This window comes from Pristis pectinata, chromosome 19, assembly GCF_009764475.1.
Source record: "Pristis pectinata isolate sPriPec2 chromosome 19, sPriPec2.1.pri, whole genome shotgun sequence".
In the NCBI taxonomy this organism is placed as follows: domain Eukaryota; kingdom Metazoa; phylum Chordata; class Chondrichthyes; order Rhinopristiformes; family Pristidae; genus Pristis; species Pristis pectinata.
This window is the reverse complement of record NC_067423.1, coordinates 42,848,931-42,912,433: the sequence shown is the minus strand read 5'-3', so window position 1 is coordinate 42,912,433 and position 63,503 is coordinate 42,848,931. Positions and strand designations below refer to the sequence as shown.

Sequence of the window (63,503 nt, the reverse complement as noted above, 5' to 3'; positions counted from 1 at the left end):
GCTCTCTGATCCTTGTCTGAAGCTGGCGCTGGGCGTAAACCAAGAGGGGAGTGACTTTCTGAGTGTATCTTTCACTAGTAAGTAAACAAAGAAACAATCGTTATATGAAATAACATTGTAATTTACTTCTTTTAAAGAGCTGGAAAAGCAGTAACTGGTCTAAATCATTAAACTTCTGATGCCTTGCACTGGCGTAGATGATAGTTATGGTAAACTTTCTACAATCTGTGAGAAACAAGTCAAAGGAAGTATTGTTTAAATCAGACACAGTTCTGCTGAACCACAACTGCGTTGTGTCTAGGGCACAAAGATACAAGGAGAAGAACTGACCACTCTCTAACATCATGAATCAGAGTTACAAAAATAATGGAGAACCTTTAAACTCATGGGACCCTGTTCCCTTGCTCCCTTGAAATTCACCTGGTACTGCTCCCCGTGCTCCCTGAAACACTCCAGGGTCCCTGTTCCCGTACTCCCTCTAAACACACCATCCCCATTTCCAACCATCCCTTTAAACTCACTGGAAAATTATACTACCGTTTAAGATCTAAAAAAGTTAATTATAAGTCTTTTGGAATACTAACTGAAAAAACATCCAATGGTCTGGAATATCTGCCAGACTGGCACCAAAGTCCTGAGCATGCTGGATGAATGGAGTTTTATATAGTGCAGAAGTTAATGGCACCAAAAGTCAATAAATCTCCAGGACCCAATGACCACTATCCTGGAGCATTGACAGAGGTGACCACGGAGACAGTGGATGCCCCTGAGTTATCACCTTCTAAAATTCCATAGATTCCAGAATAGCCCTCATGGATTGGAAGGCAGCAAACAAAACCCTACTGTTTAAGGAACGAGTGAGGGAGAACTCTGGGAATTGTTAGCCTGACATCAATTGAAGAGAAAGTGGTGGAATCTATTAATAAGGAAAGATATAACTTTGGAGGCTTCTGATCTACTCATTCTGGGTTTTATTTCTCTTATAGCCAGGAGGGCTGTGTTGCTTAAATGGAAGGAAGTTACTCCGCCTACTCACGCTCAATGGTTACGGGATGTTATGTCATACCTGAATCTAGAGAAGATCCGTTGCTCAATTCTTGAATCTAACTTAGACTTTCCAACCCTGTGGGGACCTTTCTTGAATTATTTTCAAAACCTCTGACTTGGTGACTAAAGTACAGATATTGGCATGGTTTTTCCTTGTGTTTTTTTTAACCAAACAGCTCTGATTTTTGGTAGTGGGTGTAGATTTTTTTTAATATAATAAAATTATTCCAATTTTTTCTTTATTAACTATCACATGTGATTATTAATTTAGAGTATTATGATCTCAAGTATGATTTAACACAATGTATTCAGTAGTATTTTTACTCTCTTTTTGATGCATGTACTCTGTTTTGTTTTGTGGAATTAATAAAAAATATTGTAAAAAGAGAAGAAAGAAAAGGAAGTGGTATTTAGACAGACACATGAACAGGCCGGGAATGGAGGGATACAGACCACGTGCAGGCAGATAGGATTAGTCAAATTGGCATCATGGTTGGCACAGCCATGGTGGGCCGAAGGGCCTGTTCCTGTTCTATGTTGGTAACAGGACATTTGGAAAATAATAATTTCAACTGAGCAGAATCAACATGGGTTTATGAAAGGGAAATCATGTCTCACAAATCTGTTAGTTTTCTGACATTGTAAAGAGCAGAATAGAAAAGGGTAAACCAATTGATGTGGTGTATTTAGACTTTCATAATGGCTTCAATAAGATGCCATGCAAGGGATTATGAAACAAAAGTAAAACACACAATATTGGAGGTACAAGGCTGGCATGGACTGAGCATCAATTCTCAGATTGAAAACAGCAAGTAGGAATAAAATAGTCAGGTTTGTGTTGTGAGACTTTGGCTTGTGAGAAGTTGCAGAGATTGGTGTGGGGGTCCCAACTGTGGGTGAGGGGGTCGAGTGTAATTTATCAAAGTTTGCTGATGATATGAAGCTAGGTGTTGTGGGCAGTGAGGAAAATATAGTAAAGCTCCAGGGCCTACAGGAGACACAACAGACTGCAGATGTTGGAACCTGGAGCAACACACAACCTGCTGGAAGAACAGAACTCTGCTGGAGTTCTTCCAGAAGATTGTTTGTTGCTTCGGGACATAGAGACAGGCTAGGTTAATAGCAGTGATGCAGCAAATGAATTATAAAGTGGGAAATCTACTATGCAGAAAAAATAGAAAGGCAAATTATTTTTTAAATGATGAGAGACTGCAAGGTGTTGGAATTCAGAAAGACATGAGTATCCTTGTACATGAATCACTAGAAGCTGACGTGCAGATTCTTCACACACAATCCCCAATCCCATCAACATCAGTTACCCAGTGATGTCTGTCTTGAGCCACCATTGCCCTCTACAGTCACGACTCACTGCTAAAAATATTTGTTCTCATCTTGTGACCATGACCACAGCTTCCAGATACCCCAGTCAGGGGAAATACCAACTTTGCATTAATTAGGAAGATATGTTGGTCTTTATTGTAAGAGGATTTAAGTATAAAAGCAGGCATGTCTTTCACTGGCCACTGTAAATTGTAGGTGGGTGACAGGAGAATTAGAGGTGAGGTAATAGGCATGCGAGAGAGCATAGGTTATGTATAAATAAGTGGGGGAATGGGATTGATGAGAAGGCTCTGAGACAATGGGCCAAATAGCCTCCTTCTAGACCATAAAGAAACATGAGAAAATTATATAGAGCCTTGGTGAGACTGTATCTGGAATACTGAGTACACTTCTGGACCCCCACTTAAGGAAGGTTGACATGCTTGCAATAGAGGGAGTGCAACGATCGTCCACCAGATTGATTCCTGGGTTTGGTGTATGAGGAGAGATTACACAGACTAGGCCTGTACGCTCTTAAATTTAGAAGAATGAGAATTGATCTTATTGAAATATACAAAATTCTTAAGCGGGTTGGCAGGGTAGGAGGGGAGTTGATTCCTGGCTGGGAAGTCTACAACCAGGGGTCACAGTCTCAGGATAAGTGATCACCATTCAGGACAGAGTGGTAAATCTAAAGGGCTGCAGAGGATCAAGGCAGAGATTGATGGGTTTTGAGACATTCATGGAATTGAGGGTAATAGGGTTCATACAGGAAAGTGGTTCTGAAGTAAAGGATCAGGCCAATCTTATTGAATGGTGGAGCAGACATCAGGAGCTAGATGGCTGGCTGCTGCTTCAAGTTCATAAGTAATTTAAAACAATTAAATACATATAGAGTTATGTTTGCTTGCATTTTGTATTTTAACTGTATTAATTTTTGAAATTGAAAAGAATGGCAGTTAATTGTTTTGTTGAAACTTTTCAACATTTGATATGAGGAACATTCATACACGCTCAAGTACTTTGATGGCATGTCCAGGAATCTAGTGGAAATATGCTGACTCTACAAATATAAAGCACAGTATTTCAATTCCACGAGTTTCCCATGTTTCACTGTTCATCTGAAGGAAACATCAAGAGGCAGGTAAATATGCAATTAGCCACATTAGTCCATGCCCTCAACAAAATGAAAAATGCAACATAAAACAGGATAGAGGATTATAACGTCACTCACTGTGTAACGATGTTGAAGTAGATGGCCAAGTGGACTAAGGACTCCCACTTCTTTTGATTGCACAGCAGTTCTAATGCGTATAACACCATGGCACACACCCAGTGCAAGTCAACTACGTTCACGTCATCAAACTGGCGTTCAAATGTCAGATTAAATCCACCTGTATCATCTGATAAGGGCCCCACACAGCTTGGGACACCAAAGATGCCATCCGGATCAATAAACTAATTAAGATGAAAAGCAATGTTAAATATTTGACCAAACTTTCAGAAATTAGTTGACATAAAATGTTATTAGATAAACTGAAATGTTTATAATATTTCCCCCATTTCAGTAAAAGGACAGAAATTAAAATGGATGCATGTGATGCTAGTCTGAGGTAAAATATTCCTGCTTTGCAATTACTGGCTAGTATAAAGGTGAGAATATTTAAATCATAAAGTAACAGGCCTTGCCAGGAACAACAACTTGCATTTATGTAGCATCCTTAACATTGCACAACATCACAAGTTATTTCACACAATGAAAATTAAGCAGATTTTGACAGTGAACCCCAAACGAATATATTAGAGGAGATGAGCAAGAGATTATTGAGGGAAGTAGAGGGCGGCAGAGGAAAGCAAGGGGCCACAAATAGCAGAGCTCAGATATTGTAGGGGACTATTAGAGGCTACAGAGCTGGGGAGGGAGGCAGCTAGGAAGAAATTTGAAAACTTGACACTAAGCTTCTCAGCAGGATGAATGTGGGCATTTTCATGCTAAATTAATGTAGTTCTCCAAAGTACTTTGGGCCAGAAATTATTCAGAATTGTTTGCATTTTCCGTCATCACCAACAATGGTCTAAGAAATTCCTGATCATAGAAAGCACATTCTGGTCTAATTGGTGTAACAGGTGCCACTACCTTAACATAATTATTGGTGTTCTGTAAGTGCAATATCATATCAAGGAGATTCTGTGCAGCTAAGTTAAAAGGTAGACAGAGGATCAGCTTGACATTGTCTGAGCTTAAAACGCCTTCTTTCGCGGAGTCCATTCCAGTGATGTACATCATTGCAATATGTGCACAGTTCCATAGAAGTCGACAGGCATTCTGCAGAGCTGTCCAATGGCCTCCACGGTGTGCAAGTACCTAAAATTGGAAGAGGTACTTTAATGAAAACATGAATGAGTTAACCTGGGTAGCTTTCTGCCTAGTAGCAATCTCCACTGTGGTAACTATAGAGGGAATATCAAGAGGTTTACTTCTTAAAGAACTTCTGTGGTGACACAGATATTCCAAGCGAGTAATTTATTGATAGCCATTCTTCCTGTATAATCATAGTATTACTGCAGTAAATTTCTATTTACAGTAAATATTCAGGAATAAATGCTCAAGCCGTTTGCACCTAATAATTTTAAATCATAAAGAGCAGTAAAGAGCAGCAACAAAGAAATCATGATAAATGTACAGATAGCCCTTCATTATATTTATATTGAGTAAAATAAGCTGAAAGCACTGCAGATCTACAATGCATAAACCATGGGGAAAGCCCAGCAAAACAAAAAAGCTCAGAAGCATTATCAAGGGATTCATCTCTTGAAGGTCATCCCCATTGTTACTCTCTTTCCTTACTGGCTGGAAGATCAATCATTTGCAATAGATTTCTGCCAGTGGGAATAATAATTGGTTTGTTGTAATAGACTGAGACACAGATGCTGTAGTCCTTTGGAGGTAGTTCTTTACTAAGGGGTTGGAGGAGTCACAGAATGGTCTAACTCTTCCACTCCCATCAACAGAATGAACATTGTTGCACTATGCAATGCTTAGCCAATGTTAAGGCTCAGGAATTCACCCCGTGCTTATTGAAGCTTAATAAAAGGGAGGAGCTTCAGAATAGGTTCAAGTTCTTGGAAAGTGCTGTTAACACCAATGGTCAGCAACCTGGATACTGACTGAAGCTCAGTAGGAGCTTAGTAATTTTGGAATGCTGACAGAGTACTGAATACAATGGATAAACCTACAGCGACTCCATCAGTTCCTGTAAAGTGCAGAAAAGGAGCAGACAATTTAAAAGCTAATATTAAAAATCTCATTTCACTTCAAGCCACAAACAGTACTGGTACATTTTCTTGGCAGAGGGTGTGACAGAACAGCAAGCTGCCACGCTTCAACAAAAACATAAGCTAACATGCAACTCAAACATGGCAGGGTAGTGGGCAAGTGGATGTTCACATCATGATTTCCTGAAAAAAAACACAGCAATCAGGCATTTGTCTCCATGAGTAATAGCTACGTGTGCCTTGGTGGAGAATGAATGAGTAAAGCAGCCAGAGTAGCTCAGCAGATAGTGCTGGCTGCCTCACAACTCCAGCGATCCAGGTTTGATCCTAACCTGCAGTGCTGTCTGTGTGAAGTTTGCACATTCTCCCTGTGACCGTGTGGGTTTTCCCTGGTTGATCCAGTTTACTCCCACATCGCAATGACCCACAGGTTGGCAAGTTAATTGGCACTGTAAATTACCCCAAGTGCAGGCAAGTGGTAGCTGAATTATAATGGAGTTAATGGGCTTGAAAAAGAGAATTGATAAAAGGGAAATAAATGGGGGAGTGAGATTGATGAAATTGCTATGAGAGCCAGCACAGATTCAAAGGGCTGAATGGCCTCCTATATTGTGAGAAATATGAATTAAACAGAAATATAATCACAAACAGTGTCAATTATCTTATGTTTTCATTAATTGGAAAATAAGTCATGGAAGCAAGCACCTTACTTATATCAACATAAACATTTTGTTAATGTAATTACCACTGCTTTTCTGAAGTGCAAGAATGCCTTGCTCAATTGGTTTATGATAAAGTTGGTAGAACTGCTCGGCATGCCTGGTTCTTCTGCAGTGTGTTCCGGTTCTTCCTTCTCTTGAGCTGCTGACACTGACAGCTCACTTTCAGAGCTATCAGATATACTATCAACTATGTAATTAAAACATTAAACAACAACTAGTTATGCTTGGTCTAAAAATTCAGAAATCAGCTTTTTAAAATATACATTGACAAAACTAGATAACCATTTCTGAAGCTTAACATTAGGCATGGAAACTGTAAGAGCATTTGAATTCTGCCTGGTGGAATCAAGACCTGCAAAGTGGTCTGGACCTTGAAGGTGAAAAAACATTTATTAAAAATATATTCTTGATCAGCAGGAACAAAATGCCTGCCCTTCAATGCCAGTAGTGGTCCAGTCAAGCAGAAAATGCTGGAAAGGCAGCATCTGCAGAGTGAGAAACCAAGCTAAAGTTTCAGGTCACTTACCTCTCTATTCAGATTAAAGGTCACTGACCTCAAACTCTCTCCACAGGCATTACCTGACTAGCTTTTGGTAGGTCTGTGTTCCTGCAGTTGGGGCTCAGTGCTCCAATGGAGTATACGTACCCAATGCTGGAGATCCAGCACCTCATTCCACCCTTAATGGGAAACCAATCAGGAAAATAGCATTAAATGTAAAGAACCAATATCATTCTCAGTTTGCTGTGCCTTCATTGGTTTACTAAATACAAAGAATTGATGGCAAATACACCTCCACACAATAGAATGTGGGAAATTCATTTCTACTGGCACACGCCACTTTTTTGGTTCTCTTTGCTGCAAATTCCATCAGATATTTAAAAATAACAGATGTATAAGTTTCAGTCTCAAAAGCAAAGCAGCATTCCTGGCAACTCTTTGGATTTGGGCAGCGGTGTCTTGTAATTTGTGAAAATTATTGGAGCTTCAGGGAACTTGGAGCAAGTTCAAATCACTGCAGGTAGAAAGGCAGCCTGCCAGAGCTAATCAGACATTCTGCCAAGTTGGAGTTTATAATCTGAAATGACTTGGGGTCAGCTGTGCACTAGTGCTCCCAGATGTGTATTGTATTTTCTAATGTTCAATTCAGAATTTACAAGAATATGCTCACCTTTCATTACATGCCCAATTACTGACTTTTCTTTAGAAGACCAACAGTTGCATTGTATTTTATTACTAGTAGTAAACTACCCAAATTTATAATAATATCAATCAAATTATCTGACACATGGAGTATTGTGCGCAGTTCTGGTCACCACACTATATAAAGAACGTGATTAAGCTAGAGAGGGTGCAGTAAAGATTCACAAGGATGTTGCTGGGACTGGAGCACTTGAGTTATAAGGTGAGACTGGATAGGCTGGGACTGTTCTCCCTGGAGTGAAGGAGGCTGAGGGGTGACCTTGTAGGGGTATATAAAATCATGAGGGTCAGAGTCTTCTCCCAAGGATAGGTGAGTCTAAAATAGGGGGCATAGGTTTAAGGTGAGATGGGAAAGATTTAAAAGGGATCCAAGGATCATGTTTCTCACACAGAGGGTGGTGGGTACAAGCTGCCAGAGGTGGTGTTAGAGGTGGGTATACTTACAATGTTTAAAAAACATGGATAGGGAGGACTTAGGGAGATATGGGCCAAATGCAGGCAAATAAGATTAGTGTAGATAGGCATCTTTGTCGGCATGGACAAGTTGGGCTGAAGGACCTGTTCCCATGCTGTACAACTCCATGAATGTATGTCATTTTTTTTTGGAGTATCTGTTGGCAGATGCTACAGATGACACCACCCGAAACAAACATGATAAAGATTACAACCCCAATGATGAAGCATTACTCTGGAACATACTTGTTGAACAAAAACATATACACACACGAAGTGTTCGGCAGCCTGACCATTCTGCTTTTGAATACAACCTGATGTTATTTCTGATGCTTCTTCCTTTCTTCTCTCTGTATACAGTTGAAATTCTAATACTGTTTCAGAATCACCACGCTCTGTGTCAACAAGTAGAGCACCAGAGTTATGAAGAATGAAGATATCAGGATCCAGAAAGGAGTATCTGTAAACAACAGGAAGGCAATAAGTAAACTGCTTTTCTGTGTTCCATTTCCCTGAGGAGCAAAGAGAGCCTTTTTATTGGTGTCCAGAGTACTGTGAGTACTTTAGAGTACTGTGCCCAGTTCTGGTCGCCTCATTATAGGAAGGATGTGGAAGCATTGGAAAGGGTACAGAGGAGATTTACCAGGATGCTGCCTGGTTTGGAGAGTATGCATTATGAGGAGAGATTAAGGGAGCTAGGGCTTTACTCTTTGGAGAGAAGGAGGATGAGAGGAGACATGATAGAGGTGTACAAAATATTAAGAGGAATAGATAGAGTGGACAGCCAGTGCCTCTTTCCCAGGGCACCAATGCTCAATACAAGAGGGCATGGCTTTAAGGTAATGGGTGGGAAGTTCAAGGGAGATATTAGAGGGAGGTTTTAACCCAGAGAGTGGTTGGGGCATGGAATGCGCTGCCTGGGGTGGTGGTGGAGGCAGGTACATTGGTCAAATTCGAGAGATTGCTAGATAAGCATATGGAGGAATTTAAAATAGAGGGATATGTGGGAGGAAGGGGTTAGATAGTCTTAGGCGAGGTTTAAAGGTCGGCACAACATTGTGGGCCGAACAGCCTGAATTGTGCTGTGCTGTTCTATAGTTCTATGTTCTATGTGTCAGGAATACAGTGCCACAGGTGATGGTGGAGGATTTTGTACAATATATAGTGTGAAAATTTGCCTTTTCAATCAAGATGAATCTCTCTTTCATGGACACGAGATTATTTGGTCTGTTTTGAAGGCAGATACAAATGAAAAGACAACAGCTCCTAGAACCAGGGATAGGGACAGGGTCCCCCTTGTCCTCACATTTCATCCCACCAGCCTACGTATCCAACACATGATTCTCCGCCGCTCCAACGGGACCCCACCACCAAGCATATCTTCCCCTCCCCATCCCTTTCAGCCTTTTGCAGGGACCGCACTGACTCCCGAGTTCGCTTCGCGCCCCCCCCAACCCATCCCGCTCCCACCCTGGGGACTTTCCACTGCCCCCACCATACGTGTAACACGTGCCCCTACACCACCTCCATCCAGGGACCCAAACAGTCCTTTCAGGTGAGACAGAGATTCACCTGCACCTCCCTTAATATCATCTACTGCATTTGGTGCTCCAAGTGTGGCCTCCTCTACATTGGTGAGACCAAGCGTAGACTAGGTGACCATTTCACAGAACACCTGCGCCATAACCATGACCTGTATCTCCCCGTTGCCAGTCACTTCAATTCCCTCCCCCCCCCCACCATCACTGATATGTCAGTCCTCGGCCTCCTCCACTGCCGGGAGAAATCCAAATACAAAATGGAGGAACAACACCTCATTTTCCAACTTGGGACCTTACAGCCTAACAGAATGAACATTGAATTCTCCCACTTTAAGTAAACAAACCCCCACCCCCACAGCATTGCCTCTTCTTTTCTTCCCTTTCCTAGCCTCTCTCTTTTTTCTCGCATTTAACATAAATGATGACGTTTCTGGTCGCTCCAATGAGCATTTCCCTATCTTCTCCTGAAGCTGTTGATTCTTGAGGGGCACAGTTGCTGGGTACAGTTTCTATCTGGAACTATCATACAGCACAGGAACAGGCCCTATCGCCTAGAGAATCTATGTCAACCACAATGCAAATTTAAACTAATCCCATCTGCCTGCATATGGTCTATATCCCTCTATCCCCTGTTCACGTGCCTGCTTAAATATCTCTTAAATGTTAATAACATATTGGTATTGGTTTATTATTGTCACTTGTGCCGAGTTACAGTGAAAAGCTTGTCTTACAAACCGATCGTACAGGTCAATTCATTACACAGTGCAGTTACATTGAGTTAGTACGGAGTGCATTGAGGTAGTACAGGTAAAAACAATAACAGTACAGAGTAAAGTGTCACAGTTACAGAGAAAGTGCAGTGCAGTAAGGTGCAAGGTCACAACAAGGTAGATTGTGAGGTCAGAGTCCATCTCATTGTATAAGGGAACCGTTCAATAGTCTTATCACAGTAGACTACCACCCCTGGCAATGCATACCAGGCACCTACCACTCTGTGTAAAAAAAATTTGTCTCACTAATCTCCTTTAAACTTCCCCCTTCTCACCTTAAAGCTATGCCCTCTAGTATTAGGTATTTCTGCCCTGGAGAAAGGACTCTGTATATCTGATCTGTGCCTCACATAATTTTAGATACTTGTATCAGGTCACCCCACAGCTAATACTCTCCAATCCAGGCAACATCCTAGTGAATCTCTTCTGCACGCTCTCCAAAGCCTCCACAAACTTCCTGTAATGCAGCAACCAGAACTGAACACAATACGCCAAATGTGGCCTAACCAAAATTTTATGCATCTGCCAACTTTTATGCTCAATGCCCCGACTGATGAAGGCAAGAATAGCACATGCCTACTTTACCACCCTATCTACTCGTGTTGCCACTTTCATGGAGCTATGGACTTGCACCTCAAGATTCCTCCGTACATCCACGCTCTGAAGGGTCCGACCATTTACTGTATACTTCCCTCTTACATTCGACTTCCCAAAGCGCACCACCTCACACTTGTCTGGATTAAACTCCATTTGCCATTTCTCCAACCTTATTTTGAACTGATCTATATCCTTTGATATGGCGGCACAAGAGACTGCAGATGCTGGAATCAGGAGCAACAAACAAAATGCTGGAGAAACTCAACAAGTCAGGCAGAATCTGTGGAGGGAAATGGACAGACTGGGCCCAAAATCCTTAATCTGGACTGAAAGAAGAGGCGAGACAGCCAGGCTAAAGAGGAGAGGGGAAGGGATTGGGACAAGAGCTGGCGGGTGATAGGTGGATCAAGGTGAGGGGGAAGGGTGATTGATAGATGGAGGAGGGGAGGGTGGAAATAGCGACAGAGGCTGGGAGGTGAGAGGCGGAGGCAACAAAGGGCTGCAGATGATGGAATCTGATGGGAGAGGAAGGTGGAGCCTGGAACCAAGGGAGGTCGGGTGGGTAGATCAGATCGGTAGGGGGAGGGGACTCAGTGGAAAGAGTCTGTGGGTGACGCTGCCTGACCTGCTGAGACTTTCCAGCTGCATCTGTTTTTGTTTCAGATTTCCAATATCTGCAGTGTTGTCGATTTTCACTGAAAGTACTGGTGTCATACTGCACAACCACTACTTTTTCCACCTCCACTCTCTAAACACTTTTCACCGAGCTTTTAACTCTCCTCTGTCTCCTTACGACTCTTAGCTTCTAACCCTAGTCAACTGGGTTTTTTTTTCTGGTTTCTGCAAAAGCTTCATTGCAATTAAACTCCATTTCAGTTGAAAACTACACAAAGCTGTCACTGCAGGTAAGAGCATGATATACCTCCACTGTTCAATATGAAATAAGAAGATCTGGGAAATTTTTCTCATCTTGTTTCAGTCAATCTGAATTTTAAAACTTTTCTTATTCTTTCAAAAGAAAGCATCTCTATCCTTCTCCTCTGAGAGGTGGGCATACAAAGTAATCATGGTCTGGATTATTTCCGTAACAACGTCTCTTTTAAATGGACATATCAGGTTTACAACTCCACTGTTAGGATCATCCAGATGTGAGAGAGATCACCACTCCACTCCCATTCAAATGCAAAGACACAAAACTCTCCTTTACAGCAAGGCTAGGATACAGTACAGGAACAGGCCCTTCAGCCCAACTCGTCAATGTCGACCAAGATGTCTATCCGAGCTCATCCCATTTGCCTGCGTTTGCCCCATATCCTTTCAGACTTGTTCTATCCATGTACCTGTCCAAATGTCTTTTAAACATTATAATCATACTCACCTCTATAGCTTCCCCCTGGCATCTTATTCCATATACGCCCGTGTGTGTGAAGAAATTGCCCTTCAGGTCCTTTATACATCTTTTCTCTCTCACCTTAAACCTAAGTCTTCTAGCTTTAGACTCCCCTGCCCTGGGAAGAGGACTATAACCATCCATCTCATCCATACCCCTCATGACTTTATAAATCTCTGGAAGGTCACCCCTCAACCTCCTACGCCTCAGGGAAAAAAAGTCCCAGCCTGTCCAGCTTCTTGTTATAACCCAAGCCCTCCAGTCCTGCTAATATCCTCATGAATCATTTCTGCACCCTTTCTAGCTTAACGACATCCTCCTATAGCTGGGCAACCAGAACTGCGCACAGTACTTCAAATGTGGTCTCACCAATGACTTGTACAATTGTAACATGATGTTCCAACTCCTGTTATCAATACCTTGACTGATGAAGGCAAGAGTGCCAAATGCATTCTTCACCACACTATCCACCTGTACCACCACTTTCAGTGAACTATGTACCTGTACTCCTGGGTCTCTCTGTTCTACAACACTCTCCAGTAACCTGCCATTTACCGTGCAAGTCCTGCCCTGGTTTGACTGACCAAAATGCAACACTTTGTACGTGTCCGAATTAAATTCCATCTGCCATTCATTGGTCCACTTCTCCAGTTCAGCTAGGTCCTGTTGTAATCTTATATAACCTTCTACACCACCAATCTTGGTGTCATCTGCAAACTTACTAACCACGTTAACAACATTGCCATCCAAATTGTTACTATAGATGAAAAACAACAGTGGCCCCAGCACCGAACCCTGCGAGACAACACTGGTCATGGTAGGCCTCCAATCTGAATGACAACCCTCCAGTACCACCCTCTGACCCCTTCCACCAAGCCAATTTTGTATCCTATTGGCTAGCTCACCCTGGATCCTATGTGATCTAACCTTCCAGACTGGCTTACCACACAGGACTGTCTTCTTTTTCTTTTTCAATCTTTTTATTAAATTTCAAATTAATAAACATAACAATAGTGATTATACACATGATACAAAGAGATCGGGATTACAATAATAAGTTAACATATACAGACACAAAGAGTAAGATATATAATCTGAACCTCCCAATCTCTTGATAATTAAACATGAGAAAGATTTAAAAAGAAATGTGATTATATGAAAAAAAACAGAAATAAAAAAAGTAACAAAACAAAAAAATAGTAATAATAAACAAAAACTAACCAAGAACTAAACAAAAGCTGAGCTGTCGTATTTCTTCAGTTAAAAGCATTATTATGTCATTAACTCCGCTCCTCTATATTTGAATAGAAAGTTATTGAAAAGGATTTGGAAAAGGTCAGCTTACATCATATGAAAATGCTGGATAAATGGGCTCCAAGTTTCCTCAAATTTAACCAAAGGATTAATAGTACCACTCCTAAGTTTTTCTAAGTTTAAACATGTTATAGTTTGGGAATCACAGGACTGTCTTAGATGGGAACTTTTGCCCTTAATCACCATTTCAATGTTACCATTGACATTACTTGTGTATAATGACAGTTGTTAATTCCAATGTACCTGCTAATGGTTTTTGACGTCCAGCCTTCTTCTTCGTAGCACTTAATGAAAGAATTAAAGTGCATAATTCCCAATAGCTTGTGTAGCTGACTGTGCCATGGCATTTCATTAATACAAAACTGATGGAATCTTTTGCGCTGCAGGTAATTGTGCACAAGTGGTCTGAGTTGTGTTCGGAAAATTTCTCTGGCCTTCTTTTCCAATTTTTCCTTCTGTTTTCTAAATAATGCATTAAAAATTCACACATGAAGGGAAAAAAACACACATAAAAGGAATTTACACATGCAATAAAAATATTACAGCTCAGCTGCCAAATATTTTTGAAAGCTATCTTTAAACATTATATAATTGGAAATATTTCTGCTGGCCTACAACCATGTCCAAACATAGTTATTTCAAACAAAAAAGGACACAGTTCTTCACCATTTTCTAACATTTACACAATGTTCAATAATTTTTGACATAAGAATACATGTAAATAAAGAAAGATTTGAAGCAAGATACACAGTTAAATGAAAAGGTTAACATAAAAATAAGAATACTCCCAGGGAATTCCAGACCTTATCAGAGGTGTTCATTGCCTGGCACTTCAGTAGAGCGAATGTTACTTACATTTACTCATCTATGTCTGAATGCTATCTGGATCCTGCTGCATGCAGCCATGGACTGCTTCATTTGCTGAGGAGTTACAAATGGAATTGAACATTGTTCAAGCATCAGTGAACATCTCCACTTCATCCTCACTTCACCACTGGAATTCAGCTCTTTGGGCCACGTCTGCATCAAGGCTGTGATGAGATCTAGAGTGGCGAGGTCCTGGTGAGTCTCCAAATGGACTTCAGTGAGCAGGTTATTGGTAAGTAAGTGTCACTTCACAGCACTATTGATAACACCATCTATCAATTTACTGAATGAAAGTAGACTGAGTGGGCAGTAAATAACTGGAGTGGATTTATCCAGCTAATTACTGCACAATATTCCACATTGTCAGGTGGATGCCAGTGGCTAGCAGTTCTTCAGTATTATAGCTAGGATATTGTCTACCCAATAACCTTTGCTGTATCTAATGTTCTCAGCCTTTTCTTGATATCGTGAAGTGAATCAAATTAGCTTAATTATGGCTTCTGTGGTGGTGAAGATCTCATGAGGAAGCCAACTTGGGTCATCCATTCAATACTTCTCACTGAACATGGCTGTGAATGCTTCAGCCTTGTCTTCAGAACTCACATGCTGGGCCCTACCAACACTGAGCTGTTTCATATGTCCACCACATTCCTGGTGAGACTGCAGAGCTTTGATCTGATCTGCTGGTTGTGAGATCACTTAACTCTGTCTATTGTATTCTCCTTCTGCAGTTTAGCATACAGCTTCATTAGGCTGACACCTCATCATTTTTAGGTTTGCCCGGTGCTGCTCCCAGTTTGCCCTTCTGCATTTTTCATTGAACAGAATGAGTGGAAGAAGAAAGGTTGAACAAGACTGTTAAAAAAAAAATTAATTTGCTTTGGGCAAGAAAGAATAGTGATTGCCAAGTTGAAAGCAATGAATATTAATAATGAAAAAAAGATGAAAAAGAGCACAACCCCTAATCTTATCTACCTTTGTGCAGATGGGTCCATTTTAAGGATTGGATTATTGAGAAAGTCATCCAGAAGTTCATTCAACTTCACTTTATCTTTTCTTGTTTTCTTGTGCACAGGTGTCTGAATAATGAAAACAACATCCTTTGTAATGAAGTTACAAATCACTGAATGATCTTCTAGATCAACCATAAATTCTATAAATGTTGTGAAATTGAAGAGCATAATTCACCATCTTCAATTTCACTGACTCTAACGTGATTTTATATTCGAAAACCCTACATGAAAATCTTAAATCTTTGAAACAACAGCAGTAAACGTCATGCAATAAAAACCAGTAAAATGTTGTCCTGGAGTTTCCTGGGAGTGTTCTCTGCTCACATTTGCCACTCAGCTACACAATGAGCCCAGTGTGACTTTGAGTGGATCCCCCAATGAAAACTTTTTGTACAATCTCTAAGAACTAGAAGAGACTTCTAGTCACAAATTCCCAGAGGGATCAGCTGGCTGTCAAAACTCACAACTCCCTGGAGGTCTCTGATATTCACGATCATTCAAAAACACTCAAACTACTAAAAAGTAAATATACTTATAAAAAGTTTAAAATTCCCCCAAACATTGAAAAATATTTAAAGCTCCAGAAAATTCCTAAAAATTAAACACATTGAAATTAACTCAATCTGTTCAAAATATGTAAATTATGAGAAACTTACCTCTCTCCATCACAGCCATTCCTCTCCATTTCAAGTGAATGAAGTAACTGAACTTGCACCAGGTCTAACCTGGGGCAGGAATAACAGGCAGATCCCCCAGCATAAATAATTTTGGGGTATATGTGCACTCAAATACTTTAAGCAAGTATGAATACAAGGCCAATTTTGAACATGTTACTAGTCCTTAATTTTGAAAGGCAATCTGTCCTATTTAAAAAGCAAAAAAAGAACTGCAGATACTGGAAATATGAAGGCACAAAATATTGGAAATACTCAGCACGTCAGGTCAGATCAGTGGGCAGAGAAACAGATGTAACATTTCAGGTCAATGATGTTCCGAAGAAAATTCATCTAGCTGAAATCTTAAACCTGTTGCTCCCATCACTGTTGATGTCAGACCTGGTGTGTATTTACAGAACTTTCTGTTTTATCCCACTATTTAACTTCCTCTCGGCGCTGGGAAAATATGTGAAAGACATCTGGACAGTTAACTGTAATGTACAAAATTTTAAAAAATTCCTTGCTATAGCAGGCCGAAAGTAGGAAAGTACTTTTCCCACAAGTAGGAAAGGAGAACTTCCAAGATGAAAAGGAGTTAAGAGAATAGAATGAACCAGAACAGCTACATGAGATATCAGCTTAAAATTACAAGGGAGAATTAAATCAAACATTAAAAGTATAGAGAAGTGAAATGGAAATGAAAGGTGAAGAGATAGTACAAAAGATTAGTGACAAACAAAATATAGACAGTGCCTCTTTCCCAGGGCACCAATGCTCAATACAAGAGGGCATGGCTTCAAAGTAATGGGTGGGAAGTTCAAGGGAGATATGAGAGGGAGGTTTTTACCCAGAGAGTGATTGGGATGTGGAATGCGCTGCCTGGGGCAGTGTTGGAGGCAGGTATATTGGTCAGATTCAAGAGATTACTAGATAAGTATATGGAGGAATTTAAAATAGAGGGATATGTGGGAGGAAGGGTTAGATAGTCTTAGGCGAGGTTTAAAGGTCAGCACAACATTGTGGGCCAAAGGGCCTGTATTGTGCTGTACTGTTCTATGGTTCTATGATAACAAGAAAAAGGTCTTCTGTACATGTGATAATGATAAATGGATTGTCTGGAACAGCAAGGCCAATGAAAGAACAAAATAGAGATCTTCCTGGTGCTGATGTACAGATATACAAATAGACATTAGAAAATTTGGCAGTCCTTGTAACAGATGCCATGCAGTCAAGATGGGCTTAATCTTAGAAGGCTGTAGGAAACAAGTGTAAAAATTGCAAAAGTACAGGCCAGAACCTTCTAATCTTCCATAAGAGGAATGATGAGGGAGAACTGAGGGATTTGAAAATACCATAAGAACAAGTTAAAGTAGAGGCTTACCCCCGTTGATCTTGTCACAAAGTTTGCAGCTACTTGGCCAGCTCAATTACTGGTGTTACTATCAAACCACTCTTGGTAATGGACATAAGAAAATAGAAGCACAAGGCGGCCACTCCCTCCCTCATGCCATAATCACAATGATCTGCCATTCATTGTGATTATGGCTGTTCTTCCCCAGGTCTCGTATCCTTTTCTGTGCCAGTCTCCTGTAGCCCTAAATTCCTGGATCTTTCAAAAATTTATTTACTTCCTCTTTTATACCCCCAATGATCTAGCTAGACATGGAGGTGTCTACCTAGATTACCACAGTGTTCTTACAACCATCAGTTCTTCTTCCAAGTGGTGTTCAACCTCGAGGTCTACAGATTCACCAGCCGAGCAAGGATAGTAGGCAGTAATCATCAGAAGTTTTCCTTTAAATCCTTGTTTGACCTGATATTGTAAGGCATCATGGCATCAAGAATCAATATTGTGGAACCCCAGTGATACTCTCTGTACCCAACTGTTCTGTCCTTAGAGCTAGACATACCCAGGGACCACAGTGGAGGAGTTTGTAATGCTGGCAGAAAGATATGATTAGTGAAGTGTGATTAGACCAGTACTATACTTCCAGGTTCTTTAATATTCATGAGGAGGATTTTGTTAGGTTGACTCTGCTAGGTTGTGTATAAATCCAGTGCCAGGGTCAATGCTCCATCCACTTCTTATCACAAATTTGTACAGCAGTTTGATACAACTGAGCAGCTTGTTAGGTTATTTCAGAGATTTAAAGTCAGTTACATTGCTATGGCTCTGGAATCAAACTACCGTATATACAGTGAGCAAGCATGGCGGATTTCCTACCAAATAAGGCCATTTGAGAGGTTTTTAAACTATCAATTAATTTCACCAATACAATATCTGTGCTTAGCTTTTTATCTCACATTATTTAATAAACCAAATTTAAATCCTTCAGTTGCTATTTTATGAGTTAAACTTCTGTCTGAGTCATTAGCCAGGGCTCTGAATTACCAGACAGAACCTACCCCTGTGCTGCCATCTCCACCAGATTGCTAATGTCATATGTTTTTTCCATAAAATTGAACCCAAAGGGGTAAAAGGGCAGTGAATCCGTAAAAATGTCACAAGCCAAGGAACAGCAGAGAAAGCTTAGACCAAGGAGAGGCATACAAAATATTTGCCCAGGACTGCTGATAGTCCTAATTTACGTTAAAACTTCAGCTTGGGGTGAGAGACCATGATTTGGTGATGGGTTGAAGGGCGTAAGTGCAATAAAAGTAAGAAAGTTTGTGACAGATTTGAAGAGGATATAGTCAGGCTGATAGAGCAAGTGAACAGATGTACAGGAAAGTGACTGCAGAAACTAAGAGATTATACATTTTGGTAAGAAGAATGAAGGAGTGTAATACAAGCCACATGACACAATCTTAAAGGGGTGTGAGATACGCGAGATCTGGAGGCACAAATCAGTGAAGGTGGTATGCGAGAGTAACAAAGCTGTTACGTAGAATTACGTAGATTGTACAGCCAATACAGAACGGAGATAGATGCTCAGCCCAACCAGTCCCTTCTCTCATATGTTTCTCCAGCCTTCCCTTTAAAGCACAAGATTATTCACTAACCAGTCTGTGTAGTAATAATTTCACATCCTTACACACTCAGAATCGACAATTTTTTAATCTGAATTTTAATTCTTGGCAAATCTCTTAACTGATAGCATCCAGTTGTCTCTCCCATAAGTATCTGCATTTATTCTTTCCAAACCTTTCATAAATTCTAAAAACCTTAGTTAAGTCGACCCTCAGCCAAATTTTTTCTTAAGAAAAATGGGACAGCATTTCATCCTTTTCCGAATAGGTATGATCTCACATTTTAACATCATTCTTGCCTTCCAGTTAATAAAGCGTACAGCATCTCAACTTTATAATTGGAAGTGATGAGTGTAAAAGCTGAAAATCAAGTTAAATCTATATAAATTCTTTCTGGCCCACCTGGAGATACGAGATCAATTCACAGCCTTACACTGCATGGAGGGTGTGAATGTTCCAGAAAGGCGAGGGTGCTGATTTACTAGAATACTGTGAGGATGATTTATTAGACAAGAGAAACTTAGCTTTCCTCCTTGAAGCAGATTTATGATGAGACTTGGAAGAAGTACTTAAAGCTATGAAAGATTTAGAGATATTAACTAAAGCAAAATCGTTTCCAATGGCCAACAGGTCCGAAAACCAAATATGGAATACATGGTTAGAATTTGGAATACATTGCTCAACAAAAACACATTTAATTGTAGATTTGAAAAGCAGACTGGATAAATATTTAAGGGAGATAAAAATGTAAGGAAATGGAGAAAAATGGATAGCTCTTTCAAGAAATAGTGCAGACTCAATAGGTTGCACAATCTCACTCTACACAATAAAATTCCATGGCTTCTCATAACCTTGCCACATAGTTAATTCTTTCAACCATCTCCATCTTGATGTCTTGCTTCCAGTAGGAACATGGAGTATTTTTGAGATAAGATAAGATATCTTTATTAGTCACATGTACATCAAAACACACAGTGAAATATATCTTCCGCGTAAGGTGTTCTGGGGGCAGCCCGCAAGTGTCGCCACGCTTCCGGCACCAACAAAGCATGCCCACAACTTCCTAACCCGTACGTCTTTGGAATGTAGGAGGAAACCAGAGTACCCAGAGGAAACCCACGCAGGCACAGGGAGAACGTACAAACTCCTTATAGACAGCGGCGGGAATTGAATAGCGTTATGCTATCCACTACGCTACCGTGCCTGCCCCTTTTTTTTAGCCAACTTGCCTTGTACAAGTATAGTTCCCTCCATTAGATCCACGGTCTACAGAGATGTGGCAACCCCAAATTATTCTTTGCAGATTCATAGTTGATTTCAACTTCTCTAAAATCTTGATATAAAACATCTACATGTTTGCTGGAAATACGTCAGTTGGAAGAAATCCACACTGGCTAACTTGTAATTGAAACCAGAAACAATCACCAAATACTGCAGCTGTAACTTACATTGTGGTACTCCACCACAACCGCTGTGTTTTTCAGCAACTTGGTTGTTTTCTTCTCAGATTTTTTTATGCCAAGAAGAGATCTGTTCCGCCTGATTGGTTGAAAGAAAACGTTCGTTTGTATTTTGGCAAGTAAAGCTGACAATCGTTTTGATAGACACGTGGCCCCGATACTTTCTGGGGTCAGGACCCCGAAGACAGAGGAGCAATTATGGTCCTGATGCTATGTAATTCCTCAAAAGGTATATTTTTTTGTTGAGACTTATGAAATATCTCTCTAAACATTTGCTGCTATTTGTCTACCATTATAACGTTTAATCTAATTTTCCAATCCACTTTAACCAACCTTCACTTCATACCTAAGTAGAGTATTTTTATTTGAGTTTAGTTTCTACTTTTGGACTAAAGTTTTCTATTCCCAAAGTCAATGTAAAATTCTATAAAAAGCTCATTAAATTAGTTATTACAAATAGATCACTAAATAATCCCATCAAATTATACATTTTTTCCCTGGATGAGTCCACAACATGAGATGAGTTCCATGAACGTGTCTTCAAGACTATCACTGCGAACTTGATTTGCCATACCTCTAAGAATAAAGTCGCCCATGGTTAGTACATTACCATTGGTACAAGCCTCCTTGATTTCTAAAAAAGACTCTTTCCAACTACAGCCACTGTCAGAGACCTGTAGGCTACTCCCAAAAGTAATTCCATTCCTTGTTTGCTCTTTCCTCTACTCAAAATGATTCTATGTCCTGACTTTTTTGATCCAAGATTATTTCTTACTACTGTCCCATTGTGATATTATATTATTAGAGATAATCCACCTCCTGTTCCATTTTCCCCAGTGTTCCAAAATACCAAGTATCCTGGTATATTCAATTCTCACCCTATATGAACCTCACAACTAAGACTCTGGATGGAGCATTAGAACATAGCTACTTGACCTTAATTGTGCCAGCTATGTTGTAACAAATGTTTCATGCATTCAGATAAAGTACCTTTAATTATGACCTTCTGACAATTTTTTCTCCACCTTAAATCCCAATTGCTGCTACATTCTTGTCATAATCCACTCTGTTCCTTCACTCCACTTGTCATTACCCATGTGGTGCTGCTAACTATCCCTGTCCTCACTTAGCCATCTGCTATATTTTGACTCAGTTGACATTAATTACCATCAAATCAAGCAACCACTTACGTGAGACTAACTAGCTGTCAATTATCACCAGTCAGCTGACAGGCAGCTTTCTTTGTTTTGGGCCAACATTTCAAATCAAGTTAAATTCTAAATTCTTTATTCAAAACCATACTAAGTTTTAGAGTGAAATCAGTTCCCTCACCATTTTACTGACGTTTACACTCTGTCGAAACTGTGGAATGTTTTAGCTGCAGTGGGTGTAGAAATCACGAGGATGCTAGAGCATGGTGGGAAATACTAGGATCATTATGGACCACATCAAAGAGTGAAGGGTATTTGGAGAGATCAAAAGGGGAGCAGAGATCAGAGTTGGGAAGAATATGGGGCTTGGGGAGACATCAGGCAAGGATCAGAGTGTTAAGAGGGCAGGGGGACAGAATGGATGATGGGGCGGGGTGGGGGGGGGGGGGGGGTGGTTGGGTGGAGGGTGATCCAGAAGTTGCAGAAACCAGGAATGACAGAAAGATAAGACGGGGAAGAACTACAGATCTGGGGAATGGTGAAGAATGGGAGGGAAGTGACAGTCGGGGTTTCTGGACAATTAAGGAAGGGCCCAGAAGAGATTGGAGGGTAGTTGAATAATTGCATGGGGGTGTTGGTGGGAGATCATGGAGTTTGGGGAACAGGTTTAACAGGATATGCTTGTTGGACTTGGAGGAAACACTCCTGATCTGCCTGAATTGTTCTGATCACCATCTTGCCAGTGATGGTGAGTAAATTTAAAATGAAGGCAGCAGCCTCCTGAGGGAGTTTCAATGATCAACCAACCTCCTAAGTGCAGAGATGATGCCGTTCCCTCTTCTCACGTCCTTTAAATCGAGAAGTAATGGATTTAAAGCAGGTTTGAACCTAGTTTCAGGTTTTTAATATTCAACTTTCCCATTTGACCCAAACCCACAGTTAAAATTATTTCCCTTGTTTACATGTGTTCATAGATAACAAATTTACATTTCCTGACAGAAAGCTGTTTACAAAATGGAAAAATTAGCTACATATTAAAAATACAAATAATTATGTTATTTTGTTTTTCTGGAAAAAATGTTCTACTCAAGTAAAAATACTGGACAGCAGATTTTCTGAATCAGTCAACATTAATAAATAGTGCAAGAGTCAGATGCCCAGTTCTGATGAAAGGTCGATGATCTGAAATATTAAATTCGGTTTCTTTCTCCATGGTTGCTGCCTGTCCCATTGAATATTTCCAGGATTTTCTATTTTTTTGTATTTGTTTTAAATGACAATGTGCTTACCTTTTTATATACGCTACAACTTCATCTGCCCACCTTGAAACTGGTTTAAAATTCTCTTCTCGTATTAATCTATGCATCAATAGGACAAAGAACTCCAGGAATCGATCTTGACCTTTCAACTGCATTACTGTAACAATGGTACAAAATGTTTCTTAACAAGAGAACATTTCAATAGGCAGTATTTCCAACACAAATATTCTGCCAATTCAACAGATGTGGCCACAGTTATAGAGAAAAGCTCAGGCAAATGAAAATTGGTGTTAAATTTGTAATATTTATGAGGGCATATCTGCGCTGCAATTCAGGAATATTAACAAAGGGGCTGAGAGCTGCAGAATATCTGGTGCACACCCACCATTATGCCAACTGTAGGCAGACCAACATTGTGGTTGGAACAAAGATCAGGTTTGAAGCTTCGAGGGAGAATTTTCATTTGGCCTTGGAAGGAATAGATCTTTCCTCTAAAGACAGAGAAAATAGCACCAATTGAATCTGGGCTTGAAGCATGAAGTTGCCAGTCTCTGACGGGGCAGGGTCAGCAACACCTGATATGGTACATCAGGCAGCACAGTGGTGAAGCTAATAGAGCTGTTGCCTCACAGCCCTAGCTTCAATCCTAACCTCCGGTAAGTGGGGTTCCTCCAGGTGCTCCGATTTCTTCCAACATCCCAAAAACATGTGGGTTGGTAGGTTAATTGGCCACTGTAAATTGCCCCAAGTGTGTAGACGAATTGTTGAAATGGGAGAGATTGGGGGGAGGGGCAAACAATAAAATGGATCAGGTTAGGATTCATGCATAAAGTGGATGCTTGATGGTTGGAGAGGATACAGTGGGCAAAGAGGTCTTTTCAGTGCTGACTGACTCTACACCAGGGGTTGCCGTGATGTGTCAGACCCCCAAACAAGGGTTCTAACATTTGGAACAGTTTTATACATTAAAGCCACTAAATCAATGCAAATTGTGCAATTGTATGAAGTGAATTATTCCACATACAAGTTCAGTTCCCTGGCTTCCTGAAAAGACAACTGTGCCACACACAGAACAAAAACTGCTGAATGATAAAAGACAGAGGTCCATCTCATTTATATTCCAGTATTCTGACGATCATATTACATGCAGCTAACTATTCAGAAGCTGGATATTAAACCCACCCATGCCAGCGTTGCACGCCACTCAACCTTCTTCCTCCAATTTCTTCATCTCGTCCTATCAACAATGGAAAATGTCAACCTATCCTTTTACTCCTTCCTCCTTTAACGTCTTTCCAGTTTCTCCTGCGTATGATAGCAGGTTCTGACTCTTGGGAATCAAGGTGCTTCCCTTGAATTACTTACCAGCGACTATCATGTATTCATGGACCCTGGTTTTAGATTCCTCATACGAGTGGAAACATCACTCATCTCTTGGACTATACTTTTGAATATGCATCATCATTAAGGCCTGTATCAAGGTGGTATCTTCTTTTTTCTTGAGGAAACACATAGCCTTTTGATTCTGGTGTCATTCTTGTAAATAATTTTTGTACTACTTCTTGTAAATCCATATCATTTTTATACATGGAGACTGAACTGTGCATGATGCTTGAATGGCGGTATATTTAATTTAATATAACATCCAATTTTGATTTATATTCCTCTAGAAATGAACCCCAGTGTTTTGTTTACACTAACGTCCATACCATTATAATACATAGTTACATTGCAGTCATAGTGTTATACTGCACAGAAACAGGCACTTCAGCCCACTGTGTTTGTGTCGGCCATCGAGTATCTATTTTTACTAATCCCATCCTCCAGGCAGAATGTGCAAACTCCACGTGAACAGAACTGGAGGCCGGGATCACTCGGGTCCCTGGAACAGTGAGGCAGCAGCACTGACCGCTGTGATACCTTGCTGCCCCTGCTGTCTAATAAAATGTTTGAAGAGTTGAAAACATCGAAAGCATCAATCCTGTAAACCCTGAGAAGCTTACAGCATCATTCTTTTCATCCAGTCCTTCCTGCCCCTCAACCACTGGCATCATCTGTATCCCTTCAACGGATAAAATAGTTTTTTCATTCTGCAACCGAATCTGTACAAAGTATTCTCAGTGCATGATCAGTATTAATCTTATAATACATCTGTGTTACACTCTCATTTCTCCACCCTATTTATCCTGTAACTTTGTGAGCAGCCAACAAACGACATTGATTGATCTCAGAAAGTTCCCAGGATCCATCCAGTGAGTCCAGTGACTGGCAGAGACATATAGTGTAAACTTTTACTGAGTAATATCCAAAAATAATTTTAAATAGTTTAATGCGTCATAAATTGAAACATTCTACCTTTGTGATGAGCAGTATTTATTGGTCCAAATGAAACAGCTATAAAAAGTGCTGTAGAGGATTCACTCTCTGTCAATTCTTCTGCCTTCACTGGAAAAGTAACAGTGTAGTAAGATAAAAGAGACGGATTCCCCACAACGAATTATTATACTCACAACTATAAAGAACGGTTAAAAGAAAAGTCATGGAATTATATAGCATTTTTCCCCACAGTCCTAGAATGTCCACAAAATGAAGACTTCGCAGTCGATGCAGTGTTTTGTGAAACGTGGGAAACAAGGCAGCTAGTATGCATGCAGCAAGGGCCCACAAACAGCAGCATAGTGACAGCTTAATGTCATGATCCCTGCTGCAGGAAAGATATTGGCCAGCACAGCCAGGGAGAACCTGCTCTTCTTCACAATAGTGCAGTGGAATTTTGCTTGTACACCTGATAGGATATAAACAAATGTAGCTGAACATATTGTCAGAAAAATGATATGCTCGACAGTGCAGATCTCCTCCAGTACTGCACTGAAGGGTCACCCTGGGTTCTGTACTCAAGTCTCTGGAGTGTGATTCAGCGCGACTGTCAAACTGGGAGGCTGAGTTGTAGCTGACTGCAGCTGCACCACAACATCTGAACAAGAAATACCTCTTACATACAACAGTAGTACACCAGTTGACATCACGCTTTGCCAAGTAGTAGAGACAAAACTTCATGTTTCTTACCTTCTTTCGTCAGATTAGCCAAGCCTTTGTCCATTGCCTTCACCTGTTGTTCTAAAGTGTTCTGAATTGCTAACTTCTCCCCAGCAATGGCTTCTTCCAATTTGTTCTAATTAAACAAAGTACAAGAATATTTGGGGGAGTAAAGATTGTCAGCTTTCAGTATTCAAGGAGAAATTAAGTTGAAAAGGACTCTCATAAATATAATTCATACCTTTCAGACTATCAAATTATACCCCCGCCCAAAATGTATCCACCCATCCATACACAAGAACACATTCAGCTTTAGAAGGAAGAAATTCAAGTTCAAGTTTATTGTTGTTATTGGCATACAAACACAGGGTATAAATGGATGAAAATTAGCTTTTAGCAGCAGCAGCACGGTACATTACAAGACAAGGACAAACACAAGTCAACATAAACTGAACATAAATTATACATAACCAACGTGTACAAAGTGAACAACAAAATAGATGTAACAATACTAGTGCAAGATTGAGAGAAAAATATATAGTCTGAGGTAGTGTTAAGGATTTTCCAGTCGTTTCAAGAACCTGATGGCAAGGGGGAAGGAGCTGTTGTTGAACCTTGAGGTGTGGGTCTTCAGGCTCCTGTACCTCCTGCCTGATGGTAGCATCAAGAAGAGAGCATGGTCTGGATGGTGGGGCTCCCTAATGATGGATGGCACCTTCCTGAGACATCACCTCTTGTAGATGTCGTCGATGGTGGGGAGAGCTGTACCTGAGATGGAACTGGCCGAGTCCACCACTCTCTGTAGCCTCTTGCGTTCCTGCGCTTTGGAGTTTCCACACCAGGCTGTGATGCATCCAGACAGAATATTTTCCACTGTACACCTGTAGAAGTTTGTCAGAGTATTTGATGATACGCCAAATCTCCTTAAACTTCTAAGAGAGTAGAGACGCTGGCGTGCCTTCTTCATGGTTGCAACTATGTGTTGGGCCCAGGATAGGTCCTCTGAGATGTTGACACCCAGGAATTTGAAGCTGCTCACCCTTTCCACCGCAGACCCTTCAATGAGGACCGGTGCATGTTCACCTGACTTCCCCTTCCTAAAGTCCACAATCAGTTCCTTGCTCTTGCTGACATTGAGTGCAAGGTTGTTGTTACGACACCTCTCAACCAGCTAACCTATCTCACTTCTATACCCCGCCTCATCACCATCCATGATTCTGCCAACAACAGTGGTGTCATCGGCGAATCTGTACGTTCTCTGAATTTTAAAGTAACGGTTAGCTTCCCAATCACTGATCCACTATGATGCTCAGTATAGACACTGCATTATTAATCTACTGTCCTGAACAAATGATACTTTTATACAAGTTGATGAATTTGCAATCACTTTGCTCATCTCCAGCTTTACAAAGATTCGACACACTGCACTTCTAAAGAAGTTAGCATTATGAGGTATTGAATATAAAAGTTATAGTTATAAATTGAAATTCTCTCAACCTTGATTACCCGTGCATCTTTAACTGCTGTTACCTTTAATTTTGGATTCTAATGGTTTTCAAACAACCAAATCTTTTTTAAAGTCATTTGCAGATGTAGGTATCATGAACCGGAATAGCAGTTCTTTCCCCCTTCTGAAAACAGGGAGTTAACTTTGTTGCTGTTGATCTTAAGTAATTTACAGACCAGAGCAGCAAATTTCTTTTATCAAACTAGATGAAGTTTATGACCATCTTGTAGTTGCATTATTTACTTCCAGATTTACTTAATTAACTGCAAATTCCCTAGCTGACAACACGGTGAGATAATTAGCAGAAGCCTCTGGATCATGAATTTGGTAATAAAACTACCAGACCACCATGAAATGTCAGACTAATTAGTCTCCAGTGAGCTACTTTCCCTTTTTCTCTCTTCTTGGAGAATGGAAAAAAATTGCACTGGCCATCTTGCAGTCCTGGCAGAACTTATAACTTCAGACTTCTAATAGCCACCAATTTTTAAAATATGTTTCTCGTCTCTCTCCTTGCCTCCTTCAATCACAAATGCAATTCTTTTTCACCTTACAGCTTGCACAGTTCGCTTTTTTTCTGTCCTTTGAATGAAATACTCAACAGCTATCCCCACAACAAATTCAGTGCAAAACTAATTTGGTGTAAAAGAAATGGGCCTATTTGTGGTGATGTTCAGCTGAAGGTTCTATTGGGAACCACCAGCTTCACATTCTGCACTTCTGCATCTGCGAGATTCAGAGAGAAAATACAGAACGTGCTGGAGGTCAGGAGGCAGAGCATGAAATCCAGGAATGGTTACTGGTGTGCATCAACTGATTGTCCTCTCTCAGGCTGGAAGCTTTTGTCCTAACACGTCCATCACCAGTTTCCTGATTGCTCATTAGCAACCAAGCCGGACTGCTGCCACCTGTGCCGATCTGAAAACAGACCTTTAGGTCCTGAGTTGCTTAAGATCTTCAAGCAGTACCATCTTCTGCCTTCTCCATGGCTAGTCAGCAGTCCTTCCACCAGTTCTGCTGCAACCACTGGGGTATCTATGAACTGGAGCACCAAGTGGTTTACACCCAATGATGTAATTCTGAAATGTGGCTGCTCTCGTGGCAGGAAAACGTTTGTATAACAGGCTCATACAAATTGCAACAAAATAATGATTTATAACCCAGTAGTTCGTAACAAAAGAGTATTTACATCTAGTCCTTGTATTGGTTCAACATCCTCCTTGTTTCCCAGTGCCTTTGACTCCACTGTAGTGACGTGAAGTGTTGAGAGCAGAATCTCCTTTCCAATTGCCGCAACTTCTACTGCAAGATCATATTCTTTCCAACACTGTAATACCTATCGATATAAAACAATATTTAAATGTCTTAAATGTTGGAATAATGAGATTGCTGCTGGAAGTTAAGCTGGCTATGGGTATGAGATTTATCTCAAAAAGTTTTGAAAAATGGGTGAGTAATTAACACTTTCAATTCAAGATCAAAAACAGAGCATCCTAAGTGCAAAATCAGGTGGAGGAACCTTACATTATTGGATGCCGAAACCACACCAATAACATACCTTTAACATTTGATGTGCATTATCTGCCTGTATCAAAGAGAGATCACACACATTCACATGTGTGAATATGCAGAGAGATTTGGGAGTCTGAATACATAAATACTAAAAAGATGTAATAGAGTAGCTGGAGTGACTTAAATTAAGAGGGACAGCAAGGGACAAAATGTCCTCTTCCATTCCTGTCATTGTGACTGATGAACATACTGAGCATTACTGCCAAAAACAAGTTACATTTTCTGAAGGCATTGACAAATATAAGTACTGTACCTTTGCCAAATAATATGTGAAACAACCGATCATATGCTGTACATTTTCAGTCACTCCAAATTGTTTCCTTAGTCTGTGAGCACCAACATCTTGCAGGACACACAAGCATTTTGTGAGAACCTGTCATACAATTATTGAAAGCAGTCATTCCTTTTAGTACCATTGCATGGGGAATTCCATGAACTACTGGAATTGTACATGTTTTGTCAAAGTAAATCAAGGAGGTATTGCAGAATATTTCATCCCTAAGCACTGAATGCGTTTCACCCTGTTGGTTTCAGAAATATGCAAATATAAATGCATACAAAATATATAAAATACATGCTCAAGGACAGCTTCTATCCTGCTGTTAGAAGGCTATTAAATGATCTGCTAATATGATAAGGATGGACTCTTGACCTCACCATCTACCTCATTATTGCCTTGCACCTTATTGTCTGCCTGCACTGCACTTTCTCTGCAACTGTAACACTTTATTCTGTATTGTTGTTTTCCCTTATACTATCTCAGTGCACTGATGTGATGAAATGATCTGTATGGATGGTATGTGAAACAAAGTTTTTCACTGTACCTCGGTACACGTGACAATACATGACTAGAAACCCTGTAATTTGATGCCAGCTGAAAAAAATAGCAATCCAGGGAAAAAAATAAAACTGAAAATATAATGAAGAGCAAGAAAAGTTCATGCTTAAACCAACTGTACTGAATACTTCTAAGATGTCACAAAAAGAAGACAACATAATCTATGTTGAGTTTTAAAAAGTTCCTGTGTAAGGTACTGCATAATAGACACATGAACATGATCAGAGCATATGGAGTCAGGGCAGATCTAGCAGAATGGGAAGCAAGTTGCCTACAAAACAGAAAATAGTAAATGGAGAAGAAATGCAGAAACTCTGGCCAAAGGTAGAAAATAGTGGTAAATACAAGGCTAAGTGCTCAGGCCAATGTTGTTTACCATTTATATATTATAGGTCTCAGGAAATGGTAGCACAGTCTCAATATCTGCATGCAACACTAATTAGGTCATAATAAACAGAGAAATACATATAATTATCAAATAAATTTCAATACAAATAAACACCTATTTTTGTAGGAAGAGTAAAAATCTCGCATTTATTTAGGAAAATGAGACTCTAAATGATGCATAGATTAAGCTAACAGTGCCACAGAAATTCAAAGCAATGAATGCATCTCTGGAGGAACAGAGTGAAAAACAGAGAATCATGCATCGGTCTCAGAGAGTCACTGAAGAACAGACAGTTCCAGTTCAAAGAAATGCTCAGCAGGTCAGGCAATTTCTTTGTGGAGAGAGAAAAACGTTTCATTTCTCTGAGCTTCAATGAAATGGGAAAAGTTGGAACACAAGGACACAAGAAAATAGGAGCAGGAGTGGGTAATCTGGTCCCTCCAGTCTGGCCCATCATTCAATATGACCATAGCTGATCTATCCCAGACCTCCTCTTTGGTGCCAGTTCACCATAGCCTTGAATTCCTTAACAATTGAAAAGATTATTTGCCTCTTATTTAAATACCTCCATTGACTTTGCCCCCACAGCCCTCTGCAGTAGAGTATCACAGAGATTCGCCACTCTACAACTTGCAGTTTGTTTAACCTCTCCTTACAACTTAATCCTTGAAGTTTCAATATCATTCTGGTAAATCTACGTTACATTTTCCCGAGTTCATCCCTCCCTTCTTATTCCTGATTTATAACAATTTCTGAGATGTTACATCTACCTCCCATAATGAAGATTGCTAATTCCCCAGACTTGCATTCTACAGGATGAGCTCTCACTTTATTAATTTGCTTTTTAAAATATCTGCAGAAGTTCTTATCTGTTTTCATATTCCTAGCTAACTTTATCACATACTCTAATTTTCATTCCTTATTAACCTTTTCAGTCATTTGTTGTTTTTTTTCCATATAGTCTGTACAATCTTCTGAGCTGCCACCCAGATTTGCACAATAATATGCTTCTTTAAGTCTGATACCATCTTGAACCATGGATGATGGGTCCTGCCCATCAAGTTTTTATTTCTTGTTGGAATATATCTATCGTGTATTTTTGAAAGATCCCTTTAAATACCTGCCACTGCATCTTGACTGGGCAGTGCATTGGTGCAGCAGATAATGCTACTGCCTCACAGCTCCAGTGACTCAGGATTAATCCTGACCTCAGGTGCTGTCTGTGTGGAGTTTGCATGTTCTTCCTGTGACTACGTGAGTTTCCCCCAGAACTCATTTTCCTCCCATGTCCCAAAGGCATTCATTTGTTAATTGTCGACTGCAAATTAGCCCTAGTATAGTGGGGTGGTGGAAGAATGGGTTACAGGGAAACAGAGGAATGGGAGTTATGGGATTGCTCTGACAGCCAGAATCGATGGTAGGCTGAACGGCCTCCTTCACCATGGTCGGGAAATATGACTGATCCCTTAACATAATTTGCCAGATCACTCTGGCACTCAAAATTCTACTCATTTCATGCACTCATATCTGTCCTTGTTTAAAATATTGGTCTTGAGCCCATTCTTCTCCTTAAACAATCAAAATTCAATCACATTATGATTGCTGCTTCCAGAGACCCTACATTATGAGGTTGTTAATTAATACCAGCTCATTGTACAGTCCCAGGTTTAGTTTACTGGTCGAGCTGTCTGGTTGGCTACAGAATGTGCTGTTTTAAGGAACTATCCTTAAAACTCTCAATGAACTCTTCATCCAGACTCCCTTTGACAACTGACTTTCCAGTCTATTTATATACAGGTTAAAATCCCCTATGGTTACTGCTGTTCGTTTCTGACAAGCTCCCAGTACTTCTTCCTTTATATTTTGTCCTACCGTATGGTCACTGTTTGGAAACCTTTGTACCATTCCCTAAGTGAATTTTTGTCTTTGTTATTTTTCATCTCCACTCAAACCTATTCAACATCCCAGTTTTCTGAACTTAAGTCACCCATCTCTATTGACTAAGACCATCATTAATTAATAGAGCCCCTTGCCCACATTTCCCAGCTTCCTAAATATCATGTACCCTGCAATATTCAGGCCCCAATCAATGTAGTTCTGCAGGTCCTTGGGATCCATGTCAGGACGATTGCTCTTTTTGGAATTGGTTGCTAATAGGGCATAAATCCAGCACTTGGTGAATGATGTGAAATTCAGAAATTTAGTAATCAAAAGAAGATAACAACATGCACCATAGCAATCTTCAGTGAAGATGGGAAATGAAATTTAAGGCAGAAGACTTCAAAGTGATATATTTTGGTAATAGGAAAAGCATTGTGAGCATTTTAAAGAGGTTACAGGAATGGAAAGACCTGGGGAGGTATGTTCACAAATCCCTGACGATGGGACACCAAAGAGAGAAGGTTGTTAATAACGATTGAGTATTTGGTTTTAGTTATGGAGGAATAGATTACAAATGCAAGTCATATTAAATCTGGTCAGACCTCAGAATTGTACATGGTTCAGGGCACTGCACTGTGGGAAGGATGTCAAGTTGTTAGAGACATGCAAAAGGGATTTTCTAGAATTGCAGCATGGAAGAGAATCTGAGGAAGATGGGGTTATACTTAATAAGAAATAAAAATTAGGTGAAGGTAATCAAGGCCCTGAATGATTTTGATGGATGGGTCAGGAACCAGACAACACTGATTTAAGGATATTAGCAAAAAAAAAATTAAAGACATACTTGCCACACCACCACCCCCCAACACGCCCCTTGTAAGGACTCCATTCCATTCTCCCAGTTGTTCCATCTCCACCGTATCTGCTCAAATGATGGGACTTTCTAAAGGTGTCCTTGAGATATCTTCCTTCTTCCTGATCCATGGCCTTCTCCTCCATGATAGTTGACAGATCCCTCATTGATTTCCTGCACTTCTGTTCTCAGCCCCATTTCTCCTGAACAGAGCAAGGAGCCCTCTGGCTGCCAGACCCCCAACCAGGCACCTGCACCATCCATGTCACCACCCAACCCAACTCTTCCTTTCATCAACCTTCCATAATAAGCATTTTGGGATTTCCTTCCCACCTCATGCTGTCAGACACATCCAGGAGAGGGTAGTGAATCTCTGGAGGCTAGATCATTGGAAATATTTCAAGAACGTTTCTGAAAGATTGGGGAATTGAGGGCTATCTGCAACTGGCCCAAAAGAGGAAGCTGCAACATGCCCAGATGGAAGATGAGATACTGCTCCTCAATCTTACGTTGGGTATTATTGGAATAGTGCAGGAGGCCATGGACAGAGAGGCCAGAGTGGAAGTGGGAAGGAGAATTAAAATGACAGGTAACTGGAAGTTCATGGTCATCCCTGAAGACTGAATGAAAATCCTCTGTAAAGCTGATTTGCCTGAACAGACTGGTTGGGTGCCTTGAAGATGGGAAGGTACAAGGAGAAGGAGCAGACGTTGCATGGGATAGTGCTGAGAGAAGAAACATCATTGACGAAAATGCAAAAATGGATCAGAAAATCCTAATGGGAATGGTTCCTTCAAAATGCTGAAAGGGGAGGGGAGGGTAACATGTGTCTGGTGGCAAAATTTCATTCAAGGTGGCTGAATTTGTAAAGGATGAAGGCTGATGGGTTGGAAAGTGAGGATCAGGGGAAGTCTATCCTTGCTCTGTCAGGGAGGGGATAAAAGCAAAGACACAGAAAATAAATGAGACAGGGTTGAGGGCTACGTCAGTTATAGTATAAGGGAGCCATGACCAAGGGAAAAGGTGGACACCTCACGGGCACCTGTGTGGATAGTCTCACACACAATGCAGATGGAGGAACGGGGAGAATGGAATGGATTCCTTCCAGGAGATACAGTGGGACAAGGTACAATCAAGACAGCCGTGAGAGTCTATGGGAGAGCTACACTTTTCATCTAGAGAAAGTGAGTGGAGTTGAAGGAGAATTTGTTCAATGGGAGAACAAGCTTAGCCAGCTGAATGAGTGCATTGGTGGAGGGGAACTGCTTGGGGCTCTGTTCAAGGAAGGAGCAGAGGGCCCTCACAACATCGAGGTGTGGGATGGAGGGATTGTATATCCAGTGAAAGATGAGTCAATTAGAACCAGGAAATTGAAAACTGGCAAAGTGGCAGAGGGCATTAGATGTGAGCAGTAACTGGGAGAAAGGATGAAATCCAGATCAGAAGAAATAAGTTTGGTGGAGCAAGAGCAAGCTGAAACAATGGGTTCTACTTGTGGATATTATGGAAAGCTGGCTGTGTGGGAATGGAAGATAACAAGGCCATAGGCTATGAAAGAATGCTGTCCTGATGAAATAAACTCCATGACTGCCTGGAGACAATGGCCTGAGGTTCGGTGGTGGGGTTATGGTCTAGTGGGAAATATGAGAACATGTCTGAGAGCTCACATTCGACAGCTGCGAGTTAGGGGCCAATGTGGTTAGGTCTTCTGAAATATTAACTCTTTCCACAGATGCTAACTGACCTGCTGGTTGTTTCTGGTTTTATTTCAGATTCTTGTTTTATTTTCAGATCTGACATTTTTTTTTGGTTTTCAGTAGATTACCAAAGAGTTCTCATGGATAGATCTTCTTCTATGCTGTTTCATTCCATGATGCTAAGTTTGATTAGACATGCGGTTCTATCCTCTACGTTATGACAAAAATATATAGGTACTTAAGAAAGTACTGAAAGATTTTCAAGGCCAATCATGAGCGATACCCAACATGATATACTAGACAGGTCATTGTCTTAAAAGGGAAAACCAAGGGGCTAACTGATAGGTCTTTGAGGTTATTAAAGATGATTCCATTTGAGGCGGTGACCATAACTAAGTATCATAAATTTAAAATAGTCATGAATAAATCGTATAAGAAATACAGATGAAATACAAGACGTAGTTATAGCAGACAGCATTTTACTATTTAAGCAAAAGTTAGGCAGACCCAGGGAAGAGAAAGTTGTGCTAATAAGGTTAGATGAAGGGGTTGGTAAAAGGCTCTTCTGGAGCATGTGAAAATACCAGCATAGACTGAAAGTGACAAGTCTCCTGCTGCTGTACCACACATTCTGTGTTATTCTGTCATTTCCACTGCTTTTTAAATAAGATAAGATTTTTTTATTAGTCACATGTACATCAAAACACACAGTGAAATGCATCTTTGCATAGAGTGTTCTGGGGGCAGCCCGCAAGTGTCGCCACGTCACACAAGTGTCATGACAACAACCTTTCCCTCAACGTTAACAAAACAAAAGAGCTGGTCATTGACTTCAGGAAAGGGGGCAGTGTACATGCACCTGTCTACATCAATGGTGCTGAGGTCGAGAGGGTTGAGAGCTTCAAGCTCCTGGGAGTGAACATCACCAACAGCCTGTCCTGGTCAAATCACATAGATGCCACGGCCAAGAAAGCTCACCAGTGCCTCTACATCCTCAGGAGGCTAAAGAAATTCAGTTTGTCCCCTTTGACTCTCACCAACTTTTATCTATGCACCATAGAATGCATCCTATCTGGATGTATCACGGCTTGGTACGGCAACTGCTCTGCCCAGGACCGCAAGAAACTGCACAGAGTTGTGGACACAGCCCAGAGCATCACAGACACCAGCCTCCCCTCCTTGGACTCTGTCTTTACCTCTCGCTGCCTTGGTGAAGCAGCAGCATAATCAAAGACCCCACCCACCCGGGTCATTCTCTCTTCTCTCCTCTTCCATCAGGTAGAAGATACAGGAGCTTGAGGGCACGTACCACCAGACTTAAGGACAGCTTCTACTGCACCGTGATAAGACTATTGAATGGTTCCCTTATACGATGAGATGGACTATGACCTCACGATCCACCTTGTTGTGACCTTGCACCTTATTGCACTGCACTTTCTCCGTAGCTGTGACACTTTACTCTGTAGTGTTATTGTTTTTACCTGTACTACCTCAATGCACTCTGTACTAACTCAATGTAACTGCACTGAGTAATGAATGGACCTTTACAGTCGGTATGCAAGACAAGTTTTTCAATGTACCTCAGTACAAGTGACAATAATAAACCAATACCAGTACCACTCTTCCGGTGCCAACATAGAATGCCCACAACTTCCTAACCCGTGCGTCTTTGGAATGTGGGAGGAAACCGGAGCACCTGGAGGAAACGCATGCAGTCATGGGGAGATAGGGCGGCACGGTAGCGTAGCGGTTAGCTCGACGCTATTACAGCACCAGCGATCGGGGTTCAATTCCCGTCGTTGTCTGTAAGGAGCTTGTACGTTCTCCCGTGTCTGCGTGGGTTTCCTCCCACATTGCAAAGACATATGGGTAGATTAATTTGGGTTTAAAATGGGCAGCGCAGACTCGTTGGGCCGAAAGGGCCTGTTACCACGCTGTAAATAAAATTTAAATTAAAAAAAAAATTTAATTTAACGTAATACTCCTTACAGACAGCAGCCGGAATTGAACTGGGGTCGCTGGTGCTGTGATAGTGTTACGCTAACCGCTACACTACCATGCCTGCCCTCTAGACTACCATTTTGGACATCAGGTAACTAACACAGAAACATTCTAACCTGCACAACTGGAACTGAAGGAATCCTGTGAAAGATCATGGGTGCAAGAAGTCCATAGCACTGGGCAACAGCCTGCAGTGCTTGATTGCCATCGTTGATCCAGCCAGCAAGATCAATGGCTACCAGCATTTTTTCACATTTCGCCAGTCTACCTAGCTGTGAATTAAAACACCAGGTTACTAATAGGTTACTAGTTAATGGAGCAGTGTACTTTGATTAGAAGACAAACATGTTTACTTTCGTTAACTAACTCTGACAATCTGGATATAATCTATGGTTTCTGCACTCAGTTGGTTTGCCTCATTTACATAGATTCTGATTGTGTTTAAAAGGATTAGTGGATTTTGTGGGATAAGGATTTCAAAGCTGTCAGTATTCAGTCACTACTCTGTATAAATAAACACAAATGACATTTCCAGACATGCAAAAATATAAAAAAAAGATGATGGAAATCTGAAAGTGTATATGTGCTTGTGAACAATGAAACACAAAGCTGCTCGGCACCAGGCTGCAGGCAATGCTGGGTTCTTTGTGGAGTTTGGCATGGGAGACACAACTTGGGCTTAATGCCCTATACTTAAGTTTCATTCACGTCAGAGAATTCTGTGCCGGCTCCAGTGGAATGCAAGGGCATTCTTTCCTGCACAACACAGTTATAAGAACTTTAGGTCGGAAAGAGAATGGCACACAACAAAGACTTTTTAGGTTACCATTAAATATCATTGTGCCTTTGGTACCCAGCATTGCTTTGGTTCAAATCAAGTCACAATATACCACCTATATTTGGGTAAAACTACTGTAAGATCAATGTCATTTCTGGTGGAAAATGTCAAAACCAGTCACAACTTCATTCTAAGTTCCCTTCATCTGAAGGAAATCAGCCTATGTTTTTGAGTGACTCTTACTCAAATGTAATTAAATTAGCAAGAAAATATTATTTGATGTTTTGAATTTGGTATCTATTGGTACAAGGACACAATTTCCAATTCTGAACAGCCCTCAGTTTTGCTTCAGAACATACTTGTCCTTTGTAGAGTGGTCCACCATCACAGACAGAGTCACAGAAAGCAGCTCCTTCCTTGCAATTAATATCAGATTCAATGAAGATATTTCCCAGAAAACTTCGTAGAAGAATGGGAGATGCCAGAGGTACAGCAGTATTGTTTAATCTATAAACCAACAAACATGAATATGGTTATTATAGCAAACAAATAAGGAACTGCCTTACTTTCATCCATATTAATGTTTACTGTGAGAAACTTCAACACATTTGAATTACATATGAACATATGAGTTAGTAGCAGGAGTAGGCTCCATTCAACTCTGCAAGGACCTATCTTCCTCCACCTTAAGGATATTCAGAGACTCAACTTCTACCACCCTTTGAGGAAGACAGTTGAAAGATTCACGCACCACTGAGAGAAAATAATTTGCCTCATTTGTTTGTTAGCAGTGACCCCTCCTGTTCTAGGTTCTCCCACAAGAGGAAACATCCTCTCCTGATCTGCCTTGCTAATTAATCTGCATTTCTGTGTCACTGAAAGAAGTTTTAGAGTAATGTGGGCATAACATGAAAGTCATCATGCATTACCTTACAGCATTCTCTTCAAAATCAAAATGATGCGGTACAAAAGTTCTCTGGGAATGGAGAACAACTTCTGGAAATCGGGATCTGGACATTTTACTGCATACTTCACTGAGGCCTTTGGCAAGTTCCTACAGGGGAGACTGGTCCAAAATGTTAGAGCCTATGGGATCCAAGATAAATTGGCAAATTGGATCAGTAATAGGAAGCAGAGTATGATGTTGAAGGGATGCTTACTGTCGGTTACATACATTAACAATTTGAATATAAATGTAGAAGGTATGATTAGCAAGTGTGCAGATGATGTGAAAATTGGTGCTGATGTTGAAAGTGACAAGAATAGTCTTAAGCTAAGGACAACATCGATCAGTCGGTAAGATGGGCAGAATAACAGCAAATGGAATTTAATCCTGATAAATGCGAGGTAATGCACTTTGAGAAGACTACTAAGGGTAGGACATGCACAATGAATGGTAGGGCCTAGGAACTATTGAAGAACAGAAGGACCTCGGTGTACAAGTCCAAGAATCCTTGAAGATTGCAGTAAGGATAGATAAGGTGATGAAGAAGGCAAAAGGGATACTTGCCTTCATTATCCAAGGCTTATAAGAGCAGGGAGATTATGGTACAACTTTATAAAACGTTGGTAAATGTGAATACTATGCACAGTTCTGTTACAGCCCCCAACACTGAACCCAAAAAACTGAATACAGATAAAGACTGATTCATGTCTGTTCTGCTTCCTATTCACCTGAAAATTAACTCCCCAAACACATTTTCTACAGGCCTAATGCTGACTTTGTTAACTCTTTTTTCTCTTTGAAGTTTCTACAGAAAACCTAATTATCTGATGATATATAGGTTTTATGTATGGATATATACCGGTATATATACAAGGATGGATATATACATGGATATATACAAGCATACATGGATATATATATGGCTGGTTTTATCTTGTACTCTATGTTTCCTTCCTAATTAATTTTCTAGTCTTTCACTGCTGTCATTTACTTTCTGTCCAGTCTTCTGACATCCTCATCTTTGTGCAATAATGTGCTTCTTCTTTAAGTCTGATACTACCTTTAACTTTTATTTTCACTTAACGTTGGATGATGTGTTTCCCCCCACCCACCCCTGGAATTTTGCTTTTTCATTGGAATGTACCTATTCTTTGTATTCTGAAAAAGCCCCTTAAGTTCCTGTTATTGATTCCTTAAACTAGTCTGCCAGATTTTGGCTGGCTCTGCTTTTGTGCCCTCATAGCTGTCGCTATTTAAGTACAAAATACTTGCCTATGACTCATTCTTGTCTCTCACAAACTGAACGTAAAATTCGATTATATTAATATTACTGCTACCTGATGAGGTCATTAATTAAATTCAATCTCATTCAATAATACTAGTTCTCTCCTACCCTGATCTCTGGTTGGCTCCAGAATATGCTGTACAAAAAAAAACTATCCCAATATCTTTCTATAGGCTCCTCATTTAGGTTACCTTTGCCCATCTGAGTTTCCAGCCAATAAACAGATTAAAATCCCCCATGATTATCACCATACCTTTCTGACAAGCTCCTATTATTCTTCCTTTAAGCTCTATCCTACCATGTGATCACTGTTATGGGGCTTCCCATGAGTGATTTAATTTCTCTTCTCCACTCAAACTGCCTCCCTGTACTGGTTTCCTGAATTCCTTGCAATTACCTCAAGTCCAACATTAATTGACACCTTTTCCCAGATTCCTGTCTTTCCTAAATGCAACATACCCTTTAATATTCAGATCCCAGTGTATGTCACCCTGCAGCCATGTTTCTGAAATGACTATCTAATCAAGCTTATTTATTTCTATTAGCTCTCAGTTCATCTGTTTTATTTCAAGTGCACGGTACATTCAGATACAGAGGCACAAGAGGTTCTCCAGACAGAGGTTTTAGTTTTATCCTCTCACTATGTTGCAATCTGTAGCCTTATGTACTTCTGCTCTTTCATTTGTACTCTGTATTCCTTCCAATCACAGTCCGTTCAACATTTTGCAGACTTTCCAGCAAGCCGGTGCTCCCAGTGCACTTTGCCATGTCCTGGCTTGTCAAATTGAAATTGGTCTTCCCCCAGTTCAGGCCCTTAACTTCCAGTCAATCCTTGTCCTTCTCCACAACAACCTTGAAACTTACCTTGTTTTGGTCACTATCTCTGTAATGCCTTGTCCCTACATTTTGACTGTATGTGACTCAGTGTCACCATTTTCAACGACAGTGCACTTGGTATTGGTTTATTATTGTCACTTGTACTGAGGTACAGTGAAAAGCTTGTCTTACAAACTGATCGTACAGGTCAATTGTGAAGCATCGGGGACTCTTTACAAATAAATGCAATTTTGTTGCTGTTGTCAGAAGCTCACCACATGATTAAATTAAATTTCATACAACATTTCGTTGGCCATTTTCTCAAGTTTTTGCCCTGCTGAAGTCTGTAACTATCCCTTCATTATTCAACATTTCCAAGTTGCAAATTATCTGTAAACTTCCAAATTGTGCTGTGTACTCCAAGTCCATATAATTCACAAGATCACAAGACAAGGGAGCAGAAGTAGGCCAATCGGCCCATCGAGTCTGCTCTAAAGAAAAGGGGAAAAAGAAAAATGAAATGAGAAATTGGTGGGGGGGGGGGGTATAGTAACTGGTAATTGTTCAATTGTTCACATGTACCGAGATACAGTGAAAAACTTTGTCTTGCATGCCATCCAGACAGATCATTTCACCACATCAGTGCATCGAGGTAGTACAAGGGAAAAACAATAACAGAATGCAGAATGTAGTGCGACAGTTATATAGAAAGTGCAGTGCAGGCAGACAATAAGGTGTAAGGGCCATGTGGAGGTAGATTGAGAGACCAAGCGTTCATCTTATCGTAAAAGTGGGATATAATGGCGGGATAGCTGCCCCTGAGCCTAGCGGTGCATGTTTTCAATCTTTTGTATCTTTTGCCCGATGGAAGGGAGGAGAAGAGAGAATGACTGGGGTGGGAGGGGTTTTCGATTATGTTGGTTAAGTTACTGGGCTAACATGGACCATTGATCTCTGGACTTGTTTGAATCTGACCATGCAGCTGGGAAATTGAAAGCTAGTGTCAGTGACGGTAACTATGAAATTGCCAGATTGTTACGAAAATCTGATGTCATTCAGGAAAGGAAATCTGCCATGCTTGCCCAGTCTTGCCCATACCTAACTCAAAACTCACCAATTTGAATCATAACTGCCTCCTCAGTTTAGGTAAATAGGGATGGATAATAATTGCCAGTGATGTTCACATCTCACGAATGAACAATTAAAAAATTCATATTCTTCATATTTCTCAACACAAAAAGAGGCCATTTCACCCATTGAGTGTATGCCAGCTCTCAGAGCAGTCCCAGAGCAGGCAAAGGTAAGGAGGAAGAAGGTGGGGGGGGTGGGGGGTTGGAGGGGGGAGGTAGAAGAAAGAGAGATAGGCTAGGAAAGGGAAGGGAAGGAAAGAAGAGGCATGGTTGGGGGTGGGTGAGGGACGTGTGGGGATTACTTAAAGTGGGAGAATTCAATATTCATGCAATGTTCATAAATGTAGAATCCTGTTATGAGAAAAAGCAGTTTCCAAAAATGTTACAAAGAAATAAATTTTACTTAGATAGAATTACAAGGAGAGATACCAGATTTTTTTAAAGCATTTTTTGCCTTAAAACCTGTTTACATTTTTGGATGAGATACAAAAATAGAGCTTCCTAAGAATGTTAATGATATCAAAATTCACCTTGATCTGAACAAGATGTGAAGGAGATACAATGAAGGAATTTGCAATGTTATACCTTTTCTGAGTGATGTACCATTCAGTTTTGTTTGAAGTATACCACGGATCTGGAGCGGGTGAAGGTGCTTCTGAGACAAAGTGATCCCACAGCACTGAGAAAGCTGCCTTTGTCACTGGATAGTGGCCCAATTGATATGCAGCCTAAATAAAATGAATATCAATTAGAACATTATAACTTTTGAGAAAAAATGCTCTCAAAATGGTATGATTATATTCTTATGAACAATGTAAAAATATAATCAATTAATTATTTGTGGCATACTTGTATCTAGCTGGTATAATACTTAACTATATTTGAACAACTTTAGCTTACAGCGGTATCCAAAATTATGGGAAGCAAAGATTGGATACATAGTTTAAAGCTGTTCCTCCGAGCAGAGGTGTCTAAAGCTAAGAGGCAATAGGTTCAGAGGGGATCTAAGGAGGAATTTTATTGCCCAGCGGGTCATTGGAATCAACTATGCATTGCCACAGTGTGTGATGGAGGCAGATGCTCTCACTGACATTTAAGTAGCCAAGCACTTGAATCACCAAGGCAGAGATGGTTATAGACCAAGTGCAGGTAAATGGCATTAGTACAGATAGGTACTTGATGGTTGACATAGATGTGGTGGGCCAAAGGGCCTGTGTGCTCAGGTTCAGTGACTTTATTGAGATATACAGTATTTTATAAGTAATTTTGACTTTGTGCAGTAGTTCGAAATGGTTGACAGTGATTGACAGACCATTTTCCAACCCAGCCCCTCCACCCCAAATGACTTCAATAGTAATATCCATCTCCCACCTTCTAATCAGAGAGCAGTTTTACCTTACAAAGATAGGTCCACGTCGTAAGAATGGAAAGTGGATGATATGCTAGAATTGGCTTTGTTGTCTCTCCGATTCCTTTTCCAATGATTTTTCCATCTTTTGAATAACCAGCGACAGCAAAAATGTACTTTTCATTAGGTTCAAGGCCTTTTACCTCCAGTAAACAATCTTCAAAGGCTGGCACCTTTTGTCAGAAAAAAAGTGGTTTCCACAATACTTTACACTATATTGTTTCACACAATTTGGCAGGTAAAATACAGAACATTAGAAAGGATAGTTCCATGTTAAAAATGGATAAATGGAAATCTAAATATCACAGGATGATCATCCATTGCACATGCATTGGTTCTGTTTATGTACCTCTCGTCCTGTACCCTGAAGGTGGATATCTTTCAGCCTGGCTTTGAGAATGGATCCTGTTGCACTACGACCAAATATCCGATACCAATAAACCTCAATAAAAAGAGCAAAAGTTTTCTTTTAGTACTTAGAAATGTAAATATATAACAATTGGTTAAATTGTGATTCTGGGCTTTAAGCTTGCCACATTGCAATGGGCAACTATAGTGTCACACACAACAATACAGTTTAACAAAGAATACGGTGAAGAAGGTTGAATGGCCATTACACAGTGTGCTGCACTGTAACTCTCTTCAACAACCACATCGCATCTTCATCAATCTTCCCAAAGGCCTCTGCAGCAGTTTTGGATTTCGGTATAATCAGGCTGCAGAAACGATGTTCAATTTGCTAGTGATTTTAAAGTAAATAAATAATCCATATTAAAAAAAAACCATATTAAAATATCAAAATCTGGATGAGATTGTTTGGCGTACTGCTGAGGAATATTAGTTAGCTGACACCCTTTCACAGAGTCTTTCTGGGGTTTTGTCCTAAGACTTGCTCCCGTTCCTGCAGATATTCCCATCCAGTGTGGAGCCCTCTGCAGGGGATCTGTAAAGGATAGAACACTGGTACGATGCAGGTAGATATATCAATGCTGTGATATGTTGCATCTTATCCTGAAAGTATAAAAGAGAGATTTGGGCTTATGCCATGCACCTAAAGTGAAATAAAGAGAGGAAGCCAAAAAAAATGGGATTTGGGGAAGGAGAGAAAAGAGAGAGGCAGCATCACTTGTTCCCCATCACAGACATTTCCCTTCTTCTCTCCAGACCTCTTCCCCTGCAGCTTAAAATCTGTTTTATTTCTAGTTTTACCATATTTTGATAAAAGGCCATTAAACTGAAATGTTAACTTCCTTATTCACTCCACGGACAGAGCCCATCTGTGCTCTCAGAGCTTCACGTTCCTAGGAGTGAACATCTCCAATAGCCTGTCCTGGTCAAATCACATAGGCGCCACGGCCAAGAAAGCTCACCAGCGCCTCTACTTCCTCAGGAGGCTAAAGAAATTCGGTATGTCCCCTTTGACGCTCACCAACTTTTATCGATGCACCATAGAAAGCATCCTATCTGGATGCATCACAGCTTGGTACGGCAACTGCTCTGCCCAGGACCGCAAGAAACTGCAGGGAGTTGTGGACACAGCCCAGCGCATCACGGAAACCAGCCTCCCCTTCTTGGACTCTGTCTTTACCTCTCGCTGTCTTGGTGAAGCAGCCAGCATAATCAAAGACCCCACCCACCTGGGACATTCTCTCTTCTCTCCTCTTCCATCAGGTAGAAGATACAGGAGCCTGAGGGCACAGACCACCAGACTTAAGGACAGCTTGTACCCCACTGTGAAAAGACTATTGAACTGCTCCCTTATACAATGAGATGGACTATGATCTCACGATCTACCTTGTTGTGACCTTGCACCTTATTGCACTGCACTTCCTCTGTAGCTGTGACACTTTATTCTGTAATGTTATTGTTTTTACCTGTACTACCTCAGTGCACTCTGTAATAACCCAATGTAACTGCACTGTGTAATGAATTGACCTGTACGATCAGTTTATAAGACAAGTTTTTCACTGTACCTCGGTAAAAGTGACAATAATAAACCAATACCAATACCATCCTTCTCAGTATTTCCAGCATTTTCCAGAGAATTCACATTTGAAATGGTAAATTATCCCCCCCCCCCCCCCAGTGTGTAGGTGGGTCCAAGAATCTGGGTGGAGTTATTGGGAGCAAGAATTCAATGGGATTAATGTAGGATTCGTGTAAACTGGTGCTTGATAACCAGTGTGGACTTGGTGAGCGAGAGGGCATGGTTCCATGTTGTATGATTCCAGGTTCAAACGTACATTTTATAGATTTCCCCCAGTCAACTTGCACACAAAAGATAGCCAGATTCTCATGGAAAAGGATCTGAAGGATCTTGAAAAACTAATGCTGTCATATGGTTGGGGGTATAGAACAAGCTCTGCTAAATATCAGGCTAAACCACACCCCAGAGTTAGCTCTGTCAGAACTTTTAATATTACTGAGCACCTCTAACATTTGGAAACATTCAAAAGTTAATACAATTTAAAGTTAAAGAAGCCAAATGCAATTCAAATAATTAATAAAACTAAATAAAAGACTTTTAAACTGTTAAAACAAAACTCCATTCAATAAAATATTCCTTTCTCCATGCCACAAGGACACGACTTTATTCATTTCATGAAGAGAAATTGGGAATGCAGTTCCTGTGCTGGGTCTAACCTGGCAGAGGTTCAGCGGGCAAATTCTCCAACTTGGGTTGTGGGGATTTGCTGCCTTTCCAGTTAGACTGCTTGATTCCATGAGGATTCCAAAACTGCAACGCGGTTTGGAAACCAATACAGAAGAATGGCCAACAGCTTGCGCTTATGCAAAATCCACTTGTTCAGCACAAAATCCATTTCCTTGTAATCTTACACAACTGCCATCAGCTGTACTTTGCATGGTTCCTTCACATTTGCAAAGTATCACTTATAAAACTAAAACTATGTCCCTTGATTCTAAATTAGCCCTTTAGCAATGATTATGCCTGGAAAATCATTCAAGTTAACTAAAAACTGGAAATGTTGATTTTTCACATTTATGTTAACAATAATTTCTGTGCAAAAGGTGGCAAACTTCAAAGATAAGATAACCTTGGATTCAATTGCCTACCTCAAAGGCTTAATTCCAAGGTATATTAATTACTTCACATCAAAGAAGAAGTTTAATCCATTAATCTACTCACAGTATTTCTAACTTCCAATTTTGGTCCAAAATTTATCGGGATCCTTCTTGGAAACTATTAAGGTTTCTTTTTTAAAAAACAAGCCTTGCCAATATTGTGTTTCATATGTTCACCATTCTTCTATTTAAAAAAAATCCTCTACATTTTCTTTTATTTCTTTATTTATAGATGTAACCTTTTGCTTAATTACGTATGTATGGCAGAAAGTATATTTGGATCCAATTAGTGCAACTGAGCATAATTTCAATTATTTATTGAGCAATTCTTCTCTCATTCTTCTCTCCTCAAGGGAGATGTGCGATTTTCAATCTTCACTCATGTTATTCTTTTAAAATCTGAAATTAATGATATAGCCCTTCTCTACCCTTTCCAATATCATTTTGGAACACAGTATAATAAATCTCTCTGAACTTAAATGTTGCCGCAACACATCCCAACAATCTGTTGCTTTTGTTTTAAACTATCTTGGAACACATTCTTGCTGATTTTAATGACATGCCCATTAAAACACCCAAGGTCCTGTTCTAATAGCTCAAGCACATTCCCACTAAATGGGATAAGTCGCCTGCTGCCATTTCTTCATCCAATAATCTACCTTGCAAAGAACATTCCATTCTCTGGACTCCTATACATACTGTCTGCACATTTTCATGGCCCAGAATTTTCAGCCAACAGCTTGCTGTCCATACATGCAATGACCTCCAAAATTACCTCAGACCTACCACACAAGGTGGGAACTTGCAGAGGGAAGTATGGTAAGGCCCTGGACAACTACAGGGCCTTTAATGCTGTAGTGCCATCAAGTGGAGAAGAGACAAACCAAACTGAAAAAACTTTGCCCACTTAGTCATGCCTTCTGTTCTAGGCACCTAACAAAGCTATCAAAAATATATCCAAGGTTCTTATGGAAAGTGAAGGAAGAGATTTCTGACCCTTTGGCGATTGATCCTTGCGTCCTGACAGGCCACAGGAGTAGTGCCAGATGATTGGAGGGTGGCAGATGGCCAGTGGTGTTCGTGGTGGGTGTGTGGAATGCACTGCCTGCAGAGCTTGTGGGGGTAGATGCATTAGGGGCATTTAAGACACTCTTAGATAGGCACATGAATGATAGAAAAAATGGAGGGCTATGTAGGAGGGAAGGGTTAGATGGATCTTAGTGCAGGATAAAATGTCGGCACAACATTGTGGGCTGAAGGACCTGTACTGTGCTGTAATATTCTGTGTTCTAAAACTCAATGCTTCTGATATTCATAAACATTGAAAAGCAATTTAAAGTATACAAATTACTGAAAACTATTTTAAAATTGTAATTCTACTGAAAATAAAGACACTTAAAATATTTAAACATGCATTTTTTAAAAAAAAAATCAATATCAGCTAATACCTATTTCATTTCAATCAATGGAAAAGCAGTAGTTTCATTTTGAGTTTAGACTTCGTAGGGTTGGGAAAAATGCTGAAATTGCCACTTTCACAATCTTCTCCACGAGCAGTGCAGAGAATAGGAAGACTGTTGGAACTTCGAGATTTATACATTCACATGGAAATGGCAAAGTTCCAAACAGTTACATTGAGAAATACTGGCAATTCCTCATGGAAATGTGGATATTTCTCCACAAAATTCAAGTGCTAATGTGGTGTATTATAAATGATAAATATAGCAAATATATTATAGTAGTGGGTGATCCTGCAGATAAACATTACATCACCTCGCATTACCTAAAAGGACCACCTAAAGACTAAACTCAAATGTTGGACCTGAAAGGTTAGAAAAGTAATTGCAATTTTAAAATCAAATGTCATGTAAACAATAGATATTTGTCATGCAAAATTTATAAAAAGAATCAAACCGTAAGCATTAAGTACAATTGAAAAGATATCTGAAGATGGACACAAATAAACGCAGCATCTAAAAACTGTGGACCTCTCCTGTATCGACAATAAAGTGGGATGCCTCACATAAAGTACAAGAAGCACCCAAGAAGAAAATGGTGCAACAGTAAAAGCAAGACCAAGAAATCACAGGAAATGATCTCAGACCTCCAGTCAATTATCCAAACAAGGAACTGGCACAAAGCCTTCAATCCTGCAAGAAGCAGAAAGTGTCCCGACCCAAGGCAATGACACCTAACAATCATCCTGACTGAAAACAGAGGGCAGCAAAGAGAAAAACCATGTCTCCATTTCCCCTTTACTCTTGTATTCTCCCAAGTGGCAAGTACCTTCAGATGACTGTGTGGGGAAGACTGAAAAAGCAAGATTATATCACTTGAGACACAAGAGACTGCAGATGCTGGAATCTGGAGCAACAAACAATCTGCCGGAGGAACTCAGCGTGCAGGAAAATTCCTCCCACAGATGCTGCTCGACCCGCTGACCTCCTCCAGAAGATTAAATCACTGATGAGTCTGTGAAAGAACCAACTGCAGAAATATTATTTTAAATTTAGCACAATGTAGTGAGACAGGGTCATCATTAATCTGATGGTTGAACAATCCTCTGGGGAAACATGTTCAAAATATGATCTTGGTAGAAGCTCCAAGAACATACTGAATATGAAAGGAATCAAAAGTCTAACGAGAGTGAATTAATATCAGTAAATTAAAGTACTGGTGAAGTTAACAGGACAAGAGCAAAAGGAAACAGATTATTTTCATAATGTCAGGGTGTAATTAATGGATTGCTGCAAGGATTACTGCTTTGCAATCCAAAGTATGATTTAGGATCTTATACAAGTTTGCTGACAATCCACAGCTGGGTCGGAGAGTAAGCCGTGAGTAAGATACAATTTCCTTCCAGTAACTGAGTGATTGGGAGGTATCGACAATCAACAGCCAAAAGTCTTGCATCCATGTGCTGGCAACCAAAGGGAAAGTTCTATTCCCTTCGTATGTACAATCTGAAATGAATTTACCAACAGTTCACCAGTAGCATTTTATATAAAATGAGAACTTTACTACCTTATCCTTCGATGTCCATCACATGTTAACATTATTGTACTTTACAATATTATCCACCATACTTACCTGTAACTGTTACAAGTCTTGATGAAGATATTCCAGTTTCTTCCTATTCACGACTTGTTCATACAATTTTTGATGAACAGTGTTATACTGGATACCCTGCTCCACATCAACAGAAATATACCAACAGCAGCATTCACGGAGCAGAAATTTGTGGAACACCATTGGATGCCTTTCCACCAGTGGAACAATTTATCTCCACGCCTTGAACTCACCACTTGTCTTGTGCAGAATATTTGTCAAGTATTTTGTAAAAACATAATCAAAACATATTGACTTAATTTCACCTATTCAAAATGTTTAAGATTTGAGCAGGTTTTTGAGATATTCCTATCACTCCTAAAATCATGTTGACAACAGCTGCAAGTACCCCAGATCAGTTTATAGCTTCCACAGAACATTTTTCCACTATCAATGTTAAGATAACTAGTCTGCAATTGCAAAGTTTTGGTGCCAACTGCACCAGTCAATTTTCCTAATCAGCGACTCTAGCTTTTATGCAACAGTGAAACATACCAAAGCATCAAGGATTCTAGAGTGCTGCAATCGATCCTATTCCGTAACTGTTTTAATTCGTTTCTGCAGGTGTAATGAATTGGATTTAAAATAACTAAAGTTTGCGCACTATATCCTCGGTGAAAACTGGTATGAAGAAAATTATGAATATCCAGATTATAGGTTTCTTTTCGCCATTTTATCATTTTTGAACCAACCAGTCCAGAATGAAAATAAAAATGTTATAAAATTATTTATTTTGACTATGAACATCGTGATATGCTTTTATACAATAATAAATATAATCACAACACAATCTAAAAGAATGCTTTAAATATGTGTCAACCTTTTCAGATGAAGCAAAAGGAGCTGGCTTGAATATCATAGAATTGTGTGTTCTGGACACCAAGATGGGGGCTGGTACAACATCAAGCTTCTTGTTATCAGAAGAATCCTTTTGTGTATTTAACAAATATAGTTTCTTCTCCTCAGCTTCTGCTTTCTTTAGAAGAGTCACAATTTCCTACAAAAGGATATGCTTTCCTTTAAGATTTATCACTTTAAGAAATCATTTTAAAACTTAGCCAATTATGAACAATTATGACTAACAGGATCATCATTTTGTCATACAATTTCTCATGATTTTTAGACATCTATATTTAAATTATGCCCTTAAATTAATATATAGTCAGTAGTGAAGCAGCAGTATATGAATGCCCACTGGCAGAAAGCTGTATTTTTGCAAGGGCTCTGTTTGTGCACATGAAGAGCTTTCCCCAAGCTTTCAATAAAGCTGTGGTGGAGTAGTTGGGAACACCATGAGGAAACTCCTGTTGTATTACTACTTTTGCTATTCATACTTCAATTCATTATGGAAATGATGGCGTTATTCGCACCCACATCTTGGAAAATTCGTTTTAAAAAATTAACAAACTATGTCATTACAACCCCATCACTGTCACACTTAATAAGCATATTTTCTTACATACAAGTTTCTTGCAATTGATTGTGGAAAAATCTAATTTTCATAGAATAAAACAAAACAGAAGACAAGAAAATAGAATCAACTGCCAGATCAAAGATGTAAGTGTGGGCACTTGTATATTTCCAAGCCATGCCTGCCTTTTTGTGGGATTATGCGGAACAGTCTTAGTTTCAGTTCTACTCGAGCCCACTCCCTGAACTTTCTCCTGTATGCGAGGACTGCATTAGTACTGCTTCTTGCACTTATGCAGAACTCAAAAATCTTTTCATTTTTGCAGCCAGTCTCCACCCTGCTCTCACCACCACATGGTCCATTCCTGACTCTTCCCTTCTCTTTCTGGAACTTTCCACCTCCATCTCAAGGGATAGGCTAACTACCGACATCCACTAGAAGCCCACAGATTCCCACAACTACATTGATTATACTTCCTCCCACTGTAAGGACTCCATTCCATTCTCTGAATTCCTCTGTCTCTGTCGTATTTGCTCCAATTCTGCACAGGTGCCTCTGAAATGTTGTCCTTATTCCTTAACCACAGCTTCCTCTCTACCATAATGGACAGAACCCTTGACCACGTCTCATTTATTTCCTGCACCTCTGCTCTCACTTTTTCTCCCCTCAGACAGAACAAGAACAGAGCTCTCCCGGTATTTACCTTCCATCCCACTGGCCTCCACATTCAACGCATCGTGTTCCCAATGTCCACCAGCGCCAACAAGATTCCACCACCAGGCACACATTCCCCTCACCTTCCCTTTCAACATTTCGCAAGGGTCCGTCCCTTCACAACAGCCTGGTCCTCACTTCCGTCCCTGTCTACCACTCCCCATCATGTGGCACTTTCCTGCGCAACCAGAGGCGAAGCACTTGTCCCTTCACCTCTTCCCTTCCCACCATCCAGGGACAGTCTTTCCAGGTGAGGCAGCAATTCGCTCGCACTTCTTCCAATCTAGTGTAGTGCATTCGGTGTTCACAACGTGGCCTCCTGCAATGTTACAGTGAGACCCAATTCAAGCTCGAAGAACAATACCTCATCTTCCGTTTAGGCACGTTGTAGTCTTCTGGACTTACTCTAACTTTAGATAACATGTTCTTTCTTCCTGACTAGATCAGAGCCGTTTCCACCTGCCATGCTCTCTTTCTTTTCCTCGCTGTGTGTAATCTATCCTGCTGAACAGTATGCCAGAGCCACATCAGCCACAAATTACATAACGCTGGTACCTTGTCTCATCTGCCACATATTCACTCATTCCATCCACACTGTGCTGCTACCCAGACTAACTTATTTCTCTCTTTCTCAGGTCTGGTGAAGGGTCCCTCATCTGAAACATTAACTGTTTCACTTTCCACAAATGCTGCCAGACATTCTGAGTTTTCCCCCAGCATTTTCTGTTTTTTCCTTATGCTACACGCATCAGTCTATCCTGCCAGGCAAAGTTGGTTTGTCGGCGCAACAGGTTATCAAGAAGGCAAATGGAATGTTGGCCTTCATTATGAGAGGGATTGAGTTTAGGAGCAGGGAGGTTATGCTGCAACTGTACAGGGTTCTGGTGAGGCCACACCTGGAGTCCCGCATGCAGTTCTGGCCTCCTTGCTTGAGGAAAGATATACTGGCTTTGGAGGCAGTGCAGAGCAGGTTGATTCCGGAGATGAGGGGGTTAGCCTATGATAAGAGACCGAGTCACCTGGGACTCGCAACCTGGCCTCTTCTACATTGGAGAAACCACATGCAGACTGGGTGATCACTTTGTGAAGCACCTGTGTTCAGTCCACAGGAATAATCCCGAGCTTCCCATCGCCTTCCATTTTAGTTCACCATCCATTCTGATCTCTGTCTGGGGCCTCCTGCAATGTTACAGTGAGACCCAATTCAAGCTCGAAGAACAATACCTCATCTTCCATTTAGGCACGTTGTAGTCTTTTGGACTTAACTCTAACTCGCTGTAATTCAGAAGAATGAGAGGGGATCTTGTAGAAGCATAAAAAATTATGGAAGGGATAGATAAGATAGAGGCAGGAAGGTTGTTTCCACTGGTAGGTGAGACTTGAACTAAGGGACATAGCCTCAAGATTTGGGCGAACAGATTTAGGACAGAGATGTGGAGGAACTGCTTTTCCCAGAGAGTAGTGAATCTGTGGAATTCTCTGCCCAGGGAAGCAATAGAGGCCACCTCATTAAATATATTTAAGACACAGTTCGATAGATTTTTGCATCGTAGGGGAATTAAGGGTTATGGGGAAAAGGCAGGTAGATGGAGCTGAGTCCACGGGTAGATCAGCCATGATCTCATCGAATGGCGGAACAGGCTCGACGGGCCAGATGGCCTATTCCTGCTCCTATTTCTTATATTCTTATGCAAGTCCCACCACCTGATCACTAACAATTCACTACACAGATCTGGCAGTTTAATGTACTGATAAGTGTCTCCTTTAAGCTATGTTGACTCACCAACATTCCCTTTGTTCTACTCACATCTCCCCACTTTCCATCCTACTAAAAACCTACCTGCAGCACTCTCCTTCCAAATTCTGACGAAGGACCCGATACGTTGGCTGTTTCTACTTCCATAGATGCAGCCTGACTTGATGAGTTAATCCAACATTTTCCATTTTTGTTTCAAAATGGTAGTAGTAGTAAACTGGCCCCTCAATCCAACGTGATCATGCTGATCTGCCCCAGGACTCTGTGCTAGTCCCCTATAGCCCTCAATTCACGTAGTGTAGCGGTTAGCGCGACGCTATTACAGCGCCAGCGATCGGGGTTCGATTCCCGTCGCTGCCTGTAAGGAGTTTGTACGTTCTCCCCGTGTCTGCGTGAGTTTCCTCCGGGTGGCCCGGTTTCCTCCCACATTCTAAAAGATGTATGGGTAGGTCAATTTGTGTTTAAAATGGGCGGCGCGGACTCGTTGGGCCGGAAGGGCCTGTTACCACGCTGCAAATAAATTTTTAAAAAATTCCCCGATCTTTCATAATTTTATCCAACTCCTTTATAAATATCTCCATTGATCCAGCCTCCACAACCCGATATATAGAATTCCAGAGAGTCACCACCCTCTACAAGAAGAAATTTCTATGCACCCTGGTTTTAGATGACCACACTCCCCCCTTACCTTGTAACTATATCCCCTTATTAGAGACTGTCCCACGAGTGGAAACATCTCAACATCTAACCTGTCACATCCCTTAGGATCTTACATGTTTCAGTAAGAACACCCCTCAGGCTTCTAAACTCCAAAGAATACAGATCCAACCTCCTAAATCATTCATGATAGGACAGCTCTCTCATCCCAGGTATTAGTCTCAACAACACCAGTGGCCTGGGTTCAATCCGGACCTTCAGTACTATCTGTGTGGAGTTTGCACACTTCCCCTGTGACCCTGTGGGTTTTCTCCAGGTGTTACGGTTTCCTCCCACATTCCAAAGACCGCTGTAAACTGCCTCTAGGGTGAGTAGTAGAATCTGAGGGGGCAGACTTGAAGGGAAGGTGGGGAGATTAGCTTATAGGGATAATTACTGGCAAATGGGAATGCTCTGAGAGCCAGCCAACACTCTATTAACAGCAGAATCTGTCAATGTGGAAACAGAAGGTCAAGCAATGTAATTCATATTTGCACAGCGTTTTCATCCAGCACTTTACCTCCCACAAACATTCATTAATTGAAGTTCAAAGTAAGGTTAATTATTAATTGAAGTTCAAAGTAAGGACAATAAAAATGACATAAATATTAAAGAATAATACACTTATTTTGTGCATTGAACTAAGTTAAAAAATGTTTTTTTGAAAATATAAAACTTCCCTCCCAAGCTGAGTTTTAGGAACTTAAGAAATTCACAGGGCCAGGAGAAAATACTTTTCTGGTCAGTCCCATGGTTCAATAAAAGGACTACAGTTCACTACCGACATCTCTGAATTGATTATTTTCACCAAATGCCTGCCAAATGTTGTATCTCCTGTTAGGACTATCCCCTAGGTTGGAGTGAATCTGACTGTCTGAACTTTCAGTCTATTTGTAAATTACATTGACTGCAGTAATTTGGATCCCACAGTTTTGATCTCAACAGTTAGGAACAACTTCCACTGCTTATTGGTCGATTCTCTCAGAACTAAATCTGATAACCCCTGAAAACGTGGGGACTATGATCCACTGTTGACTCGTACCTGTGATGCAGGCGCCTGCCAACAAACTGGTCATTTGCAGAAGTCTAAGGTAATTTACTTGACAAAAATCCAGCCCTCGTCTGATGTTGCATGATTGTGGGATATCAATTGGCTCCCCTGCACCCAACAAGCCTTTCCTTTCAGCAGCAGCAGGAGGAATGGAGTTCCAGAGGCTGGAGATGGTGGTATAAGGGAATCAGACTCCCAGACGTGGCAGAAGGTTGGTTGAGGAGGCTCAGAAGCAGCAACATGAGGAGACAGCAGTGAGTTCCAGAAGATGGCAGCACGCCAGACAGAATACAATCAACAGATTCACACACTTGGAGGAAGAAGTGTGAGGAGTTTAGATATGGCAGAATACCACAGGGTGGAGAGAATGAGCAGAGAGTGAGATTAGATGAGGTGGGATATTAAAAGGTGCAGAGAATTAGAGGAATGCAAGATGAGACTGAATGAGCTACTAAAAGTATGGATATTGCAAAGAGAGAGGAATAAAACTGGGTAGAACATTAAAGAATGTGGGAAGTGAAGAGAGAGCAAGACAGTGGGACATTACAGTGAGTTCAGAGTGAGCAGAATGGGTGAGATATTAAGAAGTGTGGGCAAGGAAAGAAATTAGACTGGATGTTAAAATCTGTAAACTATTAAAAGGTGTGGGGAGTGAGGAAAGAGTAAAATTAGACTGGATGAGACAATAAAGGATGTGAAGAGCGAGGACAGAGTGAGATTAGACTGTGCTAAAGGGTATCGAGTATGATAAATAAGTGAGATTATATTGGGTGGGATATAAAAAGGTTTGATAGTGGAGAGAGAGGGTGAGATTGGAATGGGTAGAATGTAAAAGGGTGCCTAGACAGGTAGAATTATGACAGACTATACAAGACATCAAATGGTCAACACTCCATCAATGAATAAATTTTAAAAAATAAGTTGAGAAAGTCTTTAATGGGGGAACAGAGGAATCATATTTTCTGAACGTTATAGAGTACTGTGAATACTGTGAAATGAACAAAGAACTCTGTGTATGAGCAGAGATTACCTCAAAAAGACTTTTTTGCAAGGCATAGTCCTCTTCTTTATTATGTAATGATATCACTTTTTGTATTAGAAACAATGCCTTCAACACTTTGTTCTTCTTCACTTTCGAAATGATGTCTGCTTCTGATTGGACAAAAATATAAATCAAGAATGGAATTACATCACAGAACAAACTATTCAGATCACTGAGTCCATATCAACACTTTAGAAGGACAATTCAGTTAGCCTGCTTTCCAGCCCTCTCCAAACAGTCCTGCAAATTCTTTCAGATATTTATCCAGCTCCCTTTGATTTGTGAAAATTATGAAAACTGCAGATGCTGGAAATCCAGAATGAAAACAGAAAGATTCTTCAACCTCAAACATCAAATCTGTTTCTCCTTCCACAGATGCTGCCTGACGTGCTGGGTGTTTTCAATATTTTCTGCTCTCCCTTAGAGTTGTATTTGCTTTTATTACCATCTCTGCCAGTTTATTCCAGACTCTAAACATTCACTGCTTATAGAAGATCATCTTCATTTCACTTTGTACTTTTGCCAATCGTCTTCATTTTATGTCCCTTAGTTCTTTACTGTTCCATCAGTTTCTCTCTAGCTATTCTGTCAATGCCCTCGTGATTATCATTCAGCACCAAGCAACTGAAAAGCAACTGATCACAAAGTGAAACATAATAAGGCCCATTCTATGTTGTTACACTTCACTCTAAAAATTTATCCAGGCACGTCTTAGTGTGAGTAACACTTGTATATCTGATGCGATTTTCCTTATAGACGTGTATCAAATTATGCCATTGTCCAGGTATCACACATTTCATAGTATTTTGTGGGGAAATTAGACTATAATACCACAGGTCAAGCTGGGACCCCACCAAGATAAATGATATACTTATCTTTTATCCTTCAGGGCCAACACACTCAATGTCCACCACCCAGCCTCCCATCACCACCAATTACTCCACAACTCTTCCGAACAGCCCAAGTTCCAACCTTGATCCTGCCTGTAACCAAACTCCAGCCCACTCCACGCCTCTTATTCATCACAGTGTTGATCCAACCCCAGACTACTATCAGGACTATAGGCCTTTGCAATCTTCAGTGGCAAGGACCTGGGCTCCATTGCAATTACAGCAATGGGCCCACAATCTATATGGTCATTGCTGGACATCTGAATTACAAGGGGTCAAGGGGTGTGCAGGGAGAGTGGGAAAGTAGTGTCGAAGCCAAGATTGGATCAGCCCTGATCTTATGAATGGCAGTGCAGGCTTGAGGGGCCAAGAGGCCTGCTCCTGTTTCTTACATTCTTCTAAAGCACCACACGACAACCACATTGTGCAACCACTGGAGAAATTAGTGGGACTGAAAGCCGATAGACCCCAGGGCCCGATGACCTGCATCCAAAGGCAATGAAGGAGATGGCAGTGGTGAATTTTTAAGCAACTGTATTTAGTTTACTTTCTTCAAATTCCCTACCAAAAATATAATAGGCTTTGGGATTGTAAAAATGACCACTTGGGGATCTACGTAAGAACCAATTGAAGAATTGACAGTTTATCTTTAGTTGCATTCATTTTCTCCATGCTTTCATCATCATATTTCCTTAAATGGCATTTACCGATTTCTGCTTACAAATCTGCTTATATTTACAACACTGTTGACCCAATACGACTGTTTCCTTGTCCACCAGTTTTGGAATTCAGTAAATCGTCAATGGATACCAAAGAAAGAGTGGAGAGCACTAACAACTGATTAGCAATTAATTATCCCATCAATTTACCAGTTCTCCCTAATGCTGGCGATATGGAATACTCACACCATTTTCAACACAGATTAATTTACCAGTTCTCCCTAATGCTGGCGATATGGAATACTCACACCATTTTCAACACAGATTAATTTACCAGTTCTCCCTAATGCTGGCGATATGGAATACTCACACCATTTTCAACACAGATCAATTTACTCCTCTGCTTTCACTGTACTAATTCCTCTGTTCAGTCACGTAAAAGATCAATCCCTTCTTCAGCAATATTTATGAAGGGTGATATCCAGAATGACAACTAGCCTTTAGCAGCAGTGGCACAGCTGATAGAACCACTGCCTTAAAGCGCCAGAGGCCCAGGTTCAATCCTGACCTCAGGTGCTGTCTGGGTGGAGTTTGCACGTTCTCCCTGTAACTGCGTGGGTTTCCTCTGGGTGCTCCGGTTTCCTCCAACATCCCAAAGCAGTTGGCAGGTTAACTGACCACTCTAACTTGTCCCTGGTGTGTACAGGAGTGGTAGAGTCTGGGAGGAATTGAAGAGAATGTGGGGAGAATAAAAAAATGGGAATAATGCAGGATTAATGTAAAATGGGTTGTTGGTGGTCGGTGCGGACTCGATGAGTCAAAGGACCTGTTTCTCGGGTGTATCTCTTTGTGACTCTCTCTATGACTCCACAGTTCAGGATCCAATCCAAACGGGAACAGTAAGGAAACCAACTGAAACTATCAAAGTTTCTTTGAAGAAGTAGTTTTTATAAATGTTTTAAAAAGTCACAGAATGTTGCAGGCAAGTATGTGAGCTAAGATAAGATATCTTTATTAGTCACATGTACATCAAAACACATGGTGAAATACATCTTTTGTGTAGAGTGTTCTGGGGGCAGCCCATAAGTGTCGCCACGCTTCTGGCGCCAACATAGCATGCCCACAACTTCCTAACCCGTACGTCTTTGGAATGTGGGAGGAAGCTGGAGCACCCGGAGGAAACCCACGCAGACACGGGGAGAACGTACAAACTCCTTACAGACAGCGGCCGGAATTGAACCTGGGTTGCTGGCACTGTAAAGCGTTACACTAACCGCTACACTACCGTGTTTGCCACGCCTACTGCAATGGAAGGGAAATATACAGTAAACAGGAGCTCCACAAAGACAAACAGGAAGGGCAGGAGATGGCAGCAGAGGTTGAATGACTGGGCAATTATAAGTAATAATGAGCATTTTGGTGTACTTCCAACAATTCTAAACTCGATTTATCCACTATATAAATATATATATCTATATATATATATATATATATATATATATATACATATATATATACATATATATATATAGATATAGATAGATAGATAGAAGTGCCAGGGGATAATCAGTGCACTTCTCCACAAAGAAGAACCAAAGAGACGGACAGCCTTAATAATTCTGTAACATAGGAACAAGAGAACGTTATTCTGGATATCAAAATATCCTACCTAAGAAACAGGGTTTTGGGCTCATACATGGCTCTAACTGGAGTCTTATCATTCCTTCATACAACTGCAACATAGCACACATCTTTTGTACCCCACCCCACTTTAGATAAAGGCGGACATTTCATTAGCCATTCTAGCTTTTTATTTCCATGTTTCTATGAGATGTTTCTGACTTGGATCCATATATTTCTCTGTTCATTCACATTTCACAACTTACCATTTAGAAAATAAACCCAGTTTATCATTCTTAAGTGCAAATTGGTTGACTTCATACTTACCCAACATCCAGCACAGTTTTAGCCACTCACTTAATCTACCAATTCCCCTCTGCAATCTTCTGTTCCCATACATACTACTTATTGTTAGTTTGGTGCATTCAGTAAACTTGCATATACAGCTCACCATTTATTTTGTTTATAAATATTGTGAAAAGCCAACACCACATTACAGATCACCAGTGTTCACACCCTGTTGAATTAATTGTATAGTCATGATCCCACTCCGTTTCCTACATTGTAACCAATCCTTTGCCTGCATTGATTGGTCACCTCCAGTTTAAACTAGGAACCACAACTGGTTCAAGAGCAAGTTTTGTCTGAAGGCGGCTAGAAACAGGAATGTGTTTTTCCCTCTCTGCACATCTCAGTACAGTGGAAGCACAGTGAGGCAGCTGGCGGCACAGTGGCACAGCTAGTTAAGCTGCTGCCTCACAGCTCCAGTGACTCAGGTTCATTCCTGACCTCCAGTGCGGTCTGTGTGGAGGTTGCATGTTCTCCCTATGACCGCGTGAGTTTTCCCTGCGTGCTTCATTTTCCTCCAACATCCCAAAAACCTGCAGGTCGGTAGGTTAATTGGCCACTGTAAATTACCCTGAGTATGCAAGCGAGTGGTGGAAACTGGGGAGGAGTTGATGGGAATGTAGCAAGAATAGAAAGGGTTAGTGCAGGATTAGTGTAGTACTGGGTGATTGATGGTCAATGTCGAATCAATGAACCAAAGGAGCCTGTTACCATGCTGCATTTCTCTATGACTCTCCCCATGATGTACAGTCTATAACTCTCTACCTCAAGATGTGTTGAATCTTGACATGATTTGTGTTTGTAGGATGATAACGTGTCAAGCTTTTATCAGCGAGCCAGTGTAAGCTGGAAGTATGGAGAGTGTCATTATGCCTCAGCTTGTATCAATGCGATTTAACAGGTGCATTAATTATCTGGAGAATGAGTTGAAAGTGAGTTTGTTGTGCTTAGCAGACTAAAGAATGGAGCTGTGATTTGTGCTGAAGGTGGAGGTGAAGGTTGCTTTTTTTTAGTATCAGTTGTGGTCCAGCTGGCAACAATTGACGAGCAGCTGTGCAAGGCCTGGTACAAGTGTTACATAGAATCACAGAATGGCTTCAAGTCCATACCAACTCTATGCAAGAGCAATGCAGCAAATCCCACTCCCCCACCTCTCCCCAGAGCCTGACTGATATTGTCTTTTCAAGGGTTTGTCTAGTTTCCTTTCCAATGACACCATTGAACATGCCCCCACTGCCCTAAGTACTGGAAGTGCATTCCAGACCTTGACCACTCACTGCATAAGGAAACTTGGCTCTTTTTCTCCAATTAGCTGTGTTCTGCATCCTCAGGTTCATAACCTGTCTGTTGAAGGAAGAGTTCCTCTCTAACTATGCTGCCTCTACACTTCATGATTTTAGATACCCTTACTAGAACCCCTTGCAACCTCCACTGTTCCAAAGAGAACAACCCCAGTGTCACCAATCTCTCCGCAGAACTGGTTTCTCATGCCTGGAGTGGCACAGTGGCATAGCTAATAGAGCCACTCCCTCATTGATCCAGCGACCCGGATTCAATCCTGACCCCCCAGTGCTGTCTGTGTGGCGTATGCATGTTCTCACTGTGACCACATGGGTTTCCTCTGGGTACTCCGGTTTCCTCCCATGTCCCAAAGATGTGTGTGTTGGTATGTTAATTGGACACTATAATTTGCTCTAAGCGTGCAGGTGGGTGGTAGAATTTGAGGAGAATTGATGGAATCTGGGGAGAATAACATGGGAGCAGTGTAGGATTAGTGTAATTAAGTGCTTGGTGGTGGCATGAGCTTGGTGGGTCAAGGGGCCTGTTTCTGACTCCATTACACAATCAGAATCATTCCAGTAATTATCTTTTCCCCCTCCTTAAGGTCTTCACATCCTTCTAATGTACTTGTACTCCCAGGTCCCTGTGTTCTACAACATTCCCCAGGGCCCTTTCATTCACTGTGAAAGTCCTACCTTGGTTTGACTTCCCAAAAATGTAACACCTCGCACTTATCTGAATTGAACGCGATTTGCCATTCCTAGGCCCACTTACCAAGCCGATCAAGATTCCCTGTAATTTTTAATATCCTTCTTCACTGTCTACTATACTTCTATTATAGTGTCATCTGCAAACTTACTAACCACCCAAATGGACACAGTGGATGAGCATGTAGTTGGCACGATTGGTAAGTTTGCAGATGACACCAAAATTTAGTACAGTGGACGGTGAAGGTGGTTATCTAAGATTACAATTTGGACCAAGGACTGGCAGATGGAATTTATGAAATGATGAAAGTGTGAAGTGATACCTTTTGATAAGTTAAACTTGCACAGTAAATGGCAGGACTCTGGAGAATATTGTAGAAGAGAGAGACCGAGAGGTACAAGTACATAGTCCTCTGACAGTAGCGACACAGGTGGACAGGGTGCTGAAGGAGGCATTTGGCATGCTGGTCTTCATTGGTTAGGTCACTGAGCACAAGAGTTGGGACATCAGGTTTGATGAGAGCAAGGGGTGGACGTTATCTATATGGACTTTAGCAAGGTCCCACAGGGAAGGCTAGTCTGGAAGGTTAGATCATATGGGATCCAGGGAGAGATAACTGAGTGGATACACAGTTGGTTTGATGGCAGGAAGTAGAGGGTGACGGAGGCAGGTTGTTTCTCAGACTGGAGGCCTGTGACTAGTGGTGTGCCTCAGGGATTGGTGCTCGACCAATTGTTGTTGTTTGTCATTTATATAAATGATTTGAATGAGAATGTACAAGATTCGAGTGCCTGAGTTATAGGGAGAGGTTGGACAGGCTAGGACTTCATTCCTTGTAGTGTAGGAGACTGAAGGGTGACCTTTTAGAGGTGTATAAAATAATGAGGGGCATAGATAGGGCGAGTGTACATAATCTTTTTCCCAGGGAAAAGAAATAAAAAAACTAGACGCCATAGGTTTAAGATGATAGTGGGAAGATTTAAAAAGGACCCGAGGGGCAGCAACTTCATGCGGAAGCTGGTGAGTACATAGAATAAACTGCCAGAGGAACTGGTTGAGGCAGATACAATAACAACATTTAAAAGACATTTGGATAGGTACGTGGATAGGAAAGATTTAGAGCGATATGGGCCAACCAAGGGCAAATGGGACTAGCTTAGATGCGCATCTTGGTCAGCATGGACGAGTTGGGCCAAAGGGTCTGTTTCCATACTTTGTTACTCTATGACTATGACTCTAACTGTACAAGACTTCAGTGAGACAACACTTGGAGTAGTGTGTGCAGTTCTGGTTGCAAGGATCATACTGGGACTGGAGGGCTTGAGTTATAATGAGAGACTGGATAGGCTGGGGCTTTTTCCCTGGAGTGTAGGAGGCTGAGGGGTGACCTGATAGAGGTATATAAAATCATGAGGGGCACAGATAAGTGGGATCATCACAGACCTTTTCCCCGGGGAGGTGAATCTAATACTGGAAAGCACAGATTTAAGAGGGGAAAGATTGAAAGGTGACCTGAGAGGGCAACTTCTTCCACACATAGGTTGGTGGGTTTATGGAACAAGCTGCCGGAGGAAGTGGTAGAGGCTGTTACAATTCTGACATTTAAAAGATATTTGGACAGGTACATGGATAGGAAAATGCTAAACACTGGCAAATGGGACTACCTCAGGTCAGCAACTTGGTTGGCATGGACGAGTTGGGCCTTTAAACCTTTCCCCTCTTAAATCTGTGAAGGGCGTGTTTCTGTGCTGTATAGCTCCATGACTCAAATAATCAAATACTTTAAAAAGGTTCCTTGCTCTATTTCTGTCGCTATAAAGCCTTGGCTCTATTAGTAAAACCCAGGGCTTTTCCACCACTTTCTATGTAGATCGAATAGTGATTAGGCAAGAAGCTGGCCTATGGAACATAATGGATGAGGGGGTAGAAGGGTGGGTTGGCGAGTTTGCAGATGACACAAAGGTTGGTGGTGTTGTGGATAGTGTAGAGGAT

General features: G+C 40.8%; 1 protein-coding gene across 1 annotated transcript; it reads right to left on the bottom strand.

Moving 5' to 3' along the window:
- Nucleotides 1-3,597: 3,597 nt before the first annotated feature.
- Nucleotides 3,598-51,558, bottom strand: cfap54 (cilia and flagella associated protein 54). Its single transcript, XM_052034176.1, has 17 exons — nucleotides 51,544-51,558; nucleotides 50,156-50,332; nucleotides 43,493-43,585; nucleotides 43,131-43,316; nucleotides 42,321-42,463; nucleotides 37,918-38,065; nucleotides 36,897-37,052; nucleotides 29,376-29,495; nucleotides 28,740-28,886; nucleotides 26,074-26,179; nucleotides 25,363-25,452; nucleotides 23,038-23,164; nucleotides 20,586-20,676; nucleotides 15,474-15,577; nucleotides 13,875-14,093; nucleotides 8,395-8,479; nucleotides 3,598-3,825 (listed from the first exon to the last, which is right to left on the bottom strand). The coding sequence occupies exons 1-17, from the start codon at nucleotides 51,556-51,558 to the stop codon at nucleotides 3,598-3,600; spliced, it is 2,235 nt and encodes a 744-aa protein (XP_051890136.1).
- Between the last annotated feature and the right edge of the window lie 11,945 nt (nucleotides 51,559-63,503).

Coding starts and splice junctions, on each gene's coding strand:
- cfap54 (XM_052034176.1), bottom strand. Junction 37,053..37,917: donor GACCACTCTACAAAGGACAA/GTATGTTCTGAA, acceptor TTTAATTCACAG/CTAGGTAGACTGGCGAAATG. Junction 29,496..36,896: donor CTTCAGTTCCAGTTGTGCAG/GTTAGAATGTTT, acceptor ATTGTATGACAG/GTTCTCACAAAATGCTTGTG.